The sequence below is a fragment of the Sminthopsis crassicaudata genome, chromosome 1 (assembly GCF_048593235.1).
Source record: "Sminthopsis crassicaudata isolate SCR6 chromosome 1, ASM4859323v1, whole genome shotgun sequence".
Lineage (NCBI taxonomy): Eukaryota > Metazoa > Chordata > Mammalia > Dasyuromorphia > Dasyuridae > Sminthopsis > Sminthopsis crassicaudata.
In genome coordinates, this window is record NC_133617.1 from 5,940,587 (window position 1) to 6,012,675 (window position 72,089).

Below are 72,089 nucleotides of genomic sequence, written 5' to 3' on the forward strand. Positions count from 1 at the left end.
GTCCCTTCAAAGCCCCAGTAAGAACACTAGATTTTACAGCTACACTGGGGTGGGGACAGGAAAGAGCACTTGTGGTCAGATTTATATTTCATTATGTTACAGGGTGAGAGTGGGAGATAATCCTGAGAAAATAAATTAGACCACCATATGCATGGCTTGAATGCCAAGGTGAGAGTTTAAACTTTGTAATATAGATCCCAGCTTTTTAAACTATGGATTATGACCCCATAAGGGATCTTTTAACTGAATATGATCACAAAATAATAACATATTACCAGCAAAACTTTGATGTGTATACCTATTTTATATGTTTTATATAATATATATATTTTATATGGCTGTACTCATGTAAAAATTTCTTGGGTGAAAAAGAGCTCACTAATGGTCAAAGTTTAAGAAACCCTGCATAGACAATGTAGAGGGATAGAAGGGACTTCCCCCCCTTGTTCTGGTGTTTTTAACAGACCTATGTAGAAAAGAGATCAATCTGGCAATGATTTTAGTTCAGATTGGAGTGGAGATAAACCCAATGAGGGGAATTAGATTATTCTAATGTTCTAACCTAAAACTAATTTAAAAAATACTATCTTGACAGTGAAAATGGGAAGAAAGGATGGGAGCTAAAGAAGAGTAATGAGATATATCTAATTCCTTTCCTTGAAGTGACAGGGTGATATTGCAGAAAGTAACAGACTATCAGATGGGGTTGGCACTCAGTTTGAAGAATACTTCTTCTTTGTTAGGAAGGAAGGTTTTAGTAGAGTGGGGGACTGGTAGGTGACTCACAAACAAAAACAAAAGGCAAAGAAATAAATGGGAGAGATGCTGCAAGGGTGGTATCAATACAACTTTGCAACCATTTAGGTGAGTAGATTGATTGGAAGGAAGAAATCAAAGGTAACACAATGATTTCAAGCAAAGTGAGTAAGAGACTGATAGTGTCGATAATAATAATAATATAATATTAATAGTTACAACTATAACAATAACAATAGAAATTAGAAAGTGATATATGTGGGGATATAATGATAACCTTAATTTGAGGGGATCTGCAGAAGGCAAGCAATCAACAAAAACATATTTCTCAAAATATATGTTATATACCAGGCACTGCAAAAAGAATTTTGGATACAAACACAAATATGAAAGCTTGTGTCCTTGAAAATTTTACATTCTGTAAATAGAGGTAACATAGCTCCATGTCAATATATTCAGCATAAATGATTACTAAAGCAATTTGGTGGACTAGTCGCTAAGGAGATCCAGAAAATGAGAGTGAATTTGAATTATGTTTAGAAGAAAAGGAGAAATTCTGAGAGGTGGCTATAATAAAGTAGAAGAGGGTTCCAAATAAAGCAAAGGCACAGAGATGGAGGATATGTGTGAAAAACATCAGGAATGTCAGTTTGGCTGGATCATAGAGTCTGTGGGAATGGAAGTAACCTATGAAATCTTTTGATTGGAGTCATAGAGAAGGGCCTTAAGTTTAATTTAAAGATCAGATTACATTGGGAAAATATGCTGGAGTTAGAGTTAAAGGATCAATATTCAAGCCCTGTATTTCCACTGGCTAACCTCAATCATTACTTCCCCTCCCTGTAACTCAGTTTCCTTACAAGTAAAATGAGATTAGAAAAGGTGAGTTCTAAGGTACCTTTCAGTTCTAATTCCATGTTCTCTCTATATGTATTTCAATAGATTTGAATACATACTTACCTATATGTATCTATGGAGTGAGCAAGTTGGAGTTTGGTTAAGAGTTAAACTTTCAAGGTGGCTCAGTTGGACAAAAGACAACAACGGAAGAAAGGGGGGTACCAGAATCTTGGATAATTTTTTCATTTAGTAGGTGATGACGAAAAAGCAGAGAAGCTCACAAGAGAGGCAGATAAAGTTTTCCAACATTTTGAATGGATAAGGGATCATAATCTATTCTTTGAAAATAAAGGTGCTGATAAATTGTAAGTTATTTTTTCATAACATTTGCATAAATAACACAATAAAGTTGCAGCATAATAAAGAAGATAGATGATTTCATGAGAGTGATGGTATTTGATATTAAGTTCCTATGGGAAAGAAAGAAAAATTGACTTTAATGAAGACTAGTGAAAGCAATAAAGGATGTAAGGAATTCTGAACTCTGTGGGGTGTGTGTGTGTATGTGTGAGAGAGAGAGAGAGAGAGGCAGAAAGACAGAGACAGAAACAAAGATAAAGACACAGAGAGACACAGAGAACAGAGAGAAAAGAAGGAGAGAGAGAGAGAGAGAGAGAGAGAGAGAGAGAGAGAGAGAGAGAGAGAGAGAGAGAGAGAGAGAGAGAGAGACAGAGAGAGAGACAGAGAGAGACAGAGAGAGAGACAGAGAGAGAAAGAGAGAGAGAGAGAGACAAAGAGAGACAGAGAGACAGAGAGAGAGAGAGAGACAGAGAGAGAGAGAGACAAAGAGAGACAGAGAGAGAGAGAGAGAGAGAGAGAGAGAGAGAGAGAGAGAGAGAGAGAGAGAGAGCAGAGACAGAGACAGAGACAGAGACAGAGGGAGAGGGAGAGGGAGAGGGAGGGAAATGAACAAACAATGCATTCTGATCATCTCACATTCCTCACATTTCTGGAGACACCAGCTGGGATGCCTGGCTTGCTGGACTTCAAGTTCAGGTATTCTAAAAGCCAAATAACTCATGGACGATCTCAAATCAGCAATCAACTTCCCTCAGCATTAATTCTGCGTCTTGCCCTTTTAAATTGGGTAATTACAAGCAAATCCCTACTTCTCTGAAGGCCTCCGTTTTCTGAACTGGGAAAGGAGAATGCATTTTAGAGAACAGATTATTGGTTTCCGGTAGCAGAGGCCAAGTGAAAGTACTTCTGAAGAATTTGCAAACATTCTCTCCAATTAGCCTCAGGCTTTACTCTTTCTCTCCAACTGTCAGTCCTTGAAAAGGATTAGGAACTAGAAGGAGAGTTGTGGGTATTTTGTGATGTAGTAGCACTCAGACCCAGGTCACACAGAGCCTAGAATGGGATCCTATGGGACACAAAAGAGAGGAAAACTAAGTGTAATGAGCCCCTGAGGACCTTGGAGAATTGACAAATATACTCTTTACTTTCATGTTGTATTTAGGAAATATGGGGCCCAAAACTGATGCCTTTTAAGATCATTAAACTTTGGCAATCATGCTTTGGGACTCATCTGCTTCAGTCTTAGTTTAGAATGAGAAGAAACTTTAAATAATACCTAACCAGCAACCCCATTTTAGTGATGAGATACCTGAGACTAATTAATTTCAAAAAATAGGATGTTAGAGTTGTAACTGGTCTGAAAGGTCATCCAGCCCAACTGGGTGAAATATATATAGAAACAGAATCACTAACCTAGCATCAGAATATCTGCAAGCTATTACAAAATAATATTTTTGCTTATATTTTATTCATTTTCCACTTATAATTTAATCTTGTTCTGTCACAAGTGACAGTGTTAGTAGGATGAGTATTTGACATCACTTGTCAAGTCCATTTTTCTCATGTTTTGGAGACCAAAGAGATCCAGGGATGATATAACTTGCCCAGAGTCACACACACATAGAACCTGCTCTTGGCGTTGTCTTTAGAGTCCACATCTGCTGTGCTTTTCACCACATGCTTTCCTATTCCTGGTTGTCCTTTAGCTAAATGGTCTTTTTTTTTTTTTGTCAGAGTAATTTAGATAGACAACAAAGAAACACAGGAGACGGTTAGTAAATCTGAAAGCATATTTATTAATTTAACATGGACAATTTGGCTAGTTAGGGCATAAAGACCGACCATTTGTTGATATTTCTCTAAGCTTCTTTGTCAATTCTATTCTAGAAATATATATCTCAGAATATACCAAAAATATTAGAGAGGAAAGGATGAGCATTTTATATTTCAATTGAGATAAAAGTATTCTTAGCTCAGTGCTTGGCACTCAAGATGTGCTTAATAAATGAATGCTAAATAACGGATTTAGCTCATTTTATAAAAACAATTGTCATTCTGATATAGGTTCTATTTCTCTGAGGAGCTCAATGGGCCATCTACATGAAAATTTCAAGGCTGGTAGATACTGACGTGTCTCATAAATACTTTTCTTTTTCATATTTCAAATTGTTATTTTAATACCAGACTCCCTTTTCTCATCATAACAACTTTAGTTTCAGCATTTCTTTTAATGATACATTGTGGTTGACACATCATCAGCTTCTCAACAGAAAACTAACACTCATAAAAAATGTGAGATACTAATTTAGTGATGGCCAGTTACTGTAAAAGCACCTTTATGTTTTTAGACTAAACTGCTCTAAAAGGAAGGAAATGCATTATCACCTCAATGATCTCAAACCAATAAAGGCCACTTGACCAGAATTCTGTTGTTTTTCAGAATTATCTTGCCTTTCAACACTTTCTGTTTCTCCAGTTTCTCTTTTTTACTTTGTATCATATAGTGCAAATTAGTTATATATACTTATGTATATACTTACAATAAGTATAGTAGATTACTTTATTTTATCCATATCTAGTAGTTTGCTAAACTATTCCTTAACTAATAAAGACACAACTAATTTTCTGTTTTTCACTACAGCAAATTATGTTGCTATGAAAGAAGAATAACAGCTTTTTTCCCCCACCATTGATTTCTTTGGGGTACCCAATAATGGGATCATAGGGTCTTGGCCTCTTTTGGTGTATACAGTCATTAAGACTATATCTTTATTGTTGCTTTTTAAAATTTTTTATTCTTAGGTCTAATTTCTCTTTCTTTTCTGTTTTTCTCATCTATTGGGAAGGCACAAAATCAGTACCTACTACATATATATATATATATATATATACATACATGAAGTCATGAAAAATATATTTCTGCACCAACCATGTTATAAGAAGAAGCAATAAAAATAAAGAAAAAAATGTTAATATAGATCCTTTGTCTTTGATAGATTTCGCTCCAACTCTTGTATAAATGCTATGTCTTTCTATTGAATTGTGTCTTTTGTAAATAATTTATTGTTAGATTCTAGTTTCTAATATGTTTTGCTATCTCAGTCTGGTGGGTGAATTTAAGCCATTCCTATTCATAGTTATTATTGCTAATTGTGTATTTTCCTCCAGCCTATTCTCTTCTATATATTTTTTATCCTGTTCTTTCCTCAAAAGTGTATTCTGCTCCCGAATACTGTTTTCATTAATCTGTCTTCCTTCTTATCACTACTTTGCTCTTAGTTTCTTTCTTCTGTACTTCCCTACTCTCTAGGGAATTACATTATAGTAATTTCTCTGCTATGTCTTACTTTTTGTGACACTTTTTTTTTCTTTTTTTTTTTTCCTGCAAAGAAACTGGAGCAATTTGCTATTTCTTTCTTCACTTCATTTTAAAGATAGGAAACTGAGGCAAACAGGTTCAAGCGATTATTACACAGTTAGTAAATGTCTGAGGACATATTTGAACTCAGAAAGATGAGTCTTCCTGATTCCTGGCCTAGTCCTATATTTTGTGTGCCACCTAGCTGCACCCCCCTTTCTTTTTCAATTATCTCAGCTGTGAGGCTGAAACAGTTTTTCTTGCTAAGTGAATTTCTTCAAATTGCCCCACTGATGATAGAATTAGGAGCTGGTTACCTCTATCACTCTCACTTGGGATTGGAAGGAGCTTAATATTAATTTCTTTTGGTTTTTCACTTTCACTCACTTTACCATTTTATGCTTCTAGAATTCTATGTTTTTCAAATTTTCAAATCAACTCTGGACTTTTCATCAGAAAAGCTTGAAAGTCTTATATTCAATTCAATGTACATTTTCTTTCCTGAAAATATCACACTCAGTTTTGAATATAGGTTATTTTTGCTTGCAATCCCAATTCTTTGCCTTCCAGGATATCATATTTCAAGCCTGCCACTCTTTTATTGTGGTAGTTACTATTTGTGGTTTTGACCGTGAATCCATGTTATATATGTTAATTTCTTAGTTTTAATTGCTTAGTTTTTTCTCCTTCACGTGAGAGTTCCAGAATTTGATTGTAATATTTCTGGGAATTTTCATTTTGGGATATCTTTCAGTAGGTGTTTGTCATATTTTTGCAATTTCTGTTGTGTGCTGTGGTTCTAAAATCTCCAAACAGTTCTGAAAATTTCTGGAATTATGATCTCTGAGCTCTATTTTTGATTGTGGCTTTCAAACAGTCCAATCATTTTTAAAGTAACACTTCTTTATTAATTTTCTAAGTCAGTGGTTTTTTCTTTGGGATATTTGATGTTTTCTTCTATTTTTCATTCTTTTCATTTAATCAATTCTTGTATTTTTATTTTATTATTTCTTGACATTTCATGGAGTCATTCCACTTTACTAATTCTAATTTTTAAGGACATATTTTCTTTAATATTTGTAATGCCTCTTTTATCAAACTGTTTTTTTCATAATTTTCTTGCATTGTTCTGATTTCTTTTCTTCATTTTTCCTCTTTTATTCATATTTCTGTCTTAAAATCTATTTTTTTTTTGCTCTTTAAATTTTTTTCTCTTTTCAAAATTCTTTCTGAGCTTATATCCAATCTGCATTTTTTTTTTAATTTTTCTTTGTAATAGATATAGATATAGATATATTTCTACTGAGGCAGTTGGGGTTAAGTGATTTGCCCAGGGTCACAGAGCTAGGAAGTGTTAAGTGTCTTAGATCAGATTTGAACCTAGATCCTCCTGAATTCGGGGCTGTTGCTCTATCCACTGCACCACCTAGATGCTCCTCTTTGTAATATTTTCAAGTGATTCCTTTACAATGTGTATATTGCACTTCCCTATGACCATAGTAATTTTAAAAATCAGGTCATTTTCTTGTTTATTTTTTATCTCGTTTTTTTTCTAGCCTATTTCTTCACTTTGGACTTTATATTAGAATTTCATTTGCTTACATTAGTGGAGAGCAAGTGTCACTGCTCTAAGCTTTAGGATTTTATATCTTGTTATGTTCACAGCTAACTCTGGGATGTGTAATATTTTGGTGCTTTCAATACAGCATTTAGGGAGAGATTTAGGGAGATTGTGATCAGTGCTCTCTTACTCTTTGCTCTAGTTCTCATCCAGGTTATTTTTGTTGTCAGAATTTATATAGTGTTTTAAGATTTGCAAAACACTTTATATATGTTGCACATTTTTATATATGCTTATAATATATTATCTCATAGTATATGTTTTCATATTTGCTTTCCAAGTTAATCATAGAAATTAGATGCTACTATTATTCTCATTTTATAGATGAGAAAACTGAGGCAGAGAGGATAATAACTTCTACAGTATTACACAGATAAAATATCTAAGTTATATGAGCAATGATTTATTGGACCCCCTACTCAATTCCAATCAGTATTAGTCAATTTAACAGAATCACATAAAAGTTTTGCATAAAAGGCCCCTGTATTGGAAGTATAGATTCTAAGTATACTTATTTAACTATAGAAAGTTAACTAAAGGGCCCCTACCCCTTTTTTTGTCATGGTGATCAAGCCCAGAATGCTAGAGAACACAACTATATGGAAAGTTCCCCAAAATATTTTTGTACCTCCTGACCAATCCCTTGTCCAATAGGAGCAGGTGGTCATCTTACAACCTTATCATTGATTGTGATAACTTGTACCCTTTTTTCCTGCCTAAATTAAGAAGTCTGTCCATCTTGTGTAAAACTATTCCTTATTTTACCCAACTTCTAACCTTTTTCATGTATTATTTTTCTTATTTCAGCTTATAAAGTACATGTCAGTCAATGAAATTGTTAAATGACTGGATATCTAGCCCTATAAAAAGCAGGCCCTAGAAGAAGATGTCTCAGATTGTGAAGAACATCTGAAGTACACTTCATTGAAGGGAACCATGGATCCTTTAACAAAGTTGCATTGGCTCAGAGTTTTGCCTCCATCTCTTTTATTGTAGGTGAGATAATTTTAATCCTCACAGAATGATGAAAATTCAGTTCCTCCCTACTCTAAGTCCAACATTTTGTGCATTGTACCACCTAATGGCTTCTATGACATTCTAATACAGTTTTGAATAGTTCTAATTAATAGAAAATTATCCTCACATTAAGCCAACATTGTTCATCCTTTGCTTCTAGTTCTTTCCTCAGTAGACCATATTCTTTAGTCCTTCTTTGACCATAAATTCTTATCTTTTCTGAGAGATAGAATATCCCTTTATCTCGAAATAATGAGCATATTTTGACCTTAACAATTATTTTAATAAAATAAATATATTGAGAAGAAAAGTTTGACAACCACTGCTGGAGAGAGCCAATACAGTAATTGTTTTTCCCCAATCTTGTATTGTGACCAAGGTGATATGATCACAAGGGAAACAGCATAATCTATTGAGGTTAATCAGAACCTTGGGTCTCATAAGGCTCTTTCTTCTACTTTAAGAAATCTGTCCCTGAGCAAATTGTTATGATAAAAATTGAAATGGTTCCAACCCCAGAAAAGAGAGCATTTTCAATTCCTTAAAAAGTAAAGATGATAAAAAGTCTAGCAGCAGTCACCTCCCTAATCTTTGAAGTATTTATCTTGGGACAAAAGAGAAGGCTCATTTATCTTTCTTAAAAATTTCCAGAGGCTTCTCTGCTTGCATGTCCCATACATTTCATGCCCCATTTTTTTCCTGGATTTTTTAGGTAAAGAAAAAAGATAACACTGTTCTTTCATGGCACCACTGTAAGATTAGTCTGCCAATTAAGAAAGCTATATGGCCTAATTTTTATAATCCAGAATTCATTTTTTTGACTAACAACTAGAATAAGGAAAATAAGAATATATCATTTTTTCACAATCCATTTTCCAAATATTGAAGGACATATGATTAGTAAGCACAAAGATTTTAATGAATCATCAACTAGAGCAACATAATGTAGAAGACAAAGAACAAGCTTTAGAATCTGGGTGATCTGGGTTCAAATCCCTGACAAACTGAGCCTGAGCCTGTCAATTAATTTCTCAGTGGCGCAGGCAATTCTCGAAAACTCTAAAGTTCACATGAGTTGCAGAATTGCATTACTGGACTATTATTCATCTTGAATTCCCCAAAGTAATCAATTCACATGCAATACAAATCACTTGAAGGACATGGAAATTTTGATGTGGGAGAACTTAAAAAATTTAAAACTGTAAATGATAGAGATCAAAATTCCATATACAATTTTGACATTTCTAAATGAAAATGTCTAACACAATATTTCAGAAAGGAGTGAAATCCTGAGTTCATACTGTAAGCATCCTGGATATGACATTCATTAAACCAAATCACTTAAAAATCAGATTATATAAAAATGGGCTAAAAAGGAACCCTAAATCCATCAATTCTGACTTCTATATATTTATAAAGAGAAATCTGAACAATCCAAGATAGGAGATAAGACTCATCAGTGTAAAGCTGGTAGCTGACTTAATGTATCAATCACCTTTATCACATACCAAGAAAGTAGTCTTGTTAAAAGGGTTCGTAGTATGATTGGATAAATAAAGCCTTTTCTCCCTTTGGATAGAATAAAAGATTCAGACTTGGAAGGGACCGTAGAGTCCATCCTTTTCCTATTGCAGGTGAAGAAATTGAGACCCACAGTGGCAATGTTAGCTGACATAGGTAATAAATATGAAAGGTGAAGTGTGATCGAAGTCCTCTGATTGTAACCCAGCCCTTCCTCATTTCACCATGTTTTCCCATGACAGTGAAGAAAGTGTTTATAAAATATCTATAATCAACAGATTCTTTGTGATATTAAGTTGTGTAGTAATAACAAACATGCATTTTAAATTTTATTGATTTTTTTTTTGTTGTTGTTGACAATATTATTTCCATCTCCCAAAAGTAACCTTCCTCTTTCCCCTCTCTAGGGGGGATGAAAAAGGAAGGGAGGAGGTGGACAGGAGAATTGGAAGGAAATAATTCAACAAAATAACCCAAATAAGCAGTGAATTCCAGCAATTTAATTAGTATTCCACACACATACATCTCATTTCTACAAAAAAGAGGAAGGCTGATTTTCTGCTCTTTTCTCCAGTCATAAGCTTGATTTTTCTTGTTTTGCAGAAACAAGATTTTGATTTTACTGGTCTTTCAAGTTATATTGTTCTAATGAATCATTGTGCATACATTGTGCATACATCCAGAAGTATTCTGGATGAGGTCAGCTCAAATTGGCTTTTGGGAGGCAATTGTGAAATTTTCACTGGGAGCATTTCCACTCCAGAAATCAGCAATTACTATAAATCAGAGCTTGCTTTATAGTTTTAAAATAAATGTTTATTAATTTATAGGTGGTAATTTTAAAAGGATTGGGAAATTTTCATTAATTCAGAGAATAAACTTTCAAGTTTGTCATGAGTTTTTTTCTCCAGAGAGGCAGATTTTATAGCACACCCTTGCTGTTTTCTTGCCTCTGCTTGCATCAGTTTGTGCCTTTTCATATAATCTTCCCATCTTTCATAGTCACCATATCTTATGGCATTAAATAATCCAATCTATTCTAGCACCAACATCTGTTCAAACATTATCACACTTAATGAACATTTATTTTGCTTTTAATTCTTTGTTACAGCAAAATATTTTCTTGTTGATGAGATCTTTCTGCTTGTCATTTGACTTCCTTTGCCTAGCAGTGGGACTGCAGGGTCACAAGGGATGGACATTTCAAGTCATTTTTTTTCCTCCAAATGGCAAATTACTTCTTATAAGGTCAGGAATGCTTCATCAAACCTTTTAAAATGAACTATTGTCATCTTTTCTATTTTGTTGGGTAAATAATGAAACCTGAAAATAACTATTTTTCATAATATCCCTAATAAGTAGATACACAGCCAACATTTGCTTTGGAAATTCTAGGGAGGGAGAATAGCCAGAGAAATCCTGTTGATATTTGTGAGTACCTTCATTGGATTATTATGAAATTTTTGTTCTTTCTGCTGTTCCTATTTTTTTTAATGCCATCAGGCATAAACATGCCCTTTTTAACTCCCACCTATTGTTCCCAAGTCTTCCATTGAGGGCAAAAAAGAATAAAATGGATCCAGTATTAATTAACTAACCAATTAATTAATTAATAACAGCATGTAGCTGTGGAAATACTTAAAGATAACATCCTTTTCCATCAAGTTTTTCCCTGCTTCACCTTAAACTAAAGCTAGCTAGCTCTTTCAAGCTTTGGATGCTCTGTAGTTGATTATTATTCATCCCATCATATTACTTTTAGAACTGAGCCTTCCACTGTTACAGTGCTCTCAGCAAGGCAAATTATGGTAAGACTTTCCATTGGCAGAAACTCTACCTGGTGGTGATCAGAACACTCTTCAACTAGGGGTTGATTCAGAGGATGATTGACTCCTGTATCAAACAGAAACTTAAAATAATGGAAAACATCATCAAAAATGACACAGGAGGCTATTGTCTCCTTCATTGCTATATAATTTAAAAAGGGAATCATAGGATTCCTTTGCTATGAAGAAACATGGCACACAGAGTAATGAATCAATATCTCATCCTGATTCCTTTATTGATTGCATAAAACATACTTTAGACACACTTTTTGTACTTGGCCTGTTGGTATTCATGTTCTATGTTTTAATACTCCCCACCTTAAATCCTGTCATCTGCAGTTTGAAAATCAAGGACACGAATGCAATTCTGGCAAAGAAGGTGAGATAGGAGCCACCTTGTTTATACTAAATATCTTCAAAACAAAAGCATTTTTTCTTTCTATCAATCTCATTTTCTAATTTGTTTTTGTGAGGATCAAATGAGATACTATTTGGACAAATGCTTAGCAAACTATTCAGATAATTATTCACCAGGATATATGCTGCATTGTCCAGTTGGGCTAAGCAAGGTAACAAGCATTCATCAAACATTTATTATGTACAAAATTCTGTTCTCAGCATCAGAAATGCAAAAACACATTGCCTTCCCTCTTGAAAAAACTTAAGTTTCAGTGAAAGAAGTCATCACACAAATGAGAGCTGAAAAGTTGGGGTGGGATGAAAAGTATTCATTCAGGGGCATGGTCTCAAAATCTGGAAAGTTAGAAACACTTCCAGTAGTGGATTGAATGTTAGTTTCAAGCTTCTATTGCTCATTTCAAGGTTTAATGGATTATACTTTATACTTCTTCAGAAACTTTCCATTCTTTCTATCCATTCTTTATTTTTTCTATTTAGTATTTTATTTTCCACAATTACATGTCAGAATAATTTTCAATTTTCATTTGAAAATTAAGTTCTAAATACTGTCCTTCCCTCCCACTTCTCTTAACTGAGAAGGCAAGAAATTTGATGTAGGTTTATATATATATAGAACTATATGATTAAATATGGAAATCTGTTTTATAGTGTATATATAAAACAGATTTCCATATTAATCATGGTGTAAAAGGAAACATAGTGCAATTTTTTTTTAAAAACACAAGAAAAATAAAGAAAATTTTAATATACTTCAATGTATATTCAGACTCCTTCAGTTCTTTCTCTGGGGATGTATACTATTTTTCATCATAAATCCTTCAAAGCTATCTTGGATCATTATATTGCTGAGAATAACTCATTCACAGTTTATCATCTACAACCTTTCAACTTGTTTTATTTTGTTTCAGTTCATGTATGTCTTTCCAGATTTTCCTGAGAACCCATTATATGGAATAAACTGAGTGAAGACCTCTCATAAGGATATGGCTTTGACTCATGTCCTAATTGTTACTTGAGACTTTGAAATAACAAGTTGAGCTATAGCTAATAGCTGCAGAGGTTTGATTATTTTAGAAAAACAAATATTTCCCTATTGTCTCTCCCCTTTCAGTCCCTCCTTTCTATTAACATTTAAATACCCAACATAGTATTATTGTTTTGGGGTCCATATTTTATCTCTGGATAAATTAACTCTCTAGCCAATGGGAAGAAGAAATCAGAAGATGGGATGGAGGTTTCTGGTTAGAGTTGATATAATCCTGTGTTTGCAATTTGCACTTTGTGCTCCTCTATTGATATCTAATTTCAACAGATTAAAATAAATCATTTTTTTGCTTTTCTTACTGAGAGTCTCTGATTTTAATTTGGGTTCACTGCCAACACACCATCATGTCTTACAGTTCAATTGCATTCCAGCAAAATAAAATATCATAACTTCTTCAGCCACTCCCCAATTGATGATCATCCTTTCATTCTTTGTCATCAAAAAAAAGTCTTTTTCTTTTTTTTTTTTTTTTAATCTCTTTTCATAGATAGCCTTATAAGTAGTATTACTAGATCAATTGGTAAGCATGGTTTTATAAGCCATTTGGTAAAATACCAAATTGTTCTATGTAATAACTGAATCAGTTCTCAATTTAACCAATAGTACCTTGGTGCCCCAATCTTTCCACATCTCCTCTAACATTTGTCATTGTCTTTTTCTATATTATTAGCCAGTCTAATAGGTATAAGGTAGTTCATCAGATTGTTTTGTTTTGAATTTCACTAATCAATTTTTTTCTTTTTTTCTGGGGTGATTGAGGTTCAATGACTCGCCCTGGGTCACATTCAAGGAAGTGTTGTGTCTGAGATCAGATTTGAACTCAGGTCCTCCTGAATTCAGGGTGTGCTCTATCCACTGTGCCTCAATTGTTTTTTTTCTTTTATGTTATAAGCAGCTTGGATTTCTTCATCTGAAAACTGATTGCATTTTTAATCATTTATCAAGTTGATACCATAAACTTGACTCATTTCCCCAAATATTTAAGAGATGAGGCTCTTATTATTAAAACTTGATTCATAGATTTTATTCAGTTATGATTCTTAACAGTATTTCCTTTCATTCCATTTCCCCCTTGTTTACTCTATTCTTAATCTTCTTTCATTCTGTCAGTCCTCAAAAGTGTTTTGTTCTGACTATTGACATCTCCAAATCACTCTCCCTTCTATGAGCACATCCCTTTTTAAAATTTCATTTCCTTCCTACTTTTCTGTAGATTTCTATACCCAATAGATTGTGTATGTTTTTCCTTCTTGAACCAATTCCAATGAGAATAAACTTCAGACATTCCCTGCCACCTCCCTATCTTGCTTTCCACTGTAAAAAGCTCTTTCGTGCCCATTTTATGTCGGATAATTTATCCCATTCTACCACTCCCTGTCCCTTTCTCCAAATGCATTGTTTTTTCTCACCCCTTAATTTTATTTTTTATATATCATGTGAATTATTTTCATTACTTTATGATGTCTTGGGATACAAATGTAGTAGTAGCACTGCTAGATCAAAGATAGTTTTATAGCCCTTTGAGCATAGTTATAAATTACTCTCCAGAATGGTTGAATCATTTTACAACTCCACCAACAACACATTGGCGTCTCAGTTTTTCCACATCCCTTCCAACATTTATCATTGTCTTTTTCCAATCTTAGCCAATCTGAGAGGTGTGAGTTTTATTTTTCAAAATATGTGCAAATAAAGTTTCCTTTTTTTTATTTTTAGAGGCAGAAAACCTTTTTATTTTTATTTTTTGGGTTGTTAATCTTTTTTTATTAAAACCTTTTATTTTTAAAACATATGCATGGATAATTTTTCAACATTGACCTTTGCATAGCCTTGTGTTCCAAATTTTCCCCCTTTTCCTCCACCTGTTTTCCCTCAATTGGAGCATGGCTTAGATTCTTGTAATTTTGAGTCAGTTTGCCATGTTTTTTAGAAATTAGGCCTTTTTCAGAATCCTCAAGTGTAAACATGATTTCCCAATTTATTGCTTCATTTATGATCTTGTCTGCATTAGTTTTATTTGTACAAAAACTTTTTAACTTAATACAATCAAAATTATTTATTTGGTGTTCAATTATGAGTTCAGTTCTTTGGTCACAATTCTTTCCTTCTTTACAGATCTTAGAGGTAAATTATTCTATGTTCTTTGGTGTAAGATGTGGATCAATGTCTAGGTATTGCCATAACTAGTTTCCAATTTTCCTCAGCAGTTTTTATCAAATACTGAGTTCCTATCTCAAAAGCTGGAGTCTTTTTGAGTTTGTCAAGCACTAGATTGCTATAGTTATTGAGTATTTTGTCCTGTGAACCTAATTTATTCCACTAATCAACTCCTCTATTTCTTAGCCAGTACCAAATGATTTTGATGACCTCTGCTTTAAAATATAGTTTTTAGATCTGGCATACCTGGGCTACCTTCATTTGCATTTTTCATTAATTCCCTTAAAATTATTGACCTTTTGTTCTTTCATATGCACTTTGTTCTTATTTTTCCTAGATCTATAAAATAATTTCTTGGGAGTTTGATTGGTATGGCACTAAATAAGTAAATTAATTTATTTTTATTATTTTTTAATTATATTTGCTTGGCCTAGCTATGAGCACTTGATATTTTCCCAACTGATTAGATCTGACTTTGGGTGAAAAGTGTTTTGTAGTTGTGTTCATATTATTTCTGGCAGATAGATTCCCAAATATTTTATGCTATCGACAGTATTATGAATGGAATTTCTCTTTGCATCTCTTGCTATTGGGTTTTGTTAGTGGTGTATAAAAATGCTGATGATTTCTGTGGATTTATTTTGTATCCTGCAACTTTGCTAAAGTTGTGAATTGTTCCTAGTTTTTTAGTTGATTCCCTGGGGTTCTTTAAGAATACCATCATATAATCTGCAAAGAGTGATAATTTAGTTTGCTCATTACCTACTCTAATTCCTTTAATCTCTTTTTCATTTAACCCTGCAAAACTTTGTGTTTTCCTTCCCTCTCCACTTCCTCAATCCCCTAGACAGCAAGTAATCCAATATAGACTAATTCTTTTTAACATATTTTCACACTTATTATGCTGCCCAAGAAAAAATCAGATCAAAAAGGAAAAAAAAATAACAAGCAAGTAAACAACAACAAGAACAACAAAGGTGAAAATGCTATGCTGTGATCCACATTCAGTCCCTATAGGCCTCTCTCTAAATACAGATGGCTCTATCAATCATAAGTTTTTGTAATTTCCCTGAATCACCTCATTGTAGAGCTTTTTTTTTCATATGACTACAAATGGTTTTAATTTCATCATCTGAAAAGTGTCTGCTCATATCCTTTAACCATTTATCAATTGGAGAATGACTTGTATTCTTATGAATTTGACACAGTTCTTTATATATTTTAGAAATGAGTCCTTTATCATAAAAAGTGGCTATAAAATTATTTCCCCATCTTTTTGCTTTTCTTTTAATCTTGTTTGTGTTGGTTTTGTTTGTGCAAAACCTTTTTTAACTTAATGTAATCAAATTTGTCCATTTTGCATTTCATAAGGTTCTCTACTTGTTCTTTGACATCAATTCCTCTCTTCTCCAAAGATCGGATGAGTAAATTAATCTTTGCCCTCCTAATTTGTTTATAGTATCATCCTTTATACCCAAAGCATGCATCCATTTTGATCTTATTTTGTTATGGAGTGTGAGATATATAGTTCTGTGCTTAATTTCTGACATTTTTTTCTAGTTTTCCCAGCAATTTTTGTGAAGTAGGGAATTTTTGTTTCAGAAGCTGGAGTTTGGAGATTTATCAAATACTACATTACTACTACATTACTGTTTCATATGTATCTAATCTATTCCACTGATGGACCACTTTTTTTCTTAGCCAGTACCATATGGTTTTGATCACTGCTGCTTTATAATATAATTTTAGATCTGTTACTGCTAGGCCACCATACTTTGTATTTTTTTTTCATTAATTCTTTTGATATTCTTGCACTTTTGTTCTTCCAGATGAATTTTGCTATTATATTTTCAAACCCTATAATATCTTTTTTTTTTTGGTAGTTTGATTGGTATGGCACTGAACAAGTAGACCAATTTGATAGAATTGTAATTTTTATTCTATTAGCTTGTGGTATCCATTTGATAGCTGTTTAGATCTGACTTTATTTATGTGATAAATGTTTTGTAATTATGTTTATATAGTTCGTGGGTTTGTCTTGGCAGATAAACACCCAAATATTTTATTTTGTCTACAGTTATTTTACATGGAATTTCTTTTTCTATCTCTTGCTTCCGGGCTTTGTTAGTAATATATAGAAGTGTTGATAATTTGTGGGGATTTATTTCATATCCTACAACTTTGCTAAAGTTTTTCATTGTTTTAAGTAGTTTTTAGGATGATTTTTTTTGTTTGACTCACTCATTCTTTAGCATTTGATTATTTAATTTCCAATTTCTTTTTAGTCTATCTTTCCCTGGACCTGTATTGAATATAATTTTTATTGCACCATGCTCTACAAAGGAATCATTTACTATTTCTGTCTCTGCATTTGATTGTGAGGTTTTTATGCCCTACTACATGGTCAATTTTTGTATTGAAAAAAGTATATGTCCCTATTTAGTTTTCTCCAGAGGTCTATCATATCTAAGCTTTCTATGACTCTATTAACCTCCTTAGTTTCTTTCTTATCTATTATCTGATTAGATTTAATTAATTCTGAGAGGAGGAGGTTGAAGTTCCCCATTACTATAGTTTTGCTGTCTATTTCTTGCTGTTACTTGTTTAACTTCTTTTCTAATAATTTGGATGCTCTACCATTTGCTGCTGAGTGCCTCTGTTGTTCCTCATCACCAGATACACTCTACTATCACATGAGAGACCTCAGGTATTTATACTCTCCAGGGATATTTGCTGCAGTCTTTCTCTGACAGCATCTAGTAAGCTGTGGAGTCACCAAAGCTTATCCTGGGAAGGATATTTCATAGGAAAACTGGTGCAAGTTGTCTGACTTCCTTGTATTGAAGTAGAGTAGATGAGTCACCCAAACTCATCACAGGATATGAAAGAAAATATACTCAATTTTAAAGGATAGGTTTAAGTTGTCAAATAGAGAGCAACAATATGTGTTTATATACCTGTTCCAGTTCTGCTTTTATTCTATTCTCTTGTGGGGAGCTCTCATTTTCATCTTCCTTTTACCCCTCCCAGATTTATTTATCTACTTAGATGTTCTTTATCTCAGTTTCTAACTAGCCTCAGTCACTGAATGGGTGTGGCCTCAATCAAACTTAGCTTAAAAACACCAAGGTCTCCCACTGTCTCCGTGGCCATCTCCAGTTGTGCTGATCTACATCTGCCCAGTCTTGCACAGTCTTTCTTCACTTCAATCCACTTGTTTGTCATGGCTTCACCTCCCTGATGTCATGGGTGCTCTTCAAGAATGAAGGACAAGCCACAAAAACTCACAAAGGTGGCAGTAGCAGCCCAATATAGCATGAAGGATCAATTATGAATGAAAAGAATTGTTATGAAAGTTTGGTCCCCCTTGAGTACGCTGGATATGTTTATTTCTCTGTGGTATTACCAGTAAGGTAAAGCCTTTCATTATGCTTAAAAGAAAAATCATAGGGCTCTGGCTGCTTCTGTGACATGGGATACTGATCAGAAATAAACTCCAATTCCCTTTAATTAAATTTTTTTTTCAATTCCAAAAATTTCTTCCTTTCTTCAGTCTCTTCCCCTTCCATTGAAAAAGAAAGCAATATGATACCCATTATAGACATAAAGTCATGCAAAACACATATCCCTCCCCCCAAAAGCAAAAAAAAAAAAAAATAAAGTGAAAGAAAATATATTTCAATGTGCAATAAGGCTTCATTAGTTTTTTTCTCTTCCTGGGATAGCATTTCCCATCATCGGTCTTTAGAATTACTCTGGATCATTTTATTTAGCAAAATAGTTAAGTCCTTCACAGTGGATTATCATTACAATACTGCTGTTTCTATGGTTAAAATTTTCCTGGCTCTGTTCAATTCTTTTTGTGTTCATTCATACAAGTATTCCCTGTTTTTTTCTAAAAGCATCCTCTTCATCTTTTCTTACAGAACAATAGCATTCCATAACAATACTATATCACATAGCAAGGATTTGGAAAATTATTAGATGCCCATCAATTTGGGAATGGCTGGATAGATTATGGTATATGAATGTAATGGAATATTATTGTTCTATATAATGATGAACAAACTGATTTTAGAAAAGTCTGGAAAGATTTACATGAATTGATGCTAACAAACAAAAAGAACCAGAAATATACTATACATAGCAAAAATGTGTGATGATCAACTATGAAAGACTTGGTTTTTCTCAGTGCTTTAGTGATCCATGATAATCCTATTAAACTTTGGATAGAAAATGTCATATGCATCCAGAAAGAGAACTATGTAGATTGAATGTAAATCAACACATGCTATGTTCATGTCTATTTTCTGTTTTTTATTCCTTTTGTTCTGATTTTTCTCTCTCAACATGATTCATGAAGAAATACATATTAAAAAGTTAATATATGTATAACCAGAAAAAATAAAACAATTGAAAACTCAATACTATACCACTTGTTCAATCATTTCCCACTTGCTGAGAATCCCACCAGTTTTCAATTCTTTGTCACCAGAAAAAGAGTTACTATAAATATATATTTATACAATATACATATATATATATACATATATATATATATATATATATATGTACATATAGATATATATATATATATATGTATGTATATATATATATATATATATATATATATATATATATATATATATATATAGAACATACACACATACATATAGAAAACAAATGGATCCTTTTATCTTTTCTTTGATTTCTTTTGGGGAAAAACCTAATGGTGGTATGGTGGTACTGGTGGGTTAAAGGGTGTATCTAATTTTATGGTCCTTTTATCATTGTTCCAAATTTTTCTCCAGAACATTGGACCAGTTCACAATTCCATCAACAATGCATTCATGTCCCAATCGTCCCATATTTCCTTTGTCATTTGTCATTTCTCTTTTCTGTCTTACTGGACAATCTCAGTTAGCTCAGGCAAACTCTAATTCTGACTTTATCTATATTCCATAGCCAAAGGCCTCCTTTGAAGTTCTATATGTTCCATAGGCCCTGCTATAGTTATATCTATGTGTGTGTGTTTGTGTGTGTAAGCCTGGCCATAATAAATGTCTACAACATAATTGAGAAGTACAAGTCAGGAAACCAATAAAATCCAGTTTAATTCATTAGGCCAAGACTAAATCTACACTTTTGAAATATTTTTTTCTAGTGCCACATACAGAGGACCTTGGTTACAGGCAATACTCTGACTTGGGAATAGGAAATTCTCTCTAAAACCTGTTAAATATCAAATTTTGAATCTATATCCCCAAATCCATCTTCCCTTCAGGAAACATTTAATATGCAGGTGAAGTAAATTACTATCTAAGGAAAGTACTATGAATGGCAGGTGCTGAAAAAGATTTCATAAAGTGAGATTTGATCTTTTATCACCATCCCCAGCTATAAAGCACAATAGTTGCATTTAAATTGAAGCCCTATCTCTCTGAGAACCTCAATTCATTTTTGTTTCAAATATGCATATTAAATGTACAAGAAAAAACAAAACTAAGTGAAAGACCATCACCCTCTTCCCTTTGATTGATCTGCATTGATCAAGGGAATTGTCTCCATAGTGAAATATATCAGTGTGGGTCAGAATGGGGATATACGCCAAAGTTTACTCAGTTCTGGGTTTACTTTTCTTCTTACTATAAATGTATAATAGTTCCATATCTATGAATCCCCATCTTAGGCTCCAGATCTTCTCCCCTAAACTCTACCAATATAAAACAGAAAAAGTCCATCACCCACACACATGAGATTTTTGGACCCATGACCATAAATATCTTATGAATTTTTTACTAATGACAAGTTATTATTATTTAGCATTTTTAAGTTTACAAAGCATTTTTAAAATAGCATCCTATCCAATTCAATTCCAATTAATCAGTGATGAACAGAACCAGTTACACCCAGTAAAAGAACACTGAGAAATGAATGTGGACTGTTTGCATTTTTGTTTTTCTTCCCAGATTATTTTTACCTTTGTAATGGTATAAATATGCAAATATGTATTATATTTAAGATATACTTTAACATGTTTAACATGTATGAGACTGCCTGCCATCTAGAGGAGCGGGTGGAGGGAAGGAAGGGAAAAGTTGGAACAGAAGTGTTTACAAGGGTCAATGTTGAAAAATTACCCATGCATCTGTTCTGTCAATAAAAGCTATAATAAAAAATAAAATAAAATAAAATAGCATCCTAATTTTTTTTCACAACTCAGGGATTTGAATGCTACTTTTTTTTTTCACATTTTACAAGTAGAAAACAGGCAGACAATACTACAGTGACTTATTCAGGATTCCATATTTAGTAAATGTCTGAGGCCTTGTTTGCACTTAGGTAGTCCTGATTCCAGAACTAGTGTCCTAACCACTGTGCCAAATAGCTTCCCTACAGGTCACATTTTATATACAGGTGAAATAAATTACTATCTAAGGAAAGTACTATGAATGGCAGGTGCTAAAAAAGATTTGATAAAGTGAGACTTGATCTTTTATCCTGCTTTTCTTATATCAGAACCAATTTGATGAATAGAACATTGCTTTTACCCTAATAAAGATGAAACACTATCCAACCTAGGTTATGGGTTAATCTGATTTTATTAATGCTTTTTTCTAAATTTTTGTATCATTTGACTGACAGATAATAAAAGGACATTCATGAGAAAGGGAAGTGGAGACAACACAAAGATAATAAATTCTAATGGGTGAAGAGAAAAGGACAAAGTCAGGGGAATCAAAGATGAGACTTTTGAGAAGTCTATCAATGACTGCACTGTTTCCTAATTATTTCTGGTGGCTGGCCATCACTTCACATAAGTATTTTCCTGGGCATCTGAAATAAGCTGTCTGGGCATATTGCAAAATTTTACTTCCAAAAGAAGTATGGCTGGGATCCAAATAGGAATTAGAAAATTCTGTTCATTCCTTTTGTTTCATCTTAGTTTTCCTAGTCACCATTGCTACCATCTCTATCAGTGACAATATTACCATTTCTGGCTTATGCTCTAGGCCCCAGGTGAAGTTAAATTGTCTTTCTCAATCCCAGTCATGGCCACAAAGAAGTGATTACAAGGACAAGAACTGCAATCTACTGAGGCTAATCAGAATATGGTCCCATAAGACCGCGTCTCTTCGGTAAGAAATGTATCTCTGAACAATTCCCCACAATAAAAAAGAAAGCTAGTTCATTGCCCAGCAAGAGACCATTTAGTCCCCCAAGGAGTACAGATCATCCGGGTCTGAAGACAGGTGGTTCCTCTACCTTTGGAGTATTTCTGTCTTAAGTAAAGGAGGGAGAAGACACATTCACTTACCCCAAAACTTCCCAGGTCCTCCTTCCTTGGATTTTTTGCAAATTCTTCATGCTGCCATCTTCTTTTCTGAACATGAAAGGTGAGGAGGAAAGAAACTTTATTTATTCAGGAAGTCAGAGTAACATCAGTAATTACCAGACTACTTTGAAATATCTCAAGCAAAATTCAATGTCATATTTTTCTCCTTAAGAAAGAAGTTAGGAAAAAGAAAAACATAATCTGAAAAAACCTCAATTATTATATATCTATGGTAGTTCAATTTTTCCTTACTGAGGGACCTAATTCTGGCTTGAACAAAAAAAAATAATTCTTCTTACACTATAATGTAATAGAAATTTTCATATATGTTGAGTTTCTTGTAGGATTTAGCTCAATATGGGATCTCAGAAATAGAAATAAATCATTTTTAAATCTCTGGATGAAATTGTCTACCAAATCCCTGTAGAAAACAAAACAAGAGTCTATCCTCTAGCATCATGCTGTTGCTATTGCTGCTGCTGCTGTTAATAATAGTAAACATTTATATAGTGCTTTAAAGTCTGAAAAATGTTTTGCCTACATTACCCACTTGATCCTCACAAGAAGGATGTGCTCTTATTATCTATTTTATAGAGGAGGAAACAGGTTAAGAGAATTTTAGGGGTTTGCCCAGGGTCACACAGTGAGGAAGTGCCTATGGCTTTACTTAAATTCAGATCTTTCTAACTCCAAATCCATGTTCTGTACACAATGACACCTAGTTGCCTAAGTGCCTATGTGAAGCAAGCTATCATAGTTATGATCACTATGAGCATTTGATGATGGCGAGACATATCAGATATTCCCTGAATCAAGGATGAAAGCTTACAAGATTAAATACTTTTTTCAATTTCTTTCAGAAAGAGAAAAAATTCCACACATATTGGGGAATATATATACACACACACCTTTATGTACCCTTAGATGCCACTGTATCATCATTTTCACTATTAGAGATTCCTTTTCTTTGTGTGAAGAATTGATGCTTAAGTTACCCATATTTTTCTCCCAAAATGCAAATCGTAGCTCTCTCATACAGCAGTCTCAATAACAATGAGAATAAATAGCAGAAATTCTCTTTCTAGACTGAAGTGCCTGAAAATGAACACAAGCATTGCACAACATTCCTCTCAGTGTCTATAGTTGCTGAAGCCATAGCTAGATGGTGAATATTTCTCAGCTGTTCTGTTTCTGACATCATGGTTATTATCTCTCTATATTTGAAGTAATTCTCATTGTTATATCTGACCTTGACATTTCCTTTTTGGTGACTTCAGGGGAAAAAAAAAAAGGAAATTTAGATGCTAACTATTGAGTACCTAAAAAGAATAGCAAGTTCTACATAATGAAATTGTGGTTTCGTGAGCAATCATATTTTATTGTACTGTGTTATGAAAATGTTTATTGTATTCCATAAATCAAAGAGGCAACAAACTTTATTGTGCAAAAAGCTTTGAAAGATTTTAATCGTATTTCCATTTTATTGAAAGAGACAAAAATCCTCAAGTTCTTACAGTGATCTAGACAATGGTAAATTTGCCTTAGGAAATGAAAATAATTCATCCTCAACTAAACATCTTTTGATCTTTTCCATCAGTCTTAAGTGATGATAAAAGCTTAGTTTCCAAAAGAATAATGAAATCTTTGAGAACTGGAGGTTTTAATAAGTTCCCTAATCATATGCCAATTCATATATTAGGTGTATAATGCCTCGGCTTTTCAAATATTCTGACCCTAATTTCTAGGCTATATTTTAAAGTGATCTTTGTTCCCCTCTGTGGCAGCTAGACGGTACAGTGAACAGAGCACCAGGGAATATGTGAGTTCAAATCCAGCCTCAGTCACTTATTACCTGAATGACACTTGGGAAGTCATTTAATTCTGTTGTCTTTGTTTCCTCAAAGGTAAAATGAGCTGGAAATAGAAATGGCACTCATGCAACTCTGCCTATAAAATTCCAAATTGATCAAACACAACTGAAATTACAGAGCAGCAAATCTGCTCTTCTCTGACTTGTAATGGGTCTATGAATTTTCATGAACCAACTTTCCTTCTGCCAAGGAGGGGTTTTTCTTTTAAATTGATTTTAAATTTTCTTTTAAATTTTATGATTGACACAGGGAATTTGCTATGAGGAAAAACCCTCTACTACCTGGGATTGTTTGGCTCCTAGTCTGCAACTTAAGCCATTGGATGTGAATCCTGCTTTATCCATGGTGCTAAAGCTAGCTTGTGTAAAGACTGGGCTTAAAGTCAAGCTTTCCAGATTAAAGGACAGCTTTGTATCCATAGTACCTTGTTGTCTTTGGGTAAGCAATATAAATTTCATTACTCTTATAATAAGGTCAAAAAGCTGGCTTTTCCCCTCTGTCATAAGGTGAGAGCAAGTTAGTTCACAGAGTTATGAAAAAATAAAAGTTTTTAAGCTATCAGATCACAGAATCAGCCATTGCCAGGGACTTTAGAAAGCCATTCCTTAATTCTCAATGCTTCTTTGAGCTTTCCTTTGATCAAGTTAAATATTGCCCTTCTATGATTCCCAATCACTGATCCCAATTATCCTCCCAAGGGTTTTCCTTTTCTATCACTCCCCAAAATGCTTATGGAACTGATAGCAATTGGAATTCTGGAAACTGTTCTCACTTTTTTAAAAGTCAGTTCTGGTTTGGTTAAAAAAGGCACTATATTTTTTTTAAATGGGACTATTTCTAAAAGTACTCATTTGAGGAGGGGAACTAATTAGGGGGAAGAGAATAAGTATTTATAAAATACCTTCTATGAACCAGGCACTATGTTAAGCACTTTACAAATATTGTCCAATTTGATCTTTACAAGTAACCTGGGATAGAGCTGCTATTATTGTTGCTATTTTACATTTGAATAAACTGAGCTAGATAGACCAACTGACTTGCCCAGGATCCCACAGCTAGCATTATCTGAAGCTAGATTTGAACTCAGATCTTCCCAATTCTAAGTTCAGCCTTCTATCTTTTTCATCACTAGATACTTCTATCTGCCTCTCATTTGTTGCTATTTTACTTTTCCTTTGCCCATGTCAGACCATATCTGGAGTTCTATACCCTGAGCACCACCCACTAGAAAAGGACATTAGTAAGCTGGAGAGTGCCTAAAGGAAGTTGACAAGCATGGGGGAAGATCCTGAGTCTTTGATACACAGGAATATGTTAGAAGCAACTGGATATGTTAAGGTCAGGAAGAGAAGCCTGGAAGTAGGAGCATAAAAGGCAGAATTCATATATTTAAAGACATGTGTGAAAGGGTGATTAAACTATCTTTCTTGGCTTCAGAGTGTAACATCAGGAAAAATGGGGGAAAGTGACAAAGTGAATACAACCTCATACTTATTTAGAATTATGGCATAGCAGAGGAGAGGATTCTGGGATAATAGAGGCATAAGAAAATTTTAAGTTCTCTAAATTTCCCACATAAACAAGAAAAAAAATTGTACCTCGGGGTGATTGTAGAGTTATAGTAACATCTAAGAGTTAGGACAGAATAGTAGTCCTTCTGGGACAATTAGAAAAAAATCTAAGAAAGATACTATGAAAGCAATTTGGACCCTGTGAAGTGTATGCACTTCCAGGTTAATTTGCCTGAAATAACACATGATAAGCCTTGAGATTCTCTGGGTTCAGAGGGGGCTTCAGCCTCAGCCACAGAAATTTTCACTTCCCAGAGAGTGTGGGGAGTTAGGCATCAGTATCAGAGAAAACTGAGGGAATCTCTGGTACTAAGAATGCCAGGCCCAGATGTGCTTCTGAGATGTAATCCAAGACAAGGAGAAATCATCACAACAATGGTGAGTGCAGAAGCAGTGGAGCAGGGATGCTGTTGGCTACAGGCACTTATAGCAGGGGGGAATTCTTGATTTCAGGTTCTACGCCAGAGTAAATAACTGACAGAGGACTTGAAATCAGTAGTACCAGGCAAAGGAGACACAGCCTAGCTATAGTAAGTCTCTATTGGAATAGGGAAGACAGGGGTCCACCTTCAGAGAAAAATATTGAAGTAAAAATAAACCTCTCTTACCCAAAAAGAAATATCAAATGGTCATCTATGCTAAAATAATTCATAGAAGAACTCAACAAAGACTTTAAAAATCAATTGAGAGACGTTGAGGAAAAACTAAAAAAAATTTAAAGTATTTAATTAATTAAATTAATTATATTACATATATATTTAATTATATATATATATATATTTAATTTTAAAAATTTAAAGTACAATCCAAGTAAAACAAAAAAAAAAAATCCAAGAAGATTATGAAAAGAAAGTCAAACTATTAGAAAATGACATCCACAATCTTAAGAAAAAAATAACTCCTTGAAAAATAGAATTGGGCAAGGGAAAGCCATTGAAATTATAAGAGATAACAAAATAATAAAACTAAAATTAAAGAATGAATAAATGGAAGATAATGTGGGACATCCCATAAGAAAAACAACAGTTCTGGAGAATAGATCAAACAAAGAAAACATTAGAATAATTGGACTATCTCAAAGCTATGATTTAAAAAATCATATAATGCAAGAAAGAACTAAAGGAAATTGTTCTGAAGTGTTAGAATAAGAGGGGAAAGTAAAAATAGGGAAAAAAATCTATTGATCATCACCTGAAATCAGGAAAACCTATAAGAACATCAAAACTAAATTCCAAAATTCTCACATCAAAGAGAAAATATTATGAGCAACAAGAATTTTTTTTTAAAAAGTAAATACAGTGGAGCCACAATTAGAATCACACAAGACCCAGAAATGTCTAACTTTAAAAGACTGAACATATGGATTGAGGTAGAACTATGACGTTATTCTAAAAATGCAATATTGTGTAAAAAATATGCTATACAAATGAGGTAGGAAAAGAAGAATCAAAACAAAGACATTAGATGGGAAAGAATGACTGATAGTTTTGAAATCTTACATTGGGAATGTCTTAAAGAGGGAACAATACATATGGATATAAAAGTTTTCTAAGTTTATAAAGATGGTAATAGGATAAGGGTGTGATATAGAAGACTGTGCAGATTAAGAGGAATAGAATAAAGTATATAGAATGTAAAAAGGGAGGGAAAGAGAAAAGGGAGAAAATAGGGATCCTTGGAGAAGTTAGGTTAAATAATAGTAAGACAAGGTAGAAAGTACAACTAAAGTAGAGGAGTAAAGTAGGGATAGGAAATGAAATATAAACACAAACAAATATAAACAATAATGATCAGGAGTAGAATTAATTAGAAAAAAAAAACAAGGATAGTAATTTCATACAAGGCTAAAACTAAGGTAGACAATCAAAAGAGGAAAAAAATAGGAAAACTCTACTATATGTCAGTCATATTAATCAATATTGCTTTAGACTATTTAGAATTTAGAATAATTTATATAATATGAGGTTGGAATATTGCTGAGTGTAGGAAATGAATTAGTAGATTTAGAAAAATATGGAAAGACTTGGATTTATGAAAGATGATGTCATCCACCTGCAGAGAAATAGGACAAACAAGCACAATATGGTTATATATATATATATATGTATATATATATATACATACAAACATATATATCCCCACACATATCCATATATATATGAATGTTTATGTGTATGATTACGTATATATAAGTACATATGTATATGTGTATGTATACATATAAATATAACTGAACTTAATTGTAGCCTTCTTGAGAGAGGGAAGGAAAGGGTAAAAAAAGAATAAAATAAAAAATGCACAGCAAGACTTAAAAGGAAACAAAGAAATGATGTCCAGTTCTAAACACAATGCACAATATTTATTAAATGGGATTTCTTAAAAATGAAAATTTATCTCATATTTTGAATCCTCATGTTCTGCTGCCCATGTAACAATGTACTTTTTTTTTCTATTTTGTATTAATTTTAAATTAATTTAAAATAATTATGTTAAAGTAGACTAGGAACCATTGAAAATACACTCATTTTCTTCAAATGGATGCTAGTACACTTATTGGCTAAATGTATTGGACATTTTCTTTGAGGGATCCTTTAGACTAGATAGCCACTGAGCTCCTTTCAATCTGAAATTCTCTGATTCTTTCAGGACTGGTCTTGGAATCAGAAAAACCTGAGCTCATATCACAACTGTCACTTAGTGGCTGTTCAACCATGGGTGAGTCACATAACTGCTCTGAGCCTAACTGGCCTCATTTATGAAACAGGATGATAGCACATTTAAGCTTGGTTTTAGGGATCAATTGGAATAATGTAAGAATGGAGACTCAAAATTAGAAAGCTCCAGATAGATATTAAATGCCATGATTTTGTATTCCCATAACCAAAATGGTGGCTTTCTTCTAGGTAAATTTCAGTTTTTAAATGGCCTTTAGATACTGTATTGCTTCAGTACTAAACACAATGCTCCAGATGGATACTTGCAAGATTTGAGCATCTGCCTTGCTCTGGACACTATTTAATGGGTTTTAGTGTAACAGATAAATCAATAGTGTGCTCTAGTTATTAGCATATCTGCTATTCTAATCTTCCTATTTTTTTAAAGGATCAGATCTCAAAGACAAAAATGATTGATAAATATTTTGGGTTTCTCCATTTTGTGAATTATTTTCATGAGTCAAGTCAATTTGTACCGAATGCAGGGTTGGGCTGGAAAGAGTAGAGCAGCTGCCTTCTAATGGGCACTCCAAAACTGGAGTCTGACTGTTAGGATTTGACTAAGAAATGATTAACCTCCATTATCCACTCCAATAAGCATTTTGTTTAATGAGACTAATGTGTTTCAGGCACTATGTTAAGTACTGGGCTAACAACTAATAAAAAAGAAAAACAGTACCTGCCCTAAAGAAGTTTACAATCTAAAGAGAGAGAAAGCACATAAAGTGAGGCAGGAAATTAAGGGTGGAACTAGACAACAGAGGCTACTCAGCAGTAGAGTGGGGAATCTTTTTCCATGGAGTTGAAACAAGGTAGGACAGCAGATGCAAAGTGAACTGAGAGTCTAGTTTTTACCCTCTATAAGGGAATGCCTTGGAAAAAGTTGGGTCCTCTGACTTTCAATCCTTCATCCAGAGGAGAGCAGAGCTGACGACAAATAGGAGCTATTAGAATGATGGTAGATTAGAAGTGAAGAACTGATCATAAGGGGGCAGATAGTTCCATGTGGAGTTGAAACCAGACACAAAGTAGGATCGAGGCCAGATAAATAGAGAAAAGGTCTGCAGAGGTGAGCTGAAACATTACTCTCCCTTTCAGTGCTTTGAATTTAAAAAGAAAGTCCAATCTTCCCATTATCCACAGAGCTAACTGATCCCTTCCCATTTTTCCTTCTGTCTCCCTAGGAAGGCAATGGCCAATCACACCATCATCAACAGCTTCCTCCTCATGAGCTTCTCTGATGTCTGGGAGCTGCAGATCTTACATGCTGTGCTTTTCTCTCTGATATATCTAGCAGCCCTAATGGGGAATCTACTCATTATCCTTGTCACTACCATGGACCACCACCTTCACACTCCTATGTACTTCTTCCTGAGGCATTTGTCTTTCATAGACCTCTGCTACATCTCTGTCACAGTGCCCAAGTCCATCCTTATCTCTCTGACACAAAGCAACTCCATCTCTATTCCTGAATGTGCTATCCAGGTATGCTTTGTGCTTTCATTTGTCTGTGCTGAGCTGGCTCTGTTGACTGTGATGTCCTATGACCGATATGCGGCCATCTGCTGCCCTTTGCACTATGATACCCTCATGAACAGAGAAACCTGTGCGCAGATGGCAGCTGCTTCTTGGGTCAGTGGGAGTCTCTCAGGCATCATGCACACAGTCAGCACTTTCTCTGTACCCTTCTGTAAAGCGGGGCTTGGCCAGTTCTTCTGTGAGGTCCCTCATTTGCTCAAGCTCTCTTGTTCACAACCCAATTTTGCTGAAATTGGAACCACAATCACAACCACAATTTTAGGTCTAGGCTGTTTTTTCTATATTGTTATCTCTTATGTTTACATCTTTTCCACTGTTCTAAGGATGCCATCCACAGGAGGCAGATCTAAAGCATTCTTCACATGTCTGCCCCACCTCGTTGTGACCTCTGTATTTTTTACAACTGCTTTTGTTGCTCATATAAAACCTACTTCTGACACCCCTTCTGTGCTTGACCTGTTGGTGTCGGTGTTCTATGTTGTAGTACCCCCGACTCTAAATCCTGCCATCTATAGTTTGAGGAACAAGGATATGAAGGCAGCTCTGACAAAGTTAGTGAAGCAAGTGTTTTCTTGTTTGTGATATATGTTTATCAAAATAATTTTCTCTCCCATTTTTTCTTTTATTTTTCTTTTCAAATATGCTGATGTAATAGATGATATCATCTTGCTAATTTAGACATCTGAGTTCTTAGTCCAGTTCTGACATTATCTCTATATGGCATATTGAATGTAATTTTTCTTTTCTGGATTTAAGACTTCATTTATAGATAGAAAAGGGATTAGAAGAATGATTTTTCTAGATATAACTTTTTATAACAAATTCTCTCATCTTCTTCCTTGTCTTTTTTACTTTTCAATTTGTTGAGTTATAACTATATGGATGTTTTTCCAGAACTAATCACAAAAACACAGAGCAATGTCCAAACATATATACTAACATATAACTCAATAATGGGTTAATTTACATGAGATTACTATTATATATTAATAAACCGTAAAGGAAACAGCCATCTGTGACTTTATTGAGCTGTGTTTTCAGATTTTTTTTCTGTTTTAACAGGAATGACTGGGCCCAGGGAGAAAGCTTCCTTGTGTAATCCAGATTGGTATATACTCTGCAACTTACATAGCAAATTAATTTTTTTTCACTATCCTATTAGCCAATCCTGTTGAAGACTTCAGCTTTAAAAATAATCTATATCTTCAATTTCATCCAGGCCCATCACCAGTCTTCCTGACATATATCTTGCTACTGGACCCAGATAGCACTGGAGGGGAAAGTGAGCTAGGTGATGTTGCACAGCCTTCCCTCACTTAAATCCGATTTATATGCATGCCATGGCATCACTTCCCTGATGTCATGGGCTTCTTCAAGAGCAAAGGACAAACAACAACAGCTAGACAATCTAGTTAAACATCACATTTTCCTGATTTTTACACCTAATATGACTAATTGAGATGACCATTCAGTCAATTCAGGCAGAAAATTCATGCCATTATGGATTTATTCACCCAAGTGTAGCTGGTCCAACATTGGAGAAGTTGTCAAAGAACTGCTTTTATTGTCGGTCTTATTTTACTGATTCATTTTGTCCACATACACTGCAAGACCATAAGAACACTGAATGGTTTAGGTCTTTCCTGATTGTGTTGCTGACCATATGGATGATTATCAGTTGATTCAACGGCATAGTATGGCCAGAGGAATTATGTTTGCATTCATTCAGTGAACTGTTTTTTCCAGAATTTTTAAATTTTGTTAAATTAGGGGGAGAAGATGAGAATAGAGGGATTTGTAGAGCAACAAGCTAAGTCATGTGACATCTTAGGAAGTCCAAAAGTCATGAAATGTAGCTCATATTCTGTAGAAAACATAAAAACCACCAGCAGCATCACCACTTTTTGAATAAGCACCATCACTCTCAGCATCATCATGAGCATCAACTCCACCACCACCACTGGCATTCAAAAGTAAAAATATGAGTGTACACATGAGTGCACATATAAATATCTACTTATTTAAAACTAGTAAGCATTTCTGAGCAGGTCTGCCTGATATATTTTTAGTTGTGCTAAGAAGAAAGCTAAAGATTCTTCCTGCAAATGGAAGGAAAGAGGACATTTCAGCCTTGGGGATCAACTTTTACAAAGCCATATCATTAAAAGAGATAATGACATTTAATAGGAAGAGCAAATTGAATAATTTGACTGGGTGTATGCTATGGAAAGGAGAATAATTTGAAATCATTTGGGTAAGTTAGATAGTTTTATAGAAAGATTGTCACTTGGTCATACCACATATTCATTTCTATGTTCATGCATTCCAAAATTTGTAAATCATTCCCCATGCTTTATGCCTGGCTATTCTCTTCTCTCTCTCTAATCTCAATCCTTTAATAATGCAGTTAAGCTCCACATTGTTCTCTTCTTTCCCTTACTCTCTGACTTTTCATATCTCTGACATTGCCTTGCCAAACCCCATGACCTGATTATTCTCTCCATCTGTTTTCTTTGCTCTTATTTACATCCTGCTAAATGGAGTTGAGAAAAGTCCCTAAACTATGGTTATTGGATCTATTGCAAATGTACATTTTTCTGTCTTCAACTGTTCCTTGATTCCTTCCCATTCAGCTCTCCATTCCTCTCCTAACAATGACTCTTTCAAGACTTTTCCATTCTTAAGCACCTTCTTCCCTCTCAGAATGCTCTCGGAAAAGGACTTTGTGTCATACTTAACTGAAACAAACATAGAAAATATTCATTGAGAACTTTTTCTTTTACTCTCTTCATTTCACATAGTCCCCTATGCCACCCCCACTATCTAATCTCCACTTCAGAATCTCAAGCAATAAGCCCTACTGCTAGACAACAAGTCATCTTAGACATTTATTAAGCATGTACTGTGTGCCATACACTCTGATAAAGTCATAGAAAGACTCTCACTACTATAACAGTAGATGTGTTCTTTTTGATCTCAGAAAGCAGAATCAGGAGCAGTTATTAGCAATGGTAGAGCGGCTAGTTTAGGGTTTATGGCAGAAAACCTTCCAGTCATTCAGAGGCCTGGAAACAATGCTACCTGGGAAGGCAGGCTTGGGTTTACTGGAAGTCCTTTAGCACTGGGCAGAAATGTGGGAAAGCCTGAACTTTCTTTTAAAACCCAAATTCTAGGTTTTACTCGGCCCAGCTAATAAGTGTCTCTGTGAGGGCATAGCCTAAATAATTTAGCTTTGTGACCCTATTTGAGGTTTTCTTGTCAGAAATACTAGAGTGGTTGTTTATTTTTTTTCTCCAGTTCCTTTTACAGATGAGGAAACTAAGACAAACAGGATTAAGTGAGTTGCCCATGAGAACATGGCTAGTAAGTGTCTGAGGTCAGATTTGAATGGAGGAAGATAAGACTTCTTGACTTCAGGCCTCCTAACTGGCATCATGAGTAAATAGATATAATTTACTATTTCTTTGTTAATCTTGGGCATTAATTCCTTTTAGACATTTTTCTTCTGAATTGAGAAGAGGGAAGATGATAACAATTATAGAAGCTAGTCACCAGAGTACCTTCCACATGGTGAAATAAAAGCAGGAAGGGCAACTCCAAGCATATTCCAATGGAAGACACCCCTATGCCATTCAATTTTGTGCACAATGATTCTACCACCATTCTCCCCATCCCAGTCAAGTTCCTTGAGAGAAGGATGATTTAGTTTTTCTCTTCCTATTTCTAATGCTACTACTGGGCATGGCACATAGAAGAAACTTAATAAACACTTGCCAAGTGAGATTTCAATCTTCTTAAATGCCTCTTACCACTCTACTTATACCACACCTGTAGTTTTACCACATTGTATCTTACATTCTAGCTATTTAGAGATTTGCCACATCTTTTTTAAGATTATTTATTTTTTAAATTCTGAGACATGATTTCATTTTATTTTTGTCTCTCCAGGGCCACCACTGTGTATAAAACATTACAGGAGCTTTATGAATATCTGTTGAATTAATGGATGACTTTTTAACTAAGAATTTCTTTTGAGCCATAGAAATGACATTACACCAGTTATCAATATAAAAACTTGTGGTCAATGTGAGGGAGGAAGGAAGGGAGGTACTTCACTCATGCTAGCCCCAAGTGTTAGAACAAAAGATAGTTTACAATCTTTCCTTTTATATTAGAAAAAAAAGAGGAAAAAAGGGAAGGGAAGAAAGGAAAAGAACAGGGGAAAGGGAGAAGAGAAGAAAGAGAAAGGCATAGGAAACAGGAGGGAAAGAAAAGAGAAAAAAGAAGAAAGAAGAGAAAGGATGAGGAGGAGAAGAAAGAAAAGGGGAAAGGAAGAGGAGAAAGATCTCATCTTAGCAATTTGGATAAAATAATGTTATTTAAATAAGGGAACTCAAACAATTTTATTTCATTCAAAGAGGAAAGCTGACACTTGGAGTTATAAGAACTCTATTCAGAGAACAGAACCTTCTACATATTAGGAACAGGGATATATAATGAGTATAAATAAGCATATATTTTATCTTCAGGATTCAGGATTTTACTGATATTACTATAGTGTGCAAAAATGAAAAAAAAATCTGAAGAACTCCAGTCTCTTATTGTCTGCAGATACTAATGTTCATTGTTAAATAAGACAATAGTAGTAAAGTGTTTTGCAAATCTTAACATGCTTCAGAAATGGTCATTGTTGTTATCAATACTATTATTCCAATCATATGAGAAACTCCCAGCATGTTATCTCCTTCCAACAAGCCAATTTCTATTCATGAGTGACAGTATCAACCAGGAGATATCTGAAATATATAAAGGTTAAGAGAGTCTCCTGTTACAGCTAGTCAGTGTCAAGAGTGGTATTTGACTTTGGATTTACCTGATTCCAACTCAAGCTGTCTAGATAATCTACCTATTACCTCTATCTGTTGGCCAAATTAGGAATAAGAAGCTTCAAAGGACAGAGTTGGGAACATAGTAGGGTGGAGAGTACTCGTGACAATGATAAGCCTTCCTTCAATATAGTTGTTTTTTCCTTAGTTTCTAAAGCACATTTTCTATCTTCCTTACCTGATGAGTGAGTGATTCATTGCAGCTCAAGGGTGCCACATGTGGATGATCCAAAGTTCTGAGATCAGTGTACCTAAGCTTACCTGAGGCTCATGGGTCCCTCTTGCCTCCTCGGTGTGTGAGGATGTGCATGTGGGCGTGCTGGGGGGTGTGAAAATGAATCTTGAATCTGCCAATCTTGGCTATAGAAGGAGGAAAATGATAGACATTTGTCCAAGACTGATTTTCCAATTTATTTTCAATTTCTCCTTTTTTTTTTTTTTTTTTTTAACTTGGATTGAGAGGAAGAAACAGTCAGCCTGAGGGTCTGAAGAAGTGAGGATAAATGCAAAGATAGAGAAAAGAATAGGCAGCCAGGGACAGAAAAAATACAGCTGTGACCAAATAAGAGTCAGACATGAGACCCTCCTCTCTGAACTGGATTTGAATAGGAGAAAAGAATATTGACCTTGAGAAGTATTGGTATTTACAAATGGTATATATCAATACTTCTCAAGGTCAATATTCTTTTTTTTACAAATGGTATATGTGATAGCTACTTCTTAAAAGATAAGGAATGGACTCAAGAATAATTAAAATTAAACAAACATCTGGGGAAATGGCCAAAATGAGAATTTGTTTTGATGAATTGTATAAATTTGTTACAAGGATTTTGTTTTTCTATGTATTTTTCTAACTGGTGGAAAGTGTGGGAAAGACTGAAAAAATGTCACTTGAAAAAAATACATTAAAAATAGAAAAGAGGAAATGATGATGTATTCTGAATTTTATAGCTTCTGGCCAGCCAAATCCCCCATAGCAAAGCAATCTCACCACAAACAGCACAGACTGTACCCTGGAGGAACTTCCACCTTGAGGCCCCACTTTCCTAAGTGATGACTACTTTTCTCAGAATACTATTTCTGGAAAACTTCAGCTGTGCTTTCCTGCACTCCTTTCTCAAACTCCTGCCTCCATTTTTAGAAGCATGAGCTTTAGATTCACTTTGATTAGATCAATCCATTGTACCTGTTCCAATCTCCTCCCTAAGGATATATTGTCCTCTCATTTCTATAACTTTCTAAACTAAAGTGTCCCTCCCCTCAACAGAAATGTGGGTGCATTATTTCTTCCATTAGCATATAAAATTCTTGAAGGCAAGGTCTAATTTTCTTTTATATTTGTATCCTAAATCCTTACTATAGTATTTGGCAACTATTTGGTAATTATGTTTTTCCTTTCACTCATACATAATGTATCTGATGATTGGCTTTTAGAATATTTGATTCCTAATTGAAGAAAAAATATCATTTGCTTTTAGTATATCATGAAGCTGATGATTTTTTTTCTGACTTCATCTGAGGAGTTCTCAGTGAGTAGGAACTGGGTCCAAGTAGATGTCGCATCTTCCCAAGTAGAATCTTAGAAGTCCAGGGAGGACTGCACAGGTCCTCTCCTTCCCAGCTTCTTAAATTGTGGGTCATAACCCCATATGGCATCCCACACCTGGATGTGATGGTCATGAAATTATAATTTATTATCAGTATTTGTTATCAGCATTTTAAATATTATAGATAGATAGATAGATATAGGTATACACCTATATATCCAGTGTCATGTAATAATTTCTTGGGCAAAAAGAAGTTGCACTTGTAAAAAGTTTAAGAAGCCCTGCTTCAACATAATAATCAAACTTATAGTAATCTAGTATTTGATAACCCCCCTCATCTCCAACTTCTGAAACCAAAACTCACTACTTGACAAAAATTGCTGGGAAACCTGGAAAATAATATATCAGAAACTCAGCATAGGTCTACATCTCACATCTCATACCAAAATAAGGTGAAAATGGGTATATGATTTGGGCATAAAGAATGATATCAAAAAACAAATTAGGAGAGCAAGGGATAGTTTACCTATCAGATCTTTGGGAAAGGGAAGAATTTTTGACCAAAGAAGAACTAGAAAACATTATGAAAGACAAAACAAACAATTTTTGATTACCCATTTTGCCCAAACAAAACCAACAGAAACAAGATTAAAAAGGAAGTACAAAGCTGGGAAAAAAAACAAAAACTTTACTACCAGTGTATCTCTTAAAGGTCTCAATTCTCAAATATATAAAGAATTGTATCAAATTAATAAGAATACAAGTCATTACCCAATGGATAAATGGTCAAAGGATATGAAAAGACAATTTTCAAATGATGAAATTAAAGCCATCCATAGGTATGTGAAAAAATGCTCTAGATTGCTCTTGATTAGAGAATTGCAAATTAAAACATCTCTGAAGTACCACCTCACACCTCTCAGATTGGCTAAAATGACAGGAAAAGATAAATGATAAATGCTTGAGGAGATGTGGGAAAACTGGGACACTAATGCATTATTGATGGGATTGTGAAATAATCTAACCATTTGGCAGAGCAATTTGGAAGTATACCCAAAAGGCTATCACACTGTAAATACCCTTTGACCTAGCAGTCTGGGTCTGTAACCCAAGGAAATCTTAGCAGAGGAAAAAGGACCCATATATGCAAAAATGTTTGTAGCAGCTTTTTTTTGTGGTAGCAAAGAATTGGAATACGTGTAGATTCCCATTAATGGGAAATGGCTGAATAAGTTGGGGTATGTAAAGGTAATGGAATATTATTATTCTATTAAAATGATGAACAAATTGATTTTTGAAAATCCTGGAAAGATTTTCATGAACTGATGCTGAGCGAAAAAAGCAGAACCAGGAATACATTGTAGACAATAACAAGAATGAGCACTTGGTTTTTCTCAGTGGTTCAGTAATCCAAAACAATCCCAATAGACTCTGGGCAGAAAATGTCATCTCTGTCCAGAAAAAGACCTGAGACTGAATGTAAATCAACACATGTCATGTTCACTTCTTTGTTTCTTTTTTTTTTTAATTTCTCCCATGGTATTTCTCTTTTTTCTCTGATTTTTCCCTCCCAACAATATTCATAAGATAATGTGTATTAAGAATAAATAAATTTTTAAAAAGAATAAATAAATTTACTAGGAAAAAAATAACCCTGCTATCAACATGAAAATGAAAAGTATAGTGGAGGCAATAGTTATTGCTTTATTCTTGAATGCTCACAAAAAGGGAGTTTAATTTCAATACTATATGGTTGAATTACCCACCTATGATTTCTTAAAAGTAGAGTTTAAAATTAAATTACTGATATTTAACATGTATAAGACTGCCTGCCATCTGGGGGAGGGGGTTGGGGGAGGAAGGGAAAAATCTGAATAGAAGTAAGTGCAAAGAATAATGTTGTAAAAAAAATTACCCATGCATATGTACTGTCAAAAAAAAGTTATAATTATAAAATAAAATAAAAATTAAAAAAAATTAAATTACTGACTCTATGATTCATATGCTTTATTTTTAAAGCATAGACTACCAAATAAAATAAAATCTTTTCTATAATAAAAAAGAAGCCCTGCTCCACTCTACTACCTAAAAATGCAAGATATTATTCAAGAAGAAACTCAGTAGGTAAATCATTATGAAACTAAACTATATTCATATGATTCCCCCCCACCCCAGTCTTTTGGATAGGTAGAATCACAGAATTTCTCAGTTACAATGAACTTCAAAGAATATTGAATTTTCCTCTGCCTATATAGAAAATCCCAGCAAAAGTGATTGAGATCTACAGCATATGCATAAAATCGATTTAGTGTCACATATGCTTAATTTTAGGCTGATACACACTCAGCAGAATTAGTCACTATTACATGCAATCAATAATACGAACATCAAACTTTCTCAGCAAAAAACATTATTTTAATTCCTAAAGATTCCAGTAAACAAGCCTTACAAATGCTACATGAGGTAGTATTTTGGTAAGTCTCCATAAATTAGCTCTACCTAATATGTGATCTTTATATTTCCAAGCAAATATGTAATACTTATATTTCCAAAAGTGGGATACACAGGAATCATCTTGATGGTGACTCAGGAGTAGGCAGTTGGTTGCAGTTTCTGGTTGAATTTTATGTTTCTGGCCCAGTGTTTTTACAAATTATATCTAAGTTCCAAAAAGGAAACTATAGATCAAAATTAACATTATTAACTAGTGTTTGTCAATTGTTTTCCAAATTTGGGCTACACAGGTCATTGTAAGTTTTTTAAACCAAATTTGAGGGGCAAATATTAAACTGTCTTGTTATGGAGGGGGGGGAAAGCAAATTACACAAAAAATTACTTATTCACAAAACAGATTCTTAAAACAAGATGTATATGCTCATCTTAAATTAGCATACTGATTTCCACTATACCATCACACTTATTTTCATTCCTAATCTAATGCTTCCTCCCCCCTTTAAAATATTTGAAACTAACTAACAAGATACTGGAAATTGAAGGGATGCCCATTGATTGAGAAACAGTGAGCAGGCAGATGCCAGAAAAATGTGGAAAGACTTGTATAAACTGATATAAAATAAAATGCACACAACCAGGGAAACATTGTACATGAGATCAGAAATATTGTAGGATGATCCACTATAAATGATTTCACTCTTTGCAACAATATAATGACCCGACAATTATAAAGGATTCATAAAGAAAAATCCAGATAAAGAACTGATGAACTCAACACAAATCAAAATATAATTTTTTCCTGATTATTTTCTTTTGATCTATTTTTCTTTTATAGCTGTAACTAATATGGAAATTTACTTTACATGATAGCACTGCACAATTTATATTAAATTGTCTACCATTTTAGGAAAAGGATAGGGGAGTGAAAGAAAAAATTTAGAATTCAAATTTTTTTAGGAATAAATGCTAAAAATTTTCTTGACATGTAATTTGGAGGAAAAAATATTATTTTGAAAAAACCCTCAATAATGACCATTAAGTTTTCTCCAAGTCTAATATGCCTAGTTACTCCAATCTAACCTTATTATAATATCCTTAACTCTGTGTAAGGCAATAGGCTACAATTTTCTCATGTATAAATAAAAGGGTTAGAATAGACTGCCTCTAAGGTCCCTGTATCCTGTGATCTATGATGCTAAGATCTATCTGTGGACCCTGACCTAGATTTCCTGCAGGGTGTAGATGTCCTTTCCAGAGTGTCCTGTAATGTGTTATTGTCTCCAGAAATTGCAGAGAGCCACTCCAACTCTGACCTAGAGTCGAGACTCTTCTTCGCACTTAGTAAGAACCTAACAGTATCCCATTCACCTTTTATCACAGCATTCTGGGAGTGGTCTGACCAGGGCATGGTGTAGTAAGACCATCACTATTTGTGTTCTCAATATTGCACCTCCTTCAATCCAGGTGAAGATTTCAGTTGTGTTTAGGGCTACCATTGAACCACATTGTTGACTTCTCACTCTTTCCATCCACAAAACCACCAGATCTTTAAGTGAAAAACCCAGAGGTGATATTTCCCCTATATGTTTTCTTGAACAACATAAATGTCACACATAGATTGGTCCCCACAGTTTAAAAATAAGTTTTCTCCTTTGGCTAGCTTATGACTGAATAAAGCTAGGAGAGAGAAGTTTGGGAAAATCTGGAGAGAAGAGATACAAGAGAGAGAAATATATTTTCTGTTATTCATAAAACCTTGGGGCTCAGGGTTGAGCAATTCAGAACCCATCGTACCAAACCCCCACTCTGTTGACAATGAATTAGAATTCTTTCCAAATATAGGAAGAGACATGGGACCCTAGTTCTGGTCATCTTATCCTTATGCCTCTATCTATGTATCAAGACTCAGCTTCTAGATAGGGTATTATAGAATTTTCTGATCACTCAAAGAATAAGGGGTTGTTACAGAGGAATAAAGAAACTGAGTAGTTACATCCAAATATTTGAAATAATATTTAATAATATTTAAAATAATATTTAAATACTATTTAAAATAATATTTAATAATATTTAAAATAATATTTAATAATATTTAAAATAATATTTAAATAATATTTAAAAATTTAAAATACATTATTTTTTTATTATAGCTTTTTATTGACAAAACATACATGGGTAATTTTCAATATTGACCCCTGCAAAAAACTTCTAATCCAACTTTTCCTCTCCTTCACTCTACCTCCTCCCCTAGATGGCAAGTAGTCCCATACATGTTAAATATGTTAAATGAAATATATGTATACAATATATGCAATATATATATACATATATATGTGTATATATGTATATATACACATATATATGTATATACACACACACAAACACACACACACACACACACACACACACACATATATATATATATATATATATATATATATATATATATATATATATATATATATATATATATATATATATATAGTTATCTTGCTGCACAAGAAGAATTGGATTCAGAAAGAAGGTAAAAATAACCTGAGAAGGAAAACAAAAATGCAAACAGACAACAATAGAAAGAGTGCAACTGCTATGTTGTGGTCCATATTCATTTTCCAGTGTTCTTTCGGTGGGTGTAGCTGTTTCTGTTCATTACTGATCAATTGGAACTGATAACAATAATTAATTTAGCAATGAATGTGGTTACAGAAACAAACCAGGTCCAAGATTCTCAATAGTTAGGGATATTGACCATTGGTTTCTAAATAATTATATATAATTTGGATAGATTAAAAACAGAAAAAAAAACACAAGACGTAGGTATTGAGCCACCTGTTTCTCATTGGTGTAAAGGGGGAGGGTTGGTAAAGGGGATCCCTTGATACAGAAGAGATACAGAAGTAAGAGGGAGAGGGATAGTTTTGTGGTATTCCTTGAGTTAGATGATCATTTTGGGGAGTAATCTGATCATCAGAGTCTCTATCACACCCATCCATTCCAGCTTCCTTCTCTTCAGTGTCCCTTCTGCCTACCCTTTTTATTCTGGCTTTATGCCCCCTGCAAGTCTTGTTCTATTGTTAATAAACTCTCCTTTTTATCAGAACTGTGACTTCCACCCAGAAATCTCTACACATATTTTGTATTGACATATACTGACCCATATTCCCCCACACCTATGGAGTGTAAGCTCTGTGAGGTCCAAGACTATTTTTTTTGGTCTTTGCACTCCTGGCACACAGAGCACATCATAGGTCACATAGTAAGAACTTAATAAATGATCATTGAATACGAGTTGGAACTTTTGACTCAGCTGAAGGTTACTTGCCTCCTACTTATCAGGAAAGTTCTGAGCAAAGATATGCAAGGGAGTAAAAGCAGTTAGCTCTGCTCGCAGAGAAACCCACAAGATCAAGAATAAACTCTGTGGGTACCATACTTGGGTTAACTGCAAATAGAGCAGCAAACATTTTAGCTGGCCATTTCTTGGCTGAACAGCACTGCTATTGGGATCACCTAAAGAAAATGAAGCAATTGGGAAGGTTAAGTACTTGGAGGTTAGTTATCACTTGTCCACACTGAATTCCTACAATTCATGGTGCCAGATTTATGCCCTTACCTAATTTAGAGTCAGGAAGATGTGAATTCAAATCCTGCCTCAGACACTAATTATCTCAGTGAACTTGTGCAAGTCATTTAACTTCTGTATGCAAAGCAGTGATGATATTTGCAGCTACTACTCAAAATTGTTGTTGGGATGAAATGGGTCAATATGTTTAAAATGCTTGGCAGACATGAAAATATTAAACAATGCTATAATTATATAGTAATATTTATATAGTTATAATTATGTTTGGGGATTGGGGCAAAGAAGGCAAGGGATGACTCACCCCATAAATGCATTAAACAGGGAGCAAAGATGCAATGCCTGCTTAGGATTAAGTTCTGAGATGAAGCACCATGGGCACATTTGGCCTTGGTGTCCAGTCTTAGTCCTTTCAAGGCTTTCATGTTGGACTTTGGTCATTAACAGGGAAGTCTGACATTTCCCCCCTAAATAACCTTGTGAGGAGGGCAAAATATGTACCAAGATTTCCCTTTTAGAGATGAACAAATTGAGGCCCCATCCTTTTTTTTTTTAAAAAAAGAGGTAAAGTGATGAGAGAAGGTCTTTTGGTCCTTTGCTGTAATGGCCAAGATTTAACAGGACACTCACTTTGGGCAACAATCTAAGGATATTTCTATATTTGAAGAGTCAGCCATAGGAGCTCCATTGCTCCTCTCTATGTATCCCACTTTTGGAAATTTAAGGATAATATATTTGCTTGGAAATATAAGGATCACATATTAGATAAAGCTAATTGATGGAGACTTACCAAAATGCTACCTCGTGTAGCATTTGTAAGACTTGTTTATTATAATTCATTTGTCAAACATGATGGAAGAATTGCTAAGTGTTTCCAGATGAATCATGTTGGTTTGCAAGACCTTTCCTCCAGTGTACATGCGGTGATCATAGGTACATATAGTATTGCATACTCCATCATACGTGGTTATTTTATTTGTTTATTGTGATTAGCTATTTTTAAAGACAATTATTTCCAAAAGGTTATTTAAAACTAAGTTTGGCATGAGATTTAAAGTACATTAATGAAAATATTTGAAATAAAGTGATTTTGCATATGAAGCTAATCTATCTATATGTAGATTGAACATATGAAATTAATCATAGTGTCTCTATTCCATTTCATTCATATGATTATCAAAAATCATGGAGAAATCATATTTTTCTCCCAAATAAATGGAAAATCATTTTAGTTTATATCAGTAAACATAATGGGAAAATAGTCAAGTTCAGGAATAATCATCATTTATATCTACTGATGTGCATTAATGGTGCATTGCATAGAGTGCTGGGTTTGACGTTCCGAAGATTTATCTTGCTGATTTCAAATCTAGACCCAGACTTTTGTTGTATGACATTAGGTAAGTAATTTAACTCTGTTTGTCCCAGTTTTCTTATCTATAACATGAGCAGGAGAAGGATATGGCAAACCACTCTAGAATCTTTACCAAGAAAATCCCAAATGAAGTCATGAATAGTTGGACATGACTGCAAAGAGTGAACAACAATGCACACTGATATTTCTGAAAACTTAAATCCAAATCTCAGGATATGATTTACTTTTCTTTTTTTCCACAAGGAAAAAATTGCATCATTGAAACTATTTGGGGGTTTTCTGAGTTTAGCTGGACATTAGGGATAATGTCCCTGAAGGCAGTGCCAACGATATAATAGGCAGCATTCTAAGAACTAACTTCCAGCTAAATCATGATTGCACTGAGACAGTATAGGAGCTCAAAGAATCTCCTGTCTCTCCTGAGAAAATCCTGTGCTTACATACAATAAGATAGTATTTGCCAATTTGGAATAAGTAATGAGAGAAGCTAAGCTGCTAATTTATGTGGGAAACATACAGGGAAGTGTTCATAGAATGTTTTCCCCCACATTTCTATTCTTTTCTTTTACTTTCCTTTCTTTTCTGAGGTAATTGGAGTTAAGTGACTTGCCCAGGGTCTCATAGCCAGGAAGTGTTAATTTAAACTCAGGTCCTCTTGACTTCAGGGCTGGTGATCTATCTACTATACCACCTAGCTGCCCCCTTTCCTTTTTAAAAATACATCCACACATGCATTTTTCTAACTGGAGGTATTTAGAGGTATGATCTTAATTTAATAGAATTCTTGTGTTGAAAAGCTGCATCTGCTAATTCAAATCAGCACCTAATATGGAAATTATCTCCTTAGCTTTCTGGAAGACAGAGAGACTAAAACTCTTGCTCAGTGGACACACACAATCAATATGTGTCAGTGATAATATGTGAACCTAGGTTTGCCAGACACAAAGCTAACTCTTTACTTACTGTTCCATGACACTATATTTGACATATTAACATGCATTTGTGTGTGTATAATTATATAAAACTGTACATATAAGTGTATACATAAATATGTATGTATAATGTATCAATAGATACCATATATTCAAATATGACAGTTATTAGTATTGTTGTCCTTTATTTAGGAGGGGGACCAATAACATCACAGGTAATATCTTGAGTTATGAATGAATTGGATTTAAGTAGACTTGAACAGAATCATCAACCTCACTCTTCCTATGACAATATTGCACAATGAATAGTTCTTTGGTCTCAGAATTCAGAAGTAGGCTCAAGCATAAATCAGCAGTGTGACCTGGGACAAAGCAATGAATCTTTCACTATCGGAGGCAACTAGCTAACCAAGTTTCAGAAAAGAACCTGATCTGCAATTTTAGATAGTGTTTTCTCAACTGGGCTTCGTTATAGCAATAAAATCATAAGCCTGGTTTCATCTTTATCTGTATCATTCTGTCAATGTCTGTCTTCAAAACAGTTCTTTTACTGAACTATTCCTTTAAGTGAAAATAATTATATAAGTGAAAATAATTGTCCATGAGTTAACGTGTAGATAAAATTAATTTCAACAATGTTGGGATACAATGAAAGGGAAAAAGATGATCAAAGAGTTCTGTAATACGGCTGATATTTCCAAAGTTCAGAAGATCAAGTATGGAATTTGTTGAAAAAGTGGGATATTAATCTGGAAGAAAAACAACTGGTACTTATATTAAATATGTTCACATGTATGCTGCTTGTATAAGTGTGTGCATATATATGTAACAATACATTGCATCATGCACATACACATATATATACATGTTGCACATACATACATGTGTATACACACTCTTATCTTTATATGTTTTATGTAGCTGGCACAATGAACAGAGCACTGAGTCTGGATTTAGGAAGATGCCTCTTCATCCCCAACTCCCATTTGGGGAAGCAAGGAAGGAAGAGAAAAAGGAAAGGAAAGGAAAGGGTAAATGCAAATATTGACCAAGTAAACATAAAGTATCTTCCATAATAGAGAGAACAGATTAAAAACTGGGGGAAGAGAATAAGGAAGGGCCTCATATACAAGGTGGGAACCTAAGCTTTTTGAGAAAATGAGGCATTCTATGATACAGAAGTCAGAATGGCAGAAATCACAAAGCCTGTGAAAAGATACAGAGGTGGAGAATGTAATGCTCTGTCCAGGAAATACATGGCCATTTAAAAACAATATGAATAACAGAAGGCAGATTAAAACAGTTTAAATGTCTGGCAGAATGATTTGTGTTGCTCTCAGAGGTTTTAAAGAACAGTTAAAAATGTTGGAACTAGGAAGTCAAGGGGCCTGATTTGAGTTTTCAGGAAATTCCCTGGTGGTGATGGCTATCATGAGTTCCTTAACACCAACAAGGAGGTTCCTGCAGTCTTTAAGGTGAGAGAAGTTAAAGAACCTGAGCTGGTATTATGACTTTGTCAGCAAAAGGAACCAAAAGGCCAAAAGGCTATTAGAGATATTGCAAACTGCTGATAAAACTGGGGAATTTAGGATGTAAATGAATAGATCAAATGCAATAAATACATTAGTCCTTGGAGTTTAGACAGAAAGAGAAAGGAAAAGACAAAGACAGAGAGGGAGGAAGGGATGGAGAGAGGCAGACAGAGTCAAAGAGAAGAATAAAAGAGAGAGAGAGAGAGAGAGAGAGAGAGAGAGAGAGAGAGAGAGAGAGAGAGAGAGAGAGAGAGAGAGAGAGAGAGAGAGAGAGAGAGAATCAACAAGCATTTATTCCAGGAAAAAATGTAATGCATAGGCCCTAATTTGTTAGGTTCTTACTAAGTGCTAAATCCATACTTAACAATTCTCTAGTTCACACCTTTGGTTCTGGCCTTTAAGGGGAGTTTACAACTTTGAACTTCTGAGGAGTTTACATACGAAAAGGAGTTTACACAACCTTTAAAAGGAGCAAGTTCATTGGTTGAAGTAATTTTCCCACAAGCCCTTGAGTTCTCACATGCCCATTCTCTGGGAGAATAAAAGACAACATTGAGCAAGGAGTGAGTCTACTCTGGGACAGAGTTGGGATGGCGCTCTGGAGGAAGAAGGGTCGAGTCTGGGATTGAGTTGAAACAGCAGATCTCCTCCCAGAGGCAGTTTCTGGAGACAACAGAACATTACATATTGGCGTCCACAACGTAGGGCAAGGACTTTTGCTTATGCTGACAAGGACTTATTCTGAGCCCTTCAGAGGAGCTAGCCGGAACCTTCGCACTAATTAATTTTTATTAAAATGATATTGCCAATAATTTTATTTCACTTAATTTGGGTTAAATAATATATTCTCCAAAAATTGATTATAGGAGAAATTTCTCATTTCCAGGTAGCTTCACAATCAACAAAAACTTTTAATTGGTCCAATCATTTTGAAAAGTAATTTGGAGTTATTCTTTGATAGTCACTAAATATCCATATCCTTTAAGGAAGAGATCTTAGTAGTAGATATAGTCTACGTAGTGGTCAATAATAAAAAGAAAGGCCTTTTACAATCCTAAAATTTGTAGTAGTACTTTCTGTTGTAGCAAAAAAAAAAAATAACATAAATTTTTATCACTTAATCAAGGGATGACTGAACAAATTGGGATACACAAATGAAATGGCATGTTACTCTTATAAATGATGGATGTGAAGAAAACAGAAAACAGAATTAAATAAAATCATATGTATTGATGCAAGAGCAGTTAAACGAGTAGAACAAAAGAAAAATATGTGCAATGACTACAACAATGAAAATAGAAAGAACTAAAACAAACATCCATATTATATGATGGGAGGTTATTACTAAGCTTATTCTCAAAATGAAGGAGAAAACCTCACTCAGAATTGCAAAGTTGCAAAGGCAAAGGAAATATGAGGGTTGAACTTTTCACATAATGTCAGACTTTCTCAATATATGGCCTTGATACCATCAATCTATTAGTGAGTTTTATTGTATTCTCCCTTCCCTCTTTTTTTTTAAAAAAAGTATTTATTAAAAGGAATGTTTTAAGGAGGATAGCACTGGAGGGATTCATTGAGAAATCTAGGGGATTTGAAAATAAAAGATGTGCAAAAATTATTTGAATTTAAACTTTACAATACCCAAACCATATGATGGAAAAAATTGTGTTCCTTATTGTGCATAGAAGGAGATTTCTACCAAGATACATGTCATCTTGACAACTTATATGAAGGTTAAAGAATTAGACTGATCAAAATGTGTTTATTGGCAAACACTTATGTAAGCAACATTTAAGCCATCATAACAGCTAGAATTTATACAGGGCCTATTATGAGTCAGCCTGTATGCTAAGTGATTTACAAATTTAATCTCAATTTTTTTCTTTCCAATAAGCATGGCAGGTAGGTGGTACTATTAATCCCATTTTAGAGTTGGGACAACTAAACTAAATAGTGATTAAGTGGCTTCTTCTAGATCCTATACCTGAAAAGTGTCTGAGACTGAAATTGAACTTAGGGCTTCTTTATTCCAGGCCCAGTGTTTTATCCATTATACCACCTAGTGCCTAGAGACCATCAAAATTTACCTCCACTGGATCATCATAATATAAAGGTGACCACAAATACTCATATATTCTGCCATCAGACACAACCCAGAATGACTGAGAATGGGGTCAGGGATGGTCTACATATCTATTGATTGAAAACTGTTGACTGGTACAATGAAGAAAGGCTTTTATTTGGTTAGCTGCACAGCAGTAAAAATGTTCATTTACATCAAACTTCAAAGATGACCCATGTTTCCCATGTTATGGATTTGGGTCATTTTGGGTCATTTGGGTCTATGACAGGAAATGAAGTCTCAAGTCCTTAAGGAAAGAGGCAGCAATAAATACCCATGAAATACAATCTTTTGCCCCCCTAAAGACTCAATCCATTGTTTAAAAAGTTGTATGTACCAAGAATAATACCAACTATAGCATCTTCAATTTTTGAAATATATTTATCCTTTTCTCCCGAGGTGCCCAGGTAAAAGGTTCAGGAAATGTCTAACTTGACTGTTGTGAGTGAATTTCTCCTCATGGGGTTTTCTGATAGTCGAGAGCTGCAGATCATCTATTCTTTGCTTTTCCTACTGGTTTTCTTGGCTACCGTGTTGGGAAATCTGCTGATTGTCATCGTTACTACTGTTGACAGACACCTACATACCCCCATGTATTTTTTCCTAAGGAACTTGTCCATCGTGGATGCCTGCTACATAACTGTGACTCTCCCTAAAGCATCTGCCAACTTCCTGTTGAGCAGCAGGGCGATCTCAAAGAGTGAGTGTGTGGCCCAGATCTTCCTCGTGGTTTTCTTTGTATATGTGGAGTTGACCTGCCTCACTATCATGACCCGTGATCGCTATGTTGCCATATGCCGCCCACTCCACTACACAGTGATCATGAGTCCCTGAGTCTGCATGCAGATGACCTTGACCAGCTTGCTCACTGGCCTCCTGTATGCAGGGTTCCATACTGCTTACACATTTCGACTGCCTTTCTGTCGATCCAATGTCATCCAACAGTTCTTCTGTGACATGCCCTCTTTACTCAAACTCTCTTGTTCTGAGACCTTCAGTAATGAAATACTCATAATTGTCACTGGACTGGGGGTTGGGGGTGGCTGCTTTGCCTTCATCATTGCTTCTTATGTTCGCATATTTTCCACCGTGCTGAAATTTCCAGTGAAAGAAGACCAAAGAAAAGCCTTTTCCACCTGCATCCCCCATATCATTGTTGTACTGGTGTTTCTGATTTCAAGCTTTTATGTCTACCTCTGACCAGCTTCAGTTTCTGCATCCATTAAGGACATGATTCTGTCTGTGTTCTACTCTGTAGTACCCCCGTTTTTGAACCCCATCATTTATAGTCTAAGGAACCAACAGAGTCTGTGCAAACAGTGGTAAAGAGAAAGATTTTTTTTTCTAGAATATAACAAAAAAGTATTTCTTTAAGTTTTCCAGTCTTCCTACACTTCAAGTGTACACTTATTTATTACACTTTTTACACTTACTTTCTATGTATTCTGTGATCCAGTAACAGTGCCTGTTTTGTTATTCCTCCCATGCAACAATTTATAACAATCTATCCCTTGATAATGGGCACTGTCACTTACTCTTCCCCACATCTGGAATGCCCTATATTTTCTCTGCCTCCTGGCTTCTCTAGCTTTCTCCAAGAGGAAATACAAATTCCATTTTCTACAGAAGTTCTTTCATTTTCACCTTCTTCACTACTAGTGACTTCTCTTTGATCATACCTCATTAATCTTTCTATAACTCTTTGTAACTAGTCATTTACATATTCTCTCCTCTCCTAGAATATAACCTATTAGAATGTTAAGGCAGGGATACTGATTTTATTGATTCTTCCCCTCTGCAGCAATGCTCCCTGATTGAGAAGATTGAATAAAGATAGGAATTTTTGCATTTCACTCTTGTGTTTTTAGGGATGGAATTATCTTGGAGATAAATTTTTTTTAAATTAGCTTTCCTAATTATGGAGGAGAAAATACTCTTGCTTGTGTCTAAGAATTTGAAGCCCTTCCTTTTACTAGTATATCATGCCTCTTTGTCAGGCTTACCATCTGTTTTCCTGCCTCTTCATCTACTCTTCAACATGTCATTTATTATACCATAAGGGCAAAGTTACTCATTTTCTCCCATTTCATTGATGTTCATCCTCATTTGCTCCCTTGTGATTCCTAAATCGGGTTGCTCATTTACATACAACATAGTCCTTATATCTCTAATTTTTACGCATCCAATTTTTAAAAATGATGAATTATTTTCAATCATAAGATTCATTCTTTGGCATTTTAATCATTTTCCATTCTTTAGTGAAATAGTAATATCCATGAGCTCAAATGTGATTCTTGAATTAGGACCTGTACTCCATGTAACTCCGCTTTTAAATTGTGAGCATGCATAAACTAATAATAACAAATAAATAAAAATAATGCATAACACGTATATAGCACTTTAAAGTTTGCAAATCATCCTATAAATATTAGTTTGCTTATCCTCAAAATATTTTGTGAGTGTTTTTCAGTCATGTCTAACTCTTCATTCTCGAGGTTTTCTCGACAAGAGTGGTTGCCATTTCCTTCCCCAGCTCATTTTTTTAGATGAAGAAACTGAGATTAACAGGGGTAAGAGACATGTTCAGGTCACACGGCTAGTGAGTGTCCAAGCCAGATTTGAATTCAGGAAAATCAGTTTTCCTGACTTCAAACCTGACACTTTATCTACCACTTCTCTTGACTACCTCAAGGATATGTTAAGGTAAATACTATTGCTGTCCCAGGAAACAGATAGGCAGAACTTAAGTGACTTCCCAGGTTGACAGAGCTATTATTTGTCCTGAAGATGAATTTCAGTAGAATTTGGAAAGTAACACTCTATGACTACAGGAAGGGGAATGAAAGTTATGGTAACCAATATAATGGAATATGATGTAAAGATCCATACTTGTCTCCAAAGAAGAGGTTATAAAATCCATCTTCTCTCTTTGAAGGATATGGCAGGCTGGAGCTGGAAAACAATATGTAAGTATGCACACAATAAATATGCATATGTATACACAGATGAATACATATATGTATATTTGTCTGAGCATATATGTATTAACATATATACTGATATATGCATGTATATGTAATATATATTAACACATGTATTAAATATATGTTGATATATTGCTCAGCTTTTTTGCATTACTTTTACCATTCAGCCTTGAACTCCATGATAATAAACTTTTTCACCTTGAAAATGTTGTACAGTATTGCTGCTATATTTTTAAAGACAACCCCTACTTCCCAATGACGTTCATTTCTATTTCTTTCTGAGGGAGAGGAATTTTGATGAATGAATAATGGGTTAAAATAAAAGAAAAAAATGAAATAACTGGTTTCCAAATGGGAAAGGGTAGATATCTATGAACTCATAAGATTTTATTTTCCTAGAGACTGGTAAATATCTAAAAAGGACTTAAAGTGAAAAAGATACAAATTGTATATATATTTCCATCCATGAGGAAGATACAGTTTATAAGAAAGAAAACCCAAGAAAGAAGTCAGTAATATAAGTGTCAACAATTGTTGTTGGTATTGCTAGAATTTATATAGTATTTACTGTAGATGAAGTGCTTTAAAAATAGTTATGAGATTTTATCCTCACAACAATTCTATTATAACATTCATTTTACATTTGAGGAAACTGAGATAAATGAGAATATAGGCTATTGAGGTGGAGAATTGAGAGTTGAAATCCCCCTAACAGCAATGGGATCCCCTTGGCCAGTGGCAGGTTTTGCAAAAGAATTCACAAACCCCAATAAATACAGGCATGAGGTTTGTGGCCAAATATAGGTTTATTTATGCTAGGAAAACAATATGCTAAGAAGACAACTTTCTCAGCAGGCAAACTCCTGATAGGAATTAGCAAAGATGGGTTTACACTGAGAATAAAATATCCATCAGTGAGCTAAATCCAGAAGGGGATTTAGCAAAGTTTCTGGGTTCCTAGTCATCTTTTATTTGCCTTCTGAGATCTGGAGCTTCTTTGATCTTTGGGCCTAAGGGCCAATTTAGAGATGAATCTGAGAGACTGGTTTTCAATTCAATTCAAAATTGAATGAGATTATTTATTTTGGGAGTTTTTGTAAAGTATGGGCTAGCTCCCTGGAGGGCTTCAGGATCAGCCAGAGTCAGGATGAATTAAAGTCCTTGGTCTTTAGGGGAAGAAGTGAAGGGTGTAGGCAAGCTGCCAGGAGGTTTGCCACAGATGTATCCTGGATTCTGTAGTCCTGATTCTCCACCCTCTCTCCTCCTTGTCCTACCACCAAGTGACTTGGCTTCTCTCCCCCTCTCCTCTCAAATCCCTGCCTATGATTATTTTAAGACCAAACAGTCCGCCAACATCAACTGTGAGAAGAGCCATTTATCCAAACATATGCTAATAGAGTCATTGTCTCACACGGAATAGGTAATTAGCTTTAAATGCTCTGGTTGTCGGATTCAAATACACCTATTCAGAGTTTCAGCCTCTACAAGTTTCCCTTATGAACAGCAGGGTGTGCCCCTTCCAGAGGTCAGAAGGGTTGGCACCCCAAACTATCCTTCCACCAAAGGTTCCTTTCCAATCCTTCCTCCACAGAATAAAGGGAACACAATTTACATCAAGGCTATTTCCACTGACACAGCAAGTGACAAGCCCTGGGGCTAGCTGGGTTAAGAGGTAGCCTCATTCTAACACAGTCATTTTCATCTCCCAGACAGTGAGTCAAGAGTCGGGGGTGAGGAAATAAGGTTGAGGGATATTCTGCTGACAAGTTAGGCCAGGCTTCACTATGCTTCTGAAATATGGCTCTAGATGCAGACCCTCAAGGAGTACAGAAGTAATGAGGCAGGAATGAGATCTTGGTTTTCAGTTCCAGAGCTGAGAAGAGAACTTTAAAAGGACCTGAGGCCAGAGGCACCATTCCCAATATCCCTGGATTAGCAGTGATTACAACAATCTGTTACAAAATGAGAAGTCAATAAAGAAAGAACCAAACCACAGAAATTTAGTATGGGAATAAGGAAGAACAGGGTTAATCTTTAGAGGGGGTTTTAAAATAAAAAGCCTCTTCTACCCCCAAAGAATAATATAAAATGGTTACTTCCTGGAAAAGAATTCACAGAAGAACTTTAAAAAGACTTTAAAAATCAAAAGATAAGAATTGAAGAAAAACTTTTTAAAAAGACAACAATTAAAGAAAAACCAAGATATATAAAGAAAGTCAGCAAGTAGAAAAATAGTTGCAGGATCTTAAGGAAGAAAATGACTCCTTGAAGGCTAGAATTGGGAATGGAGAAAGCAGTGGAGTCACAAAAATACTGAGAAATAAAATTAAAAAATGAAACATGGAAGAGAATGTGAGATATCTCATAAGGAGGGGAAAAAAACATATCTGTGATGTAGACTTTCTTTTTCTTCCCTTGCCAGGAAGAAGCTCAGTCTGCTATTCTCAGGTATAAAGAATTCCCAGACTATCCTGCTTGCATTTAGTCATTGAGAAGATGGGATTCTTTATCAACCTCCATTGTCTATTCCCAGTCTCTGATATCTTTAAACGCCATTGAGCTATTGATGAGCATATCTGTAGACAAGACTGGGACCTGGTCTTTCTGTCATCTGGCTCCTTGACCCCTCCCTTTGAGCTATCAAATTCTTCCCTGTTTTTAGAAACCCACAAAGTTGTATTTTCCTTATTAAAAATCTGCTCATGATGAAGATTTTTACTAAGTTTTTTTTTTAGGAAAGAGGCACTCTTTCTTTTCCCATCATAGTGTCTTCCCTTTAACAGCATCTTTTTCCTTATTCTGGTGAACTCTGGTTATTCTGCTAATCTCTTCTATGGATATAACCTGCCAGCCAATGAAATAGCCAGGCCTCTCAAAATATTTCTTTAATGAAACCTTACAAATTCCTTTCCTTGGTAACCTTATTGCTCTCCCAATTCTATTTCATATTTGTCACTCCTGGTGCCTATTTTACCTCTTATTTTGTTTGCGACTTCTTCCTTTAAATAAATCTCTCTTTTGGCAAAGAGAATGGTCGTTGTAAATTTGTCACATGTTTATTTCAAGCTGGGAATTGCTACACTGACCTTATCAATTTGGAAAACAGAACAATAAGAGAAAATAGAATAATTGCACTGACTGAAACCACAATAAAAAATTTAACTTCATATCATATTGCAGAAAATAATTAAATAAAAGTGCCCTGATGTATTAGAACAAGAGGGGAAAGTAGAAATACAAAAAAATCCATCTATCACCCTCTGAAAAAGATCCTGTGAGGAAATCCTATGTGAATATCATTGCTAAATTTTGAAAACAACAGATCAAGGAGAAAATCAAAGAGCAAAACAAAACAAAATTATAGTGGTGATTTAAAATATCACAAACAAAATTAAGCATAATCTGAATGGAATGGGGGGAGAAGAAAGGAAAGATCCTTGGGGAAGGGAGATAATATCAAAATAAGGGAGTGAATAAAAGAAATGAATCAGAGTCAGAAGGGCTAAAAATTAAAATCTATACACAAACAATAATAATGATCATAAATTGAATTTATTAGGAAAAACTGAGGTAGTATTCATTGATTTGACGCAAAGTTAAACTTAAAATAGATGCACTGAAAAGAAAAAATAGGAAAAGTACAGTATTAATCAATACTGTTTTAGTCTATTTAAAACAATTAGATAATATAAAGTTGGAATATTACTGTAGTGTAGGAAATAAGGGTTAGTAAATTTAGAAAAATACAGAAAGACTTGGACCTAAGAAGGATGATGATAAGTCCACCATCAGAGAAACAGAGGAAATACAAGCATCATACAAGCTTAGATAGCTATATATGAATGTATATATGTTTAGATGTATATGATTATAGATATCTATGTATATGTATGTGTATACATGTATATGCACGTATATTGTTTATATATACATGTATGTGTGTATATGTATATACTACTTGGGGTAAGTGGGGGGAAGGAGAAAAAGTAATGTATGCTTCTGAATACAATTCATTATATATTTTCTTGAAGTGGAAATTCATTGCTTTATATTTTGAAATTTCTCATGTTCTCCTGAACACATGAGATAATCTTTTTCTATTTTCTATTTGTTTTAAAATTTTTAAAAAGATGTTAAAAAAAAAGAAAAAATGTATATAAAAGCTCATAATGTTATATCACAAAAATTTTATCTCTTAATGGGATTTTTCATTTATGGATGAATTAGGTTCAATAACATTGGGAAAGAACTTCACTTTGTGCTTTATTCCTTAACAAACACTTTCTCCTCATTATTATCCTTGCAGCCTCTTTTATCTGTTTATTCCTTAGACTGTATATGGGGTTCAGAAGGGGAGGTATTATAGAATAGAATATTGAAAGTATTATATCTTTAATAGACCCAGAATCTGAAGGTGATTGTAGATACACGTAATAGCCTGAAATAAGGAACAAAGAAACCACAGTGATATGAGGGATACAAATAGAGAAGGCTTTCCTTTGGTCTTCTTTGACTGGAAATCTGAGCACACTGGAAAATATGTGAATATAAGATGCAGTGATGAAGGCAAAGCAGGCTCCAATCACCAGAGCAGAAGCAAGTAAGGATAATGTATGCCTGAATGTTTCTGAGCAAGAGATCTAGAGAAGAGAGGGGATATCACAGAAGAACTGATTGATCACATTAGATTGGCAGAAAGACAATCAAAATGTGTAACCAGTATGGAAACTCACATACAAAAGACCAGCGAACAAGCAGGTTAAGGTCATCTGTATACAGACATGAGGATTCATGATCACAGGGTACTGGAGTGGTTGGCAGATGGCAACATAGCCATCACAGGCCATGACAGTGAGCAAAGTAAACTCAACAAAGGCCATGAAAGTCACTAGGAATATCTGAGCTGCACAACCTCTAACTGTGATTGCTCTGTTGTTCACCAGGGAGTTAATGGAGGCTGAGGGAAGAGTTACTGATATGAAGCAGGCATCCACAACGGACAGATTCCTAATGAAAAAGTACATGGGGATGTGGAGTCTCCTGTCAATGGTGGTGATGATGACAATGAGGAGATTCCCCATCAGGCCTGCTGAGTAAATGAGAAAGAAAAGAAAAGAATATAAGATCTGCAGCTCTCTGGTCTCAGAAAACTCCATAAGGAGAAATTCAGTCATGGAGGTGATCAAGTTAGACATTTTCAAACTCCAGTGAGTGACCTAGGGTGCCAAAAAGAAATGAAACAATCCATCAGTCACCAATTATTAATGACATATTCTATTTTTGTTATTACTGTGTAAGACATGGCTCCTGGTGTGTATGACTATGTGACTGTGGGCAAGTCAAGTTAGCTTTCAAGGAAAAATTCTCTAAGAGTGATATAAGAAGTGCACTGGTAAAGGGCATTTCTGCACCATAACATTATCATTAAAAACATGGACACTAAAGGAAGCAAAGTAAAGTTGACTTCCTTTATCTTTTCTATAATGTGTTATCTTTGAATGAATACATCACATAATGTATGGCTGAATGTTTCTGAGCAAGTTAATCAAGCAAGATAATCTAACCTAAGTCAGTAGCCACCAATGAAAATGATCTTTTATTTGTAAAGTCCTCTCAGATGTGCTCTTACCCTATCCTATCCTACAGTCTTTTACCATGGTCACCTCATTTTTATTAATAGTCATAAACAACATAGAAGAGAAAGTCAGAAGTTTTTTGTTTATTTGTTTTAAGAATAGTTTAAACCATATTGTCGGCTTTTACTGACAATGGGCACAAGGACTATAATTTTTCTTCCTCTAACTTCCCTCTAAATACTGTTCTATTGACTGAAAGAAGAAATTATAAGGGAATGGGAGATTGACATAGGTTGGATAGATATTTCATCTATCCAGGGGCTGTAAGATCCACAAAGTCTGCTGACTTGACTTGCTTCTCTGAATAGTCCCACTTCCTCTAATTTTCACCATACCTGGTCACTGGTTCTCCTGGTCTTATCACTCCAATATTCCATTCATAGCCATGGAAACAACAAAATGAATGAGCTATCACGAGCCGGATCTATCCCTGTCTAATATAAATAGTATCCAAGGGAGCATACTGTACTGACACTTTTCTTAAACCCTCTACTTCTCTTTCAAGATTAAAGATCCAGGATTAGGAATAATTAGTAAGCAGATATTTCTTGGCACTAATTCTTCATGATAATATTTTTAGAAAAGTAGAAATCAAGTTCTGATATTGGAGCTATTTTTAGCAATATTTAATACACACATAAATCTATACATATAAATGCATACATGATATATATATATATATATGCAAGCATATATATGTATATAATTTTTTATTTTAAGTTCTAAATTCTATTTCATTTTGCTCTTCCAAGTCTATCTATTGAAATAAAATGTAAAATAAAATTGAAATAATATATATATGTATATATATATGCACACACACACACACACAGACAGACATATATAGTCATTTAGATGACATTAGCTATGAAAGGAGGAAGGAAGGAAGGAAGGAAGGAAGGAAGGAAGGAAGGAAGGAAGGAAGGAAGGAAGGAAGGAAGGAAGGAAGGAAGGAAGGAAGGAAGGAAGGAAGGAAGGAAGGAAGGAAGGACGATAATGCTGGAGAAACTGAAGCAACACAGAGATTAGGTTTTGAAAATTTTAAATAGTGGAGAATTTGGACCAGTGATTGAACAGTACTCATGTAAAGAAGATGCTTGATTCCTAGCTGGCTGAATGGGACTCTTGTCTCAAAGTATCCAGTACCCAGCAATTAATTTCAGAGACTTTTGTAGGGCTCCAACTAGCAGGGAAACAAAGGCAAGGGGGTAAAACACTGGGCAAGTGGAAATTACAGGAAAGGATCATAAATTAATCCTGACAGATTGGGGGTCAAAATAAGGAGATTAAGCAGGAAACAGAAGTCTGAGACAGGAGATACCCAAGCATTTGAGATAAGGCACATGAAGTTTTATGACTCTTTGGAATGTGAGAGTGGCCGAGCTTTGAGGTCCTATTCTCTCAGTTCCAAAGGGGCAAGGAAGGGAAATGGCCACAATATTTTATTCAAGCAATAGCATAATAATTAAAGAAAACTGAGGTATTATAATTCAGGGAAACTGAGGCAAAGAAATGGAGATATAATTCAGAGAAACTGAGGCATTTCAGAAGGAAAAAAAGGAAGGAAGGAGGAAAGGAAGAAGGAAGGAAGGAAGGATGAAAGGATGAAAGACTAAGATAGGAAAGGAGTTAGGAAGAAAAAAGGAAGAGGAGGGAAGAAAAATAGAGAAAATAAAAAAGAAAAGAAGGAAAAAGACAGACAGGAAGGGAGAGTGACTAGAGGAAGGATGAAAAAAGAAAAGAAGGAAAAAATTAAATGAAAATTAAAAGAAAGAAAAGAAAGGAAAGGAAAATATATTTCGCTCTGTATCTTAATCCCTCACCTTTTTGTCTATATATTTCATATTTCATCACAAGGCCTTTGGAAATGTAATTTGCCATTTTATGGATTAGAATTATCATTTCCAAAGCTAATTATTTTTACTGTGTTAGTACTATATGTTATTTCTTGTTTCTGCTTGCCTCACTTTTAACAAAAATCTTCCCAAGTTCTTCTGAAATTAACCCCTTCATTTCATTTTTTGCTGAGTGAATTGTTTAACCATTCCCTAAATGAAGCTTATATTCACACTTTCCAATTGCTTGGCCACACAAAAAGAATTTCTATAAATATATTTATGCCTATGGGTTCTTCCTTTTCTTCTTTAATCTTTTTTAGAATAATGATATCCCTGTCAAAAGGCATTATTCACAATTCCATTGGTTCTTGGATATTCCAAATTGCTTTCATAATTTCTAAATTAGTTCAGAGCTCCATGAGCAGATTTTAGAAATCTGTTTCATGATTGAATGTTCATGAGGGTGATATTGAGGGAAATATTAATCAATCAATGTGATATAAAAAGAAAGGAGGTATCAATGAAATGTAAAATGATAAATGAAAGACCTCAAGTAAAATTTTTCAAGGGTTATAACATCAAAGTACCATAACATAGAAACAAAATGTCTTCAAGCCCAGCAAAAAAACTACTTTCCAAAAACTTGTATTTAAATTGAATCCCTCCAAACTATTGGTAGCCAATATTGATTGAGTAAATAAAATTTTCAGCATTATATGTAAGGCTGTCATTGGTGATAATGTACTAAGAAGGCATTGGGAAAAACCATGGGGAGTCCTGCTTCCTTTATGGCCATAGGAAGTTTGATTTTATATATAATTTGTATTATATTATATTATACCATAATATAATATAATATTATGTTATGTTATGTTAATTACATAATATAATATATTTATTATAACAAGTATGATTTTATATTATATATAATTTATTAATATTATATTATATATTAATATATTAAATTATATTATACATAATTTATTAATATTTCAACAGAATGAATACTATAAACTGAATTCTGTTTAAAAGTTTATATGTGGTAACACATGTGTTTCCATTCCAATCATATAGGTGGTGAAACTTGACTAGGTAGGGTCAGGAAGTAGTCCATTATCAGCAAACTAGAAGCCAGCTAAAGGAATGGGTAAAAAGAGATAGTTTCAGAAATAGAAATAGGATGAAAATATGAAATTCATAAATATTTAAAGTAGATTAGAGAGGTGGAAATTCTCTTGGTTTGCATGTAGAAGATATTACTTTTTAGTGATGAATGCATTAAGAATCTAGACTTTCTTAATATTTCTGTTTGCATTTCAATTTTGTGTCCCACTCTTTCCAAAAAAACTTGATATCTCTCAACTCAACCTGTTCTTGGACTTGGAGTAATGAACTCTGAAAAGATTAGCAACTAAAGACAAACATCATCTTTTTCCTTTAATTTATTGCTCTTTAGCATTGCTCACAAAAATAATATTTACCAGGGGTGACTGGGACCAAATGATTTTCATTTGATTTAATGATGAAAGAACCTTTTTTTACCTTGTATGTGAAATGACATTGGCTTTGGAATTAAAAAACCTTGCTTCACATTTCAATTAAGCCACAAAAGTGCAATTTTGAAAAAAATCTATTGTTTTCACTGTGTATTTTTTCTCATTTCTAAAATCAAAACATTAGACTATTTGGCCTTTATTACCCATTACAGTTTTATATCTATGTATACAAACCTACATACTCACACAATCACATATATATTAACTGTCCCATTATATCCCCACTCAACTGAGATGTTTTATGATTTTTTTGCTATTCTATAGACTGAATCACTTTAATTCTAACCATGCTTCCACATACATTTCCTTTTCCTAATAAGTAACTTCTCTTTACCAGATAGGAATAAAAGAATGAAAGCAAGAAAATTTTTAGGAAAAGAGGAAAGAGAGAAAGAGAAAAAGAGAGAGAGAGAAAATCAGACAGAGACAAAAAGAAGATGAAGGAGGAGGAGGAGAAGAAGAAGGAGGAGAAAAGAGAAGAAAAGAAAGGAGAGGAAGAATAAATGAAAAAAGGAATAGAGGGAAGGAAAAGAGGGAAGGAAGAAGGAAAAAGTAAAATAAGTGAAGGGAGAACAAGAAAGAAAAAAAAGAAGAAAGAATATGAGAAAAACAGTGAGGAAGGAAGGCAGGAAAAAAAAGGAATAAATGGAGGGAGGAAAGGTGGACAAAAGGAGAAATAAAATGGAGAAATAGGAAAAAGTATTCCATTCAAACTCATTGTATCTTACCTGAATAAGGCAACAAATCTTGCTGTTAGCTTCTGCAATCTGAGCTGCTCAAAGATGATATTACTGAATTCCTACACCATGAAAAAGACCTCCAGAATTTCCCCAGAAAATTATAAACTTTTCTTTCTTCTGTGGCCACCATAACTATTTTTTGGTTTGAAAGCATGTTTTCTCTCAATTTCCTTCCTTATATTTGTATTGTTTTTGATAGTGTGATCCCATAAGCCAATTTTACCTTTGTTAGATATACCTTGCATTTCCCTAGAGACAGTGTTCCTGCTCTTCAACAAAATGAAGATGTAGAGATCATTGCACTGAGGTAATTGTCTCTGGGTAATAAAAGATAAGGTGCCAAATAGGGTCCTCTCAAGCAAACTGGATTGGAGTTCAAGAAATAGTAATTAATGTGCATGGGAGTGAATTTGGTTATGTCTTTCAACTTCCCTCAAAAGAATTGATTAAATCCCCTTCATGCAATCCTCAAAAGGCAGAAGATAAGAGATCAAAGTGTCCTGAGGAGTTGTTTGGCTTGTTAGATCATTTGTTATAGTATGATTATGGTAATGGTTTTGATTAACATATAGGCAACAAAGCTTCACAAATTTAAAAAAAACATTTTATTTTCAAAACATATGCACAGATAATTTTCAACATTCACCCTTGCAAAACCTTGTGTTTCAATTTTTTCCTCCCTCCCTTTCTTCCATACCTTCCCTTAGATGTAAAGTAATCCAAAATATATTAAATATGTACAGTACTTTTATACATATTTCCACAATTATCATACTGCACAAGAAAAATCAGAATAAAAAGGAAAGCAATGAGAAACAAAACAAAATGCAAATAAACAACAACAAATATGAAAGTATTATGTTGTGATCTACACTCAGTCCCCACAGTCCTTTTTCTGAGTTTAGATGGCTCTCTCCATCACAAGACCATTGGCACTGGCCTGAATTGCATTGCTGTTGAAAAGAGCTACATCTGTCAGAATTGATCATTTTGTAATCTTGTTGCCATGTACAATCATCTTCTAGTTCTGCTCATTTCATTTAGCATCAGTTCATGTAAGTCTCTCCAGGTCTCTCTGGAATCATCCTGCTAATTGTTTCTTATAGAACAATTATATTCTATAACATTTATATACCATAACTTATTCAGCCATTCTCCAACTGATAGACATCCATTCAATTTCCAGGTTCTAGCCACTACAAAAAGGGTAGCCACAAAAATTTTTGCACACATGGGTCCCTTTCCCTTCTTTAAGATCTCTTTGGGATATAAGCCCAGAAGAAACACTGCTGGATCCATTCACAATTTCAAAAACAATGTATCAGTGTCCCAGTTTTTCCACATCCCCTCCCACATTCACCATTATCTTTTCCTGTCATTTTAGCCAATCTGAGAGGTGGGGTGGTATCTCAGAGTTGTTTTAATTTGCATTTCTCTGATCAATAGTGATTTGAAGCATCTTTTCATATGACTAGAAATAGTTTCAATTTCTTCATCTGAAAATTATCTCTTCATATCCTTTGACCATTTATCAGTGGGAGAATGGCTTGTATTCTTATAAATTTGAGTCAATTCTCTACATATTTTATGTGAGGCCTTGATCAGAAACCTTGGATGTAATTTTCCCTTCTAATCTTTTTTGCATTGGTTTATTTGCATAAAAACTTTTAACTTAATATAATTAAAATTATCTGCTTTGCATTCAATAATGTACCTAAGTCAGTCAGAAACACTGGCCCCAGGTAAAATGAAGAAGCTGTTGCTCCTTTGCCTTAAGAGTAGATCTCAAACCTTTAAAAGTAAGCAAAAAAAGTAAAATGAACACTAACTATAGACTATGGAGAGAGAGAGAACAGACCTAAAATCTTGATGGTCCCACTGGCAAATCAACTCCTGCTGAACACCCAAAGGCAGATATGAGCTGGTCCCCATTTTACAAGGCCTTCTTGGAAGATCTTAAAAAGGATCTTAAAAGAGAGCTAGAAGAGAAATGGGGAAAAGAAATGAGACCTTTGCAAGAGGATATGGGAAAGGAAAAACAGAAATTATTTGAAGAAAACTCCTTAAAAATAGATTTGATGAAATGGGAGAAACATATAATTGCATATAAAATAGAATTTCTTGACCTTTTTCTTAACAAAGTGTGAGTTCCCAACCTTTTTTCGCCTACTCCTCATCTAAAGCTTGGGCATCACAGCTGGGAACTACTTTCTCTCTGGGTAGTTAGAGATGACCTAAAAATAGGGACATGAAACACATATCTCTGCTTCTCTCTGCATAAGGGTAGAATTTTGTAATTTTAGGGGTCTTTTTTTTCCAGTATTGCAGAGGGAAGTAGCATAATATCTGATTATCTGACACTCCAACAAGTACACTCTCTCTGTGTATTAGTCCTGTTTCTGTTTGCTGTTTCTGCCTCTCTATTTCTTTTAGAGTTCAGTCTGAAACTCTCAAGAGAATTTCTCTGGCCCCTCAAGTCCCTTTTCAGATCTGGATTCTCTTTGAGTCAAATAAGATTGGGGCCTTCCTTTGAAATCCTCTTTTACCCACAGTAGACTCAAGGCCCAATGGCAATGGTGTTCTTCTCAGCAGATGGCTGGCTGGCTAGCAAATATGGGATATTTGAAAAGGGATGTTCCTCATGTCTACTACTGTGAGGACATCTAGGTGCCTTCTTAAGGAACTGCTTGAAAAGGGAAATTAAGCAAAAGTACCTCATCTTATTTTGGAGATTACCCTAGAAAAGCCCTCTAAATTAAAATAATTTGATTTTGCAAAAGGAAATGCTCAGAATCTCTTTGTTATACTTGCAAATACCTTTTAGCTAGCTTGTTGAGCTGAGAGAGAGGAAGGACTATGGATTACTTTTATGAGGAGATGGGACCCCAGAATTTGAGCCTTTCCCTCATTCCAGATCTCTTAGTCATTCAAGTGGGTGCTTTTATTCTGAAGGCTTCCTAGGCCAGAAGGAGAAATTCAGAGACAGGGAAAGTTTCTAACTGACATCTTAAAAAAAGAAAAATTTGACATTTTCTGTAAACTCAGAACTGGCCAAGATGAATCTACTGAAGTAGTTAAAGTTGTAGAATTATTAAAAACACAAAACAAAACAAAACAAAACAAAAGCATTTTAGCAGATTCTGTGGGGTTTTGAGATTAATCATTAAGTCATTTGACACTCAGTGTAAGGTACCATTCTGCAGAATTTTTGAGGAAAAAGAATTGAATTTTACAAAAAGTATTTTTTAAATTTGTTTTTCTTTTTGTTCTTTATTAAAGCTTTTTATTTTTCAAAACATATGCATGGATAATTCTAAAGTATTAACCATTGAAATCTTGTGTTCCAATTTTTCCTCCTTTCCCCCATCCCCTCCCCTAAATAGCAAGTAATCCAATATATGTTAAACATGGTAAAAAATATATGTTAAATCCAATATAAGTGTTAGGTTCTTACTAAGTGCTAAGTCAGTACTTAACAATTCTCTAGTCCACACCTTTTGGTTCCGGCTTTTAAGGGGAGTTTTACCTTTTTGAACTTCTGGGGAGGAGCTTGCATGTTTAAGAGGAGCAAGTTCATTGGTTGAAGTATTTTTTCCCAGAAGCCCCTGAGTTATTCCACGCCCATTCTCTGGGAGGATAAAAGAAGCAACATTGGGCCTGGAGGTAGAGTCTACTTTAAGTCAGAGTTGGGACGGCTCTCTACAGGAAGAAGAATCTGGTCGGGAGATTGAGTTGAGACAGCAGATCTCCTCCCAAAGAGCGATCGGCAGTCTCTGGAGACAACAGAACATTACATATATGCATACATATTTATACACTTATCTTGCTGCACAAGAAAAAGCAAATCAAACCAGAAAAAATATGTGAAAGAAAACAAAAGGCAAACAAAGAACAACAAAAAGAGTGAAAATGCTATGTTGTGAACCACACTCAGTTCCTACAATCCTCTCTCTAGGTGTAAATGGCTCTCTTCATCATAAGATAATTGGAACTGTTCTAAATCATCTCAATGTTGAAAATGGCCACTTCCATCAGAATTGATCATCATATAATCTTATTGTCACCGTGTATAATGATCTTCTGGTTCTATTCATTTCACTCAGCATCAGTTGATGTAAGTCTCTCCAAATCTCTCTGTATTCATCCTGCTGGTCATTTCTTACAGAACAATAATATTCCATAACATTCACATACCATAATTTACCCACCCATTCTCCAATCGATGGGCATCCATTCAGTTTCCACTGGCCACTATGAAAGGGGCTGCCACAAACATTGTTGCATACATGGGGCCCTTTCCCTCCTTTAAGATCTCTTTTGAATATAAGCCCAGTAGAAACACTGCTGGATCAAAGGGAACGCACATCTATGGTACTTTTATTTCTATAATTGACATCTCTTGGATAAACATTAATTTCCCTCAGTATTAAAAGTTATGCACACTCTAGTCATCTTTCTTACAAATTCTAAATTGATTTCCAAAAAGTTGATTAAATTTGTTTCCGAGTTCTTTTTCATGTTGTATCATGGAGCAATGTCTTGACATTCCCTTGAGTGAGATTTAAGTGAAACAGAATTGTACATGCTTGTCAACCTCACTATCTCTTTCAGAGTCATAATAGTCAAGTGGCGAGATGAAATTCAAGATGCCTGGACATGTCCCATGATGCAGTGCATGGCCTTGACATATCTTTGTTGTCCGAGAAAGCTCTAAGTGCTTCCCAGTGCTTACTTTAGCTACTTTTGTGGCCATAGTCACACCAATGAGTTTAAGGCCTGTTGCTTATCCTCAGCCAAGTTTGACTAATGTACCAAAATGGTTTTACTAGGATGTGATGACTGTGGACATTCCAATTTCTTGGAGCCACTGCTGAAAGTGAAGTGACATATGTACACCAAAAGTGGAGGAACAACCCGGAAAAGGACTCAGCAAGTTCTCACAGCAGCAGTGCTAATCCTCTCTAAGAGGACCATACAAACACAACACCATACTACGTTTATAGGCAAGTTGCAATAAATCCAGAAACTAATCAAGAGAATGATAAGAACGGTTAAATCAAAATGAGTTTTATAGCTAAAAAATAGAAAACTCAGAGGGAACATAATATCCAACTTCAAATATTTGAAGACTTTTCATGCAGAAGACTGAATAGTTCACTTTTGAGGAGTTTTAAACTTATATTAAAACTTGGGGGCATAATAGAGGTACTTGAATTGAAATGTTTAATCTTAGATATTCTTTCAATCTCTCAAATTTCATGATTATTTAATATAATTTGAAGATCAAAAAATGTCAGTAGTGTCAGTCTTGAATTAAAATAAGTAAAACAAAACTATAAATAAGGACATCTATGACTTCACAATGAATTAGAAAACCACATATGGACATTTTTTATGTTGTTTTGAATTTTGTGCTTGGAATTGAAGTGTCATTGCACATGAATGGTACTTAAATGTTCTAAGAAACATTGTTTTTCACATCCTAAAAGACATGTATTACTTATTAAACTTGATTAAACTAAACAAATTTAGATTTAGAAAATAGAAAATATCAAAATCAGATTTAGATTTATTCCAAAAATTAATGTGGCATTTCAGTAAAAGACAAGAGGAAGAACTAACTGTTGGGAAGAGGAATAAAGAGGTTCTTTTCTTTTGCTCTACTTATATTTCAATGGTTTGAATGAATGATTGGCTTATTGTAAGTGTTTGAAAATAGTTTTTGTTTACTGATTGTTACTTCATAATCTGATCCTTTTTATTTTAACAAATTTTGTCTTCTATATTTGCTTTTTGTGTTTCAAATTAGTCATTGACTTTTCCAAAAAAACCTATTAGGCCAATTTTTCTAATTCCTCCATTTATTATCCTAGCACCTATCTTTATTTTTTTTTATGATTTCAGTTATTTTATTCCTCTTCCTATCATTTTGATGTTCTTTCTTTGGTTGTATCCCATCTAATCTTGAATGGAAATTTAGAATTAGACTGTGAAAGACATTGATTTGTACATATTATGGTTTGCATTTTATCCATGAAGCAGCAAGGTGCTATTAAATGTTCCCAAACAGAATATCAAAAGGATTTAATGGACCCAGAATCTGAAGGTGGTTGTAGATGCATAGAAAACACTGAAATAAAGAACAAGGAAAGAACAATGATGTGGGTGATACAGTAAAAGACACTTTTCTTTTATCTTCTTTCACTGAACCCATTGGTAAATATGCTAATATAAGAGGCAATGATAAAGGCAAACAACCAACCCCAATCACCAGAAGAGAGGCAAGTAAAAATCTTACATTGTTGAATATCTCTGAGCAAAAGAGCTTGAGTAGAAAGGGGATGTCACAGAAAAAAATCTGTGAATAACATTGGATAGGCAGAAAGACAGGTGAAATTTGTAAGCTATGGAAACCTGCATACAAAAGGCCAATGAAAAAGCAGGTTCAGGTCATCCGCATGCAAACACAAGGGTTCATAATCACTAGATAAAAAAGTGGATGGTATATGGCAAGATAGAGTCGGGAGTCGGGAGCCATGTCACACGGGCTATGACAGCGAGCAAAGTATACTCAACATATGTAACCCAAATTAACAGAAATAGAAAAATTCCACATCCTGCAAGTGAAATAACTGTTGTTCACCAGGGAGTTAATGGATGCTGGGCTAAGGTTATTGATATGAAACAGGTATCCATACTAGACAGATTCCTAATGAAAAAGTACATGAGGGTGTGATATCTCCAATCCATGGTGCTGATGATGACAATGAGGAGATTCCCCATAAATCCTGTTGAATAAATAAGAAAGAAAAGCAAAGAATATAAGATCTGCAGCTCTTTGATGGAGAAAATCCCATAAGGAGAAATTCACTCATGGAGTTGGTCAAGTTAGACATTTTGCAACTCTGTCTTCCCTGAATGAACTAGAGTAACAAGAAGAAATCAATCAGTCCACAAATCAGCAAATATGAAGGACACAATATTTGCAAAGGCTAAAAGAAATTGTTCCATTTTTATATTTCCTGCATAAGACCAACATGCAGCAAGGCCTTTTGCATGTACTGACTATATGACCCTTAGCAAATAAGTTTACCTCTGAAGAAAATTCTGTAAAGTTTTTGTGGTTTTATGAAGATCTATACTGGTAAAGAAAAGTTCTGCACCTGGGAATTCCATTTATTAGATTAACTTTTTAATAATGCTTTTTTTTTCAAAATACATGTCAAGAGAATTTTCAACATTCAATCTTGCAAAACTTTATGTTCCAATTTTTCCCCTCCTTCCCCTTCCCCTTCATTAGACAACAAGTAATCAAATACAGATTAGACATGAGCAAATTTTCTAATCACATTTATTTATCAAGAATACTTTGATCAAAAAGGAAACATGAGAAAGAAAAAAAACAAGCAAGAAAACAACAACAACAAAAAATGAAAATCATAATTGGTCTACATTGTATTAAATCACAATCATATACCAAAAATTCATGTCACTTTAAAAAGGAAAGAAAAACAGACCATGAATCTCCAGGGGTTCCCTTAGTATACTTGTGATGGGATGAAATCTTCCTTATCTAAAAGAACAGAGTTATTATCTGTTCGAATCTGTCTTGGCAGTGGGGGGGGGACGACTTCTGAACCACATGGGTTATGCATTCCATATTTATATATCATAAGAACAACTGCCAAAGGCCACCTAAGAGTTAAAGGAATTCTTGGATATTTTGGATGTGTTCTTGGATGAATTATTTGGAATTTTTGAATGAGCTTCATTAATGAATGGTACTGAAATTTATAATATCAAAGTTGATTCTAGAGATGTTTTATTCATTTAGAACAGTGATTCTTCCCATCAATAGACAAATAGCAACCAATAAACCAACAAAATTACGTGCATGTTCACACATGCACATATACACAGATTATTTTGGGAGTTTTTATTTATAAAAAAATTAAGACCAACAACATTGGGAAAGAACTAGAATTTATGATTTATTTATTAAAAAAAACCTTTCTCTTCATTACTACTCTTACACCCTCTTTTATCTGCTTATTCCTTAGACTATATATAATAGGATTCAGAAAAGGTGGTATTATGGAATAGAATACTGAAATGATCATATTTTTTATTGACTCAGAATCTGAAAGTGGTTGTAGATGCACATAGGAGGCTGAAATAAGGAACAAAGTAATTACAATGATGTGGGGGATACAAGTAGAGAAGGCTTTTCTTTGATCTTCTTTTGCTGGAAATCTGAGCACAGTGGAAAATATGCGAATATAAGATGCAGTGATGAGGGCAAAGCAGCCAACTCCAATCACCAGCACAGAGGCAAGTAAAAATCCTATATTGTAGAATGTTTCTGAGCAAGAGATCTTCAGTAGAGAGGGGATGTCACAGAAGAATTGGTGGATCACATTGGAATTGCAGAAAGACAACTGGAATGTCAAACCAGTATGGAGACCTGCATACAAAAGGCCAGTGAAGAAGCAGGTTAAGGTCATCTGCATGCAGGCACGAGGGTTCATGATCATTGGGTAAAGAAGTGGGTGGCAGATGGCAACAAAGCGATCACGGGCCATGACAGTGAGCAAAGTAAACTCAACATATGCCATCCAGACTAGCAGAAATATCTGAGTTGCACAGCCAGTAATTGAAATAACCCTGTTGTTTACCATGGAGTTAATGGATGCTTGGGGAACAGTTACTGATATGAAGCAGATATCCACAATGGACAGATTCCTAATGAAAAAGTACATGGGGGTGTGGAGTCTCCTGTCCATAGTGGTGATGATGACAATGAGGAGATTTCCCATCAGGCCTGCTGAGTAAACGAGAAAGAAAAGCAAAGAATATAAGATCTGCAGCTCTCTGGTGTCAGAAAACCCCATAAGGAGAAATTCAGTCATGGAGTTGGTCAAGTTAGACATTTTACAGCTCTTTCACGCACTGACTGACCTAGAGAGCCAAGGAAAAATCAATCAGCCTATCAATCAGCAATAATTAAGGATATAATATTTGCAAAGTATAGAATAAATTATTCCATTTTTTTCCTTACTACATAAGTATATCTGAACAGGTTCATGGACCCTAGTATGGACAGATAATAATCCACAAATTATGTGACCCTGAGCATATCAAGTTACCTCTGAAAGAAACTCACTAAGATTTTTGATGAAATGAGGGAGAGAAATAAATATTAAATTCCTCCCCCCCAAAAAAAACTTTAAAAATGCTAAGGAAAATTACTCAATGATGTCATTTTCTCAGAAAAGAAAAAGAATTTGCCATTTGGGAATATAAAATAAAGTCCTTTGCTTTTAAAATTTTTCAGCTATGTCTTTTTATTTCTTATTAATGAAAAGTAGTCCTAAGTTAGGTAATAACATAGTACAGTGGACAAGTCAGCCTATGATCAGGAAGACATGAAAATCTGAACTAGTAAAGGAAATTTCTGCACTGGGAATGCCATAAAAAATTAATATTTAAGGAAGGAAAGTCATCCTAACAAAGACCCTACATTAACTTATTTTTTTTACTGTGAGTGAATGCATCAGCACAGACAATCTGACCTGGGTCAGAAGCCAACAATGGAATTGATGATCTTTAATTTTTACGTCCTCTGAGATATTGTCTTAGTTTCTCTTTATATTCCTTTTCCATGATCATCTCACCTTCGTTAATAGCTATGAACAGCTTAGAAGGAAAAGTGAGAAATTTAAAAAGACATAGCTTCAAAAATACTGGTTGATTTTGCTGATAGTGGAGAAAGGAACCATAATCTCCCATTTTATAAATGCCCTCTACCCATTCTCACACTGACTGAAAGAAGGAATTGCAAGTGAATGAGAAATATAAGCAATGATATATTTCCATTATTCAGGAAGACAAGGGTTATAAAATCTGCTGACCTGCTCTGTCATATTCTACGCTCCTCTGAATATTCTTGCTTCATTTAATTTTCTCCAGATGTGATCATGGGCTCTCCTCATCCTGTCATTTCTATTTTCTAACATGCAGCTTCATCTTTCAAGCAAAAATTAGTGGCCTATCACCATTCAGCTCTATTTTTGTTTCACTTAGTATGGTATTCAAGGGACCATACTGTTCTGATATCCCATCCCTCTTTCTCTTATGTCCATTACTTCCCTAAAGAAGTCTTTGAAGGAGTTTGAGAAAATTGTTAGGCAGATATTTTCCATGATAACATTTTAATTTTTTTGCTTTTTTATTTTGTATTTTGTTTTTCCCCACTTACATGTAAAAACAATGCTTGACATTCTCTTTCTTCTTCACTTTCCACCAGAACTACTCCATCAAAAATTCAAGCAATTAAATATATGCATTGTCATAGAAAACAATTCTATAATAATCATATTGTGAAAGAAAACAGAGACTGAAAAAGGATGTAAAAATGTATACTTCAATTGGCATTCTTACACTGTCAATTCTTTCTCTGGAAAAATGACATTTTTTCATCATAAGTCCTTTAATGTTATCTTGTATTGTTGTAATGGTGAGAAAAGTTGTATCTTTCACAGCTAATGATCATATAATATTGCTATTACTTTGTCCACAGTACATATCACTCTGTAGCTGCTCATGGAAGTCTTTCCAGTTTTTTTGGAAAGCGTCTTGCTCATCATTCCAGATATAATTTTGAGCAGAGTAACAACCAGGTTCTGACATAGAAGCTACAGTTTTTGATATGTTGAATTGCATATACATATGTAATCACATATGTGTATATATCAATTTGTTCTTTTTCAGTTCTGAATTTTGTCCCACTTTCCTCATCCTTCCCCACCCATTAAAAAAAAAGCACAAAATCTATTATACATGTGAATATTCACTTAAAATGAATGGGCCATATTAGCTATCATTAAAATATGGAGAAAAAGAAAGAGAAAAGAAAGGAAGGAAACAAGGAAGGAAGGAGGGAGGGAAAGAAG

General features: G+C 34.4%; 2 protein-coding genes and 2 pseudogenes across 2 annotated transcripts; 2 read left to right on the forward strand and 2 right to left on the reverse strand.

The window, feature by feature from the left end:
• Window positions 1–28,344: 28,344 nt before the first annotated feature.
• LOC141551700 (olfactory receptor 14A16-like) lies at window positions 28,345–30,726 on the forward strand. Its single transcript, XM_074283634.1, has 2 exons — window positions 28,345–28,414; window positions 29,598–30,726. The coding sequence occupies exon 2, from the start codon at window positions 29,605–29,607 to the stop codon at window positions 30,532–30,534; it is 930 nt and encodes a 309-aa protein (XP_074139735.1). The 5' UTR covers window positions 28,345–28,414; window positions 29,598–29,604; the 3' UTR covers window positions 30,535–30,726.
• Window positions 30,727–48,806: 18,080 nt separating this feature from the next.
• On the forward strand, window positions 48,807–49,709 carry LOC141541892 (olfactory receptor 14C36-like; annotated as a pseudogene).
• Window positions 49,710–55,596: 5,887 nt separating this feature from the next.
• LOC141541999 (olfactory receptor 14C36-like) lies at window positions 55,597–56,562 on the reverse strand (annotated as a pseudogene).
• A 12,566-nt stretch (window positions 56,563–69,128) lies between these two features.
• On the reverse strand, window positions 69,129–70,067 carry LOC141551704 (olfactory receptor 14C36-like). The gene has a single exon (XM_074283648.1). It carries the CDS (start codon window positions 70,065–70,067, stop codon window positions 69,129–69,131), a length of 939 nt encoding a protein of 312 aa, XP_074139749.1.
• Window positions 70,068–72,089: the final 2,022 nt, after the last annotated feature.

What these genes read in the sequence shown, in the direction of transcription:
- LOC141551700 (XM_074283634.1), top strand. Translation starts at nt 29,605, where the DNA reads ATGGCCAATCACACCATCATCAACAGCTTCCTCCTCATGAGCTTCTCT.
- LOC141551704 (XM_074283648.1), bottom strand. Translation starts at nt 70,067, where the DNA reads ATGTCTAACTTGACCAACTCCATGACTGAATTTCTCCTTATGGGGTTT.